Source organism: Aythya ferina, assembly GCF_964211825.1.
Source record: "Aythya ferina genome assembly, chromosome: 15".
NCBI classification, from domain to species: Eukaryota; Metazoa; Chordata; class Aves; order Anseriformes; family Anatidae; genus Aythya; species Aythya ferina.
The window spans coordinates 14057380-14129468 of NC_140314.1; the positions used below are offsets into that span (position 1 = coordinate 14057380).

At 39.8% G+C, this 72089-nt stretch overlaps 1 long non-coding RNA gene across 1 annotated transcript; it reads right to left on the reverse strand.

Moving 5' to 3' along the window:
* Window positions 1–14670: 14670 nt before the first annotated feature.
* On the reverse strand, window positions 14671–50260 carry LOC311445120. Its single transcript, XR_014698215.1, has 2 exons — window positions 50124–50260; window positions 14671–16434 (listed from the first exon to the last, which is right to left on the reverse strand). It is a non-coding gene; the product is annotated as an uncharacterized lncRNA (long non-coding RNA).
* Window positions 50261–72089: the final 21829 nt, after the last annotated feature.

A 72089-nucleotide genomic window follows, 5' to 3' on the forward strand; every position in this document is an offset into this window, starting at 1 on the left:
GAAAAAGTAATTCAATACCTCCCAAGCCCACAGATAAATCTTAACTCTGCTTAATCACAAGAGTAATTAAAGCTCAGTAATATACTTCTGTCACACAAAGGGGGAAAAATACCCCAAATAGTGAGTCATAGAAGGGCCTGGAGTCTGCCAAGAGAAAAAGAACAGATTGCTAGAATGGGAGCCATGGCCAAGACTGATGCTCAAAGTATGTAGGCCTCAATTTTCTCTTATGAAAGGCAAGGTGATTTTGCAGGAGGAAAAGAAAAATTCATAAAGACAAAGCATTATTTGCTGACACTAGCTACTTCGCCATTCTGAAATTCTTGCCACATTTATTCGTAGAGCTCCCCAGCTTTCAGGAGGTTTAGGACCAAGGTTATCAAGGAAGGCCACTGATCAGGCCTGGTGGAAATACTCCACTCCCTTACTGGTGATGGAATAAATGCATTTGCTGAAACATCCTGGTTACAGCTCACTACCAGCAAAAATCTATGTCCAATACCAATACAGGGAGATTACAAACATCCTGGCAGCCCTTTTGGCATAAAGTTGTAAATGTAGATTTTTTATTTTTTTTTTACTAGTGTCTTTATAGATATTTGAGTACCCAACATAAAATATTCCATTACAAAGGGGAGAGCTAATAAGAAGCTATAACACAGCACAGCAAGGGCAGTGATCATGCAAATGGGGAGAATTACAAAAGATATATAAATAAATTTGTTTTTTCACTCTGAAAGGTTACAGCACATACATGCCCATAATCGGTAATCTGCCATTTGCAGCACTGCCATTTGCTGATCTGTGCTACTCTTTGTAAGAAAGATGAACTAAGTCATACCTATTACAAATAAAGCATGGACTGCGTGATGAAGAACAAGAGACTTTTCATACATTTTGACACTGTTTTCCTAATGCTGGAGTGGCAGAGTTTTAACTTCAAAGAAGTGGGTGCCAGTAAAGATACTTCCTGTGATGCTTTGCCTGGAGTCTCAGCAGAATCGCAAGCTTTGTAATAACATGAGGGTTTTATGACAGATGCCTAAAGGAATATGCACACATGCACAGTCAAAGGAGAGTTAAAGCAAAGTAGCCTCATCGCACTGCCAAATTCCAATGGGTTTTAAATGTCCTATTATGTTAACAAGACAGATAGAAAAAAAATATCTACCGGAATTAGCCAATACATTTCTAAACTTAAAAAAAAAAAAAATACACATCTTTGTAAATCTCCATAGGAGTTGAAAAAAACACAAACAACTAAACAGCATTGATATCGTGCATATTGGCAGTAATTTAGAGCTCTACAGTGCAAAAGCCCTGGTATAACATGCCTTGTGGAACAGACCTTCCAATCCCTGGGTTCATCATGCTCCCTTTTACTAGAGTTTGCAAAGGAAACATTATAGGATTCATGATGCTAACTCCAGTTTAGAATGGTACTATGAGAAATTTGCCTCCAGCTCCTCTGTATGTTTTTATCCCAAATGCCCCCAAACTGATTTGCATACAATAACATGTTGAGACAAAACTACTTCTGTACTTTACTGACCTGAACAGCTGCAATGGCACCATATGACAAAGTAGTGGAACAGGGAAAAAAGTACAAAAAGCACCAATTTTTCAAGAGGAACATAAGTCTAAATTCCTCCAGAGTCAGAGTTACACCCAAAACTAATTTGGTCCAAATCAGCATGTCCAAGTTCAATAGTAATTTCTTCTATATTTTCAGTCAAAAGGAAATTCAAGCAAGCATACTCCGTGAATGTGAAGTAAAACAAATGTATTAATTTACAGCACAACTAAACTGAGTAGCCACATTATCCTGAAGGCATCCTGCTGCCTCACAAAGAGTCGGAAGCAAATAAATCATACATGACTGTGATAAATGATCAGTGGAGGATGTGTCAGAGTGCAGGCCTGATCAGCCATCATGCTGAAATGCATGAACTACCATGGGAGGTTTGGGAGCCTGCAAATATGAAAGACCCTTGTTAGTGTCAGAACTAGGCAAATGATTTGCCATGAATTAGTACAGAAGCAGAGCTCAGCCCACTTCGCATTTCTGAATCAAAAAGTGGATAGTAAGGTTGTTTTTTTATGTTTTTATTTTTTTTGATTCCTGTCTCTAATATGCTAGCTAGCATTGTCCCACTCTTCCCCCAGCATTGCATATTCCAGTATTTTTCCTGTAGTTACTTATTAACAATATAATGAATGATTTAACCCAAGAAATAATTTACTTTATCCTCAAAGTCCTAGTGCTTCTTGCCAGTGTTAACAAAAATTCATTCTGAGAACCCTTCCAACCCCAAATAAAACATCACTAAGCCTATATGTCAGAAAGAGCTATTTAACTAAGGGAATGGATCCCACCCCTTTTACATTCCTCAATAATATTTGTGCTGCGTTTTGGATCTTTGTATATCCTTGACAGGTGCAGAGACATATGACTTGCAGTTCTATGCTTTAGGGCACATGGAGACTAAAAGCTTTTCTTTTCTTTTTTCTTTTTTTTTTTCTTTCTTTTTTTTTTTTTTTATTAAAAAGAGATTAACAAGAAAAACTGTCAAAACAAACAAAAAAAGCCACATCATCAATATGAACACTGAAAAAAACACCAGGTGACATTTCAGAAAATTCACAAAAACATCAATAACGAAAGTAGATTACAAACAGCATTTACCTCAGCAAATCACAGGACAGATTAGCACAGTGGCAGCTCTACCACTCTTGGGCTGGGGCAGTACTCCCCACACTGAGGGCTACGTGCAACTGCAGCACAGATCCTTTGCCAGTGCATACTGCAGCTTCTAGTCCATACTACCAGTTCAGTACCGAGCTGGACACTGCCATCGTGTATCAGAGCATGCAGGAGTAATGTGAATCAGAAAGCCAGAGGGGGCTGTGTTTCTGGTGGGGCTGGACTCCCAGTCCTCAGTACTCAATATAAGATTCACCAAAGTTGCCAAACATACTAACTAGGCAGAGGCTGACGCTGTGGGATCCTGATTGCTCAGGGGATAACTCCAGTAGCAGGCCTCAGCGGACATTTGCAGTCTCTCCTCAGCCCCATGCCTGCTATTGGTGTCCTGTGTATTCTCCTTGGAACTCTAACCCTAACTGCGAGCTGAGACCAGCGGCACAGGATGGCATCTCTAAGGCTGAGGACTGCAAGGAAAATGTATGTAGAAACAGCCCTCATCTGACCTTGGCAAAGTCAGCCTCACCATATCACATTTCTCCTTCTTTGAACCCTAAGCACAGGCCATGATAAATGCCATGACAGAGACACAGGCCTACACAGGTAACAACTGTAATGCCTCCCAAGGGGCTTATACTGCTCCTTTTCAGAAGCCTGACTCTGAGAATAGCATCGTGGGATGCTGTTACCTCCCAGGCTGACTGTACAGAGCACATGCAGGTGTAATCCATTCATGACTATTTGAAATATCTCCTCTCCTTTAGGCCTTTTAATAGGCCTAACTGTAGGCCGAGGCTAGAGCCCACAGGACACCCCAGTGCTCTTGGTGAAGAAACACACAGGCAGCGCTTTTACTACTTGCATACAGCCACTTCTCAGACACACTGTTCCTCTGTAACTTGGCTTTCTCCTTCTTTATCACTGAATGTCACTCTAGGCTGAGACAAGAGCCATGGGCCTCCCCAGTCTCTGAACTTCATTGTTTCAAACACTGGCCTAATTTCACTCCTTGCTTTGCTGCAGCAACATCTTCTGTTCCCTGCTCTTTCTATGTATCTGAGATTTATTGTTCTCAGAAGCCTCACTCCAATCTCATCCCCAAGCACAGCCCGAGCCCCAGGCCAGCAACTCAACCTGTTTAATCAGTGCAGAGAGCACAGTTCCTCTAGCAGCTGTCAAATTACCTTGGCAGCCCTTCTGAGCCCCACTGTTACTGTGTGTTCTGAATCTGTATTTTTCAGTACCTTACTACACTGGCTTCTGTTGTGCTCTTTAGCTGATGGGGATTTTGAAAGGGAGGTGCTAAGTCCTTCCTCTTCTACGTGTTGTGATGCTGGGCTAGTTATTGGCACATATACTGTGGCTGCCTGCCTCTGGCATCCTTGCTGAGTGCAAGAGACCAGTAATTCAGGAAGACTTCATTGTTGCTACCCTCTATAAAATTCTCATGGGGGGACACCCTCACACCCCCTTGGTACCTTGAAGGAACCAACTCTTGTTCAGCATTTAAATGTGCCTGTAATATCTTACTTTAAGATAGCAGTTGAATGATGTGTTTTTATTTTAAGTAATGTGAAAATAAATACAAGTTAAGTCTGTCAAATATCCACCTTCAACCAACCTTTTCCAGCCAGACAAAGAAGCACAAATAAATCCATTGATCTTTCAGGGTATCTTCTTGATTGGTAATGCTTTAGACTAAATTGTCTTTACCGTTTACCATAGAACCAGAGAATAGTTTGGGTTGGAAGAGACCTTAAAGACCATCCAGTTCCATCCCCTGCCATGGGCAAGGACCACTCCCACCAGCTGAGGCTACCCAAAGCCCCATCAAGACTGGGTTTGGGCATTGCCAGGGATGGGGCAATCACAGCTCCTCTAGGCAGCCTGGGCCAGGGCCTCACCACCCTTTACAACAAATAATTTCTTCCTCATATCTAATCTGAATCTACCTTTTTTTAGTTTAAAGCCAGTACCCCTTGCCCTATCTCTGTACCCCCTGTCAAAGTGTCCCTCCCCGGCTTTCCTGGAGGCCCCCTTTAGGCACTGGAAGGCCACCAAGAGGCCTCCCTGGGGACTTCTCTTCTCCAGGCTGAACAGCCCCAGCTCCCTCAGCCTCTCTTCACAGCAGAGGAGCTCCAGCCCCCTGATCATCCTTGTGGCCTTCTCTGGACCTGCTCCAGCAGGTCCCTGCCTCTTGTGCTGGGCCCAGAGCTGAACGCAGGCTCCAGGTGGGGTCTCACGAGAGCGGAGCAGAGGGAGAGAATCCCCTCCCTGCCCTGCTGGGCACACTGCTGCTGGTGAAGCCCAGGGTACGGGTGGCTTTCTGGCTGCCAACACACATTGCTGGCTCATGTTGAGCATGTCATCCACCAACAACCCCAGGTCCTTCTCCTCAGGGCTAGTTTCAATCCATCTGACTTACTGTGATACTACAGTTATCAAACTTACTATTATCATTCTACTGTAAATTTATCCCTTCACTTTGATATTATTGGCAAAATAAGAAAGTTAGGGCCATAAAATTAATTAAAATCTTAATTACATAGATTCTTCCTTGCATTCTGCAATTAGAAAAAGCAGTAAGTTATTATAATTCTCTTTAAAAGAAAGACTTGGAGGAAGAGAGTAACCTAGCAAGTGATGGGAGAAGATAAAGGATTTGATTTTTATATTAGATATGTGGGCACAAAGAGCTGTATATCTTGTAGAATCAGCTAATGTGAATGCATTACCAAGTTGACAAGACATGGTATAGAACAAAGGTATGAATCTATTTGTCTTAGATGCTATCACTGATACAGAGCTTGGTTTATATTCCACATATCTCTGAAGTTTGAAATTATTTAGACCTAGGGTATTGAAATGTATGAAATTTATCAGAGAAAACAAGCCCAAACCTTTCCATCTAAGTTAATATGAAAGTTTTTGTCCTTCTGGGAATAGAGCGGACAGTCAAAACCCATCAGAATATTTTTTCTAGTATTTCTCACCTGGGAAAAAAAAAATGGAAATGTTACAACAAATAGTTTTACCATCTCTTGTGACCAAACTGAAAGTCTCATTATTCTTGGTTCTGGCTAAAGCTATCATTTTCAGATGCTAGCAATAACTTGAGACCCTCAGTTTTCATTATTAGAAAATAAAAAAGTTTCTAAGCTGTCGTATTGAGTACAGAAATGTGATAAAATGACCAATGGCTAAAAAAAAATAAAATGAAAAAATCATTATTTAAAATAAAATTGTGACTTTGATGAAGGGTATTAATATTAAAAAGATATTAAATATAACTTAGGGACACCGGACTGTATCCTCAAATGCTGCATCCAATACTCAACAAACAATAACAGTTAAGACTGCACAGTAAAAAGCTAGCAGCAGCAATAATAAATTGTCACAGACTGAGTGGACATCACCATGGTATTAGGTTCCTGAAGTAGCAGGGGATTAGGTAGACACATTTTTCAGATGACGTTAAATGGCTGACTACACCACCCATACACATTGCCCCCCCTTTCTGTAGAAGAATTGAAAAACCTGCAACAGGTACTCTAAGCTAGGGTAAAATTTCTATACATTCCTCTCTCCCCCCCTCCCCCCTGGAATTAGTTCAAGCTTTAGCTCATCATCAATACAAAGCAGAAAAGTATTGCAATAGCACAGGGCACAACAACACACATTATCATATATTTGATCCTAATTTGTCAGCATTCAGTGTTTCTGAACTAGAGCAGGACAAAAACGTCAACTCAAAAACTGCATTATTTATCAACAGAAAAAACAGTTTTTTTACTGGCTTATTCAAGTATGCACTGCAAGCCTCTAAAACTTAATGCAGTATAATGTGGCATAGACTAACAGTATTTTCATCTCTTTTTAAATAACACTGGTGACACCAATTTGCTGACTGCCCAAGGATTTATGGCCCACACCCAATTTTCTCCTTCTAAAAGCATACCTTTTGTGTCATATAAGCCTTTCTATACACTTGCCAAGATGCTGGCAAGATGAAACACCACTGCACTTTCCTAAGATGATGGTTAAGTGAAATACTGCTTGTAAGTTGTGTTTTTCTCTTACAGAAAATTAACAAGGAAAAAAAAAAAAAAGAAAAAAAAAGAAAAATGAATGATAAAATTTGAAGCAAACAATTTGCTCAGAATTAGCAAGACGTGGTCAAAATAGTTGTAATTTTGATCAGCATTCAGTACGCAAAGACGGGTCTCAGTGACTGAAAGGAAGCGCTAAATTCATAGAACCAATAACCCCCTAACAATTCAACCAGCTCCAAACCTTTTCAGGTTCACAGGCCACTAACTAATATTCAGCTAAGAGGCTTTAGAAACATAGATTAATGTTTTATGCTCTAGGGAAGAAGCTCATTACCAACTGTGTTGAGAAACTCTTTTTTCCCCTCTAGGGAATAGAATTACACAATCAGTTAAGTACATTATAGTTTCTTAGCTCTTTCTAAGCCCTTGGTAGAGGCAGTAACTTTTATTGAGGTAGGTGGACGAGTGGTCTTTGCTACAATGGTACAAAATAAATACATTAATACATTAAATACATAAATACATTAGCAACATTCTATCCATGCTACCCTTATTCCATTTAATTTAATCCATTAAAAAGTAGCACCCCTTTTCTATATGTGCTTCTTGACAATTGTCAAACAACCGTGAAAATGACCATGCTTGCAATCACACGCCCCAGTGTTCCCCTGAAGGACCAACAAACCCAAGAGCAAAAGTGTATTTTGGGATTCCTACCAGCACCTTCCCTTTGTCATACAGAGATAGAAAACAGAAAAAGAATTAAGTTCCAAAGCTACATTCATTATTATTGCCATATCTTATGGCAGATACGGCTACTGCAACCAATTCGTATTGCAACTTGAAATGAACATGCAGCCATGTGATGAGAGATATAATGAGATTTTTAACAGAGGGTTGCATCTGAGTGTTTGACAAAAAAAGATTCAGCTGGGGTACTATGAACTGTTATTTATTTCCATTTGAGTTTAGCAAAGGTTGTCTTACACAACTGTGAAACAATTTTACACTTTTAAAATGTATCAGCTTTGAACTGAAACAGTAAATAAACTATTATTTTATTTTTTTTTAAAATCTCAAAATGGATTAACAAGGCTGTGTATAGAGTTTACCACCACAGAGAACAATTTTTGATGGCATGCTAATGGGATTGCAAAGGGTTATTTTGCCGGAGAGAAGACTTTCAGATGCTTTCTCTCTAATGAAGGTTTTGTTCCTCACTTATGAAGTGCTTTTTGCCTTTCCTTTTCACCTCGTTTTTTTCCCTCTTTTTAAACAAGTCAGGGAAAGGTGAATTGCCTTGGAGAACCATGTTGTCATTGGACTAAATTAAGCCTTAAAAGATCAAAGCTTTCAAAATCATGCTGAGATCAAACTGGGATCTTTGGAAGACTTAGAGGGAAGGAAAAACACTGATCTTTATGATTTGTCCACAAACATGTTGCTCTTCAGCTGCTGAAAATATGCAGGAGGAGTATACTGTGTGAAAAAACAATCTTCAGTGATAGCACAGTAGCTTTTAGAGAAATCGATCTTTCCTGAGAAAGGGTAAAATTCACCTCTGTCTGAGAGTCACAGGTCTTGTTCTGGCCATGTATACTGTTCATTTAACTCTCTAATAGTTCACTGGTTGTGCTATAAATTTTATCCCATGTGATCTCCTAAATTTACCAAAGATTGCTATACATAGAGAATTGTTAAAATAAACAAAGAAAACTTCCACAGCAGTGGAGAAAACTCATTAAGCCACATAAATGCCTGTTATCTTGAGCTACTCAAAAGCTCTAGTGATTAGAATGGACTTTTAATGGTCCATGGAGACTAAAATTATTTTTCTGAAGTCTATAGCTGTCTAGCAATACCCTCATACTGCCCTAGCAGTGGTGCATCTCCATGCCAGTTAGACAGTCTCCTACTTTCCTCACTAATCAGAAAGGTCAGGTGCACCCTTAGTCAAGTTTTAATTTAATGACTTTAGCAAGGTCAAGCCATGGTAGTTTTAAAATGTACAAGTGTGTTTTTCTACATGAAACATTTAGTTGTGCAAAAACAGAAGCTGTCTGGAAAGATGAAAGAAGGCTTATAAGGAATATTTATTATTATTATTATCATTCCTGGAAAATCATGGCCCCAAACTAAAGAGGATTATATTCTTGGACAGACACAGGAGACCTTTTATGTCTCTTACTTCCAGCCTTTCTTATCAGAGCTTGCTTGTAGCATCTATTGCACAAAATTATGCTTATGTGTTACAACAAGTGCAGCAGCAATCTCACATGCCATTCTCTGAGCAGCATGATTTGTGAATCTCCTTTAATGCGGTCCTGCTTATTGCAGATATGAGTTTTTAGGTCACCCAAGTCACAGAACTCAAAAACTAGGAGGTAAGGAATGGCTTCCACACCTTGCCCAATACACTGGAGAACATTTGGATGCTGAAGAATGTAGTACTGTTCTCCATTTCTTAAAAACGTTTCATGCTCCTGAAGACCCGCACTTGCCTTCAACCCTTTCACTATTACTCTTGCCACACTAGTGTCTGTATAGATCTCTCCAAGCAGAACCTTTCCAAACCAGCTGCTTCCAATGTCCTGAATGTAGTTTAGACTGACACACAACTTGAGAGACTTTAATCCATCTGCACGAGATGGAAACTGGGAGGGAGTTGGTAAAGCAATATTGGGAACTGAAAGCGTAAAAACCTTCTGCTGGAGACTGAAGGGATGGAGTATCTTCTACTAGAGGTGTAAAATCTATTTCATCATCAAAGTTATCTTCAAATTCCTTGAAATCTATATCCTTGAAATCTATCTCAGGGTCTTTGCAGCAGGAGACAGAGTTTGCAAGCAGCATTACCAGTGCTACTAGAGTACACAGACACAGAATCACAGAAGATAAGGCAACTTCAGCTGCAGCTCCTTGTCCTGCCCCTGCCAGCAGAAACAGACCTGGGGCTCTTGGTGGTTCCCCACAGCCCCTCCTCTGGCGGTCACTGCCCCCCGCCTCGGCGGCACAGTCGCTCATGGCATTGGCCCCACTCCCCTCACAGAGCCCAGCCCTCATACAAAAAAAGACAGGGGTCTCCTGGAAAGAGTCCAGCGGAGGGCCACAAAGATGATATGGGGCCTGGAGCATTCCTGGTGTGAGGAAAGGCTGAGAGACTGGGTCTGTTCAGCCTTGAGAAAATAACACTGAGAGGGGATCTTATCAATGTTTATAAATCCTTTAAGTGTGGGAGACATGGGGATTTGGCCAACCTATTTTCAGTGGTTTATGTGGACAAGACAAGGGAAAATGGCCACAAAAAATGGAGCAAAGGAGTTCTGCACCAACATGCGAAATAATTTCTTCACAGTGAGGGTGATTGAGCACTGGGACAGGCTGCCCAGTGAGGTTGTGGAGTCTCCTTCTCTGGAGATATTCAAGGCCCATCTGAAGATCTACATGGGCAGCCTGCTCTAGAGAACCTGCTTTGGCAGGGGTTTGGACACGATGATCTCTAGGGGTCCCTTCCAAGCTCTATAATTCTGATTCTGTGATCTATTGTATAAAACTGCTTCTTGACCTAATGGACTCAGCCTTGTACACGTGTCAACAGCCACACTGTAGCTCCTGTTGTTGTGCTAAGTATCAGATGAAGTCCCTTCAGGCTGGCAGCCCTTCCACATACCAAAGTTCTGCTATTAACACTGGGTCCCACATGCAAAGACAGCATCACAGCAAGACTCTTTCGCAGTCCAGGTTATCCTGGACTACACTCAGAGATCTTACTATTAGGAAAGATCTGGAAGAGACAGGGCTCTCCTCCTGTGACAGTCCAGCCTTTCCCTGGCCACATGTTGCTCTGACGTGCCCTGCTGCTGGGGCCAGGCAGGGCCTGCCTGCTGGTGGCCATACTTGAGGCCACCCTGAAGACAGGAGCCAGCTCCGGGCTGTGAGAGCTGAGGAGAACCCTGAGCACAAGCGGCCTGCCCACCCCCAGCAGAGCAGGCAGAGGGGTTGAGCCTTGGGGTGGAGCAGCCAGCATGGGCCCAGTGCTGCCAGGCCCCCAGGTAACTGAGTGTGCTAACTAGCAGCCTGACTGCCTGCCAGTGACTGACAGGGCCAGGGCACAGCAGGAGCCCCTCCTCTTCCTCTGGGTGATGCGTAAAATGGTGGCTTAGCTTGTGAGTGTCCTGGCCAGGCCTTCACGCCTGTTCAAGCTGAAATTGCAACACAGTTGTAACCCGTATGCACACACCCCTTCCCAGCATGGAGAAAGATCTGCTTATATCCTTTTAGTTGTAGTTTAATTCATTAATTTCAGTTCTGCTGAGGAAATGTTACTTCCAGAATGGCATCCTGCCTCATGAAGGTTTCACAACAAGAATGCCCAGCTTGCCTCTAAAATAAGCTGCAAACGTTTGTCCCCCTCACACTCCCCCACTATTTACAAGAAGTGATTGGACAGCAATTCCCTGCCAAGAGGATGACTTTCACAAACAACTATGCCTCTTGCTTTGCCTCTTCTTCTTCTTCTTTTTTTTTTTTTTTCCTTAAATTATCCATCCACCTTTTTTCCTTCAATCTTTTTGACCTCTGTACCTTTTTGCACCACAAGACACATGAGGTGATAGGCAGGGGCATAAGAAAGGACAAGGCAATGATGAAGGTCACGTATTTCTTTTTTGTTTGCCTTCCCTCCTAGCCCCAGGCCATTTTGGGTTTATATTCCCTTTTCACTAGTGTCTGGGAGAGCACTGACACAATGTTAGAAAGCTGGTCTTGCCTGCACTAAGATGGGATTTCACCCAGAGAAATTTCTTCCATGCTTCACAGGCTAAGTAGAACTGTTCTGTCCATTTTAAGGCAGTAGCTCTGATGATTAAACCTTCCTTATAAAGCTCATTGCCTCCCAGCCAGGTGCCAAGGATTGTACCTGTCATGTTTTTTCTATTTGCAGACCAAGTAGAAAAATCCAAACAACCATAATAAAACAAAAGCTAAAACAAAAAACAACCTAGCATTTATTCATACTCTGAATGGTAAGCAGCAATAGTTGCACTTCAGCAGCCCCTTGGTTGGAAGCCTATGGTGATGCTGATCGTAATCATTGCTCTTTAGACAACTTCATAAGTTTTTGCATACATTTTGAGAAAATCTATAAGAAAACTGCAGCAAATGTAAAGGCATTGTAGAATCATAGACTCATTTAGGTTGGAAAAAAAAACACTCCAAAATCATGAAGTCCAACCTAGCATTGCCAAGTCTACCACTAAAGTGTGTCCCTAAGCACCACATCTACACGTCTTTTGAATATCTCCAGGGATGGTGACTCAACCACGTCCTTGAGCAGAGGGTTCCAATGCTCCACAACCCTTTCAGATCTATATAAGGGGAAAGATTTAGCTTTTCAAATGACAAAGAGCCAAATGAATGTGATTTCAATATCGTAAAGAAGCATGAAAAGTATCAAGTCAAACTTGATATGTTTGTCTTCACCATATCAGCAAGCCTTTAGCTGTCTTTTCCATCAAAACCATTATTCTTAGAATTTGTTTTCCAGTGTGAATATTTAAACAATGGCTGCATAGTCTACTCAGGGATTTTCTTTAAAGAAATTATGGTTGCATACCTTCCTGAACTAAGTTAATTCTTTAGAATATTGAGAGAAAAGGAGTGCAAGGTGAAAGGCATTCGTTAAAGTCCTCAACTTTTGATTATCTAGTACTCACAATCAATTTAAACTATTTACAAATAATTATTTAGTCTTTAAGATAACAAAAATCAATCTGACAACTTGTATCGGGAAAAAAGAATATTATGTTCACCATATTAGTGCAGCAGTATTCTCAGTGGATGTAAATTACCATGAAATTCAATACAGTATACGGAATGATCACATTTTACAACACTGAAGTATATGTTCTAAAAGGAATTCAGAGTTCTAGCAATGTCAATAAAGAATTAAAATATATACTCTATTTTACGAAGCAATTCACTTATGTTTAAAATAGGACAGCAGTTACAAAATTATTATTTCACAAAACCATGAGCTGTAATATTGACCAGATTTAATCATAATTTAATTCAGAATAATTATGTCACATTAAATTTGTTCCATTTCTTGAACATTTTCATGTCCCCTTAAGAAAAGCATCCTAATGCTCCAAAGACTAAATGGAAATCCATATTTTTTGTAGAAGAATACTGGGAGTGTGAGGGGGGGGGGAGCGTGGGGTGAAGTGGGGGCAGCTAGATCAGCTCAGTATTTCTGAGACTTCAGCAGCTATGTTTTTTGCATCCAAAGGTATCAAAAATGTATTATCTTGTATTATATTGTATTATCTTTCACTGCAATGAATTTTTGTGGACTCACAAATGAGTGTATCCCCCCCCATGATAAAACCAAGTATCATTCATGCATGAATGCTACTGTAAAGCAGGATGAGAAATTATTTGACAAACAAAATACAATAGATGGAGCATATAAAAAAAAAAGTAAAAGGAAGGCTTAGTCTGGGATTTTCTCACAGTCCACCTGAACTATGGTGCATATAGCAAGAAAAAAATGAGTTTTTATATATATATATATATATATATATACACATATATACACACACACGTTGATTTATAAAACCAGAAAAGTGAAAGAACATTGTCATCATTCTGATTTTCAAGGAAGAGTTGCTTTGCTTCAGACCACACACCTTATTCAGTGTTTCTGTCAAAACTTGTGAAGTATCAAACAGATTGTGTTTTTTTACATATTAGCATGATTTTTGCAACAAGACACGTAACAATATTCTCAGTTGCAGAACTACCTCCAAATGTGGATAAATAGCATTTATAGACATCTCAAATCCAAATCACAAAAACAAAACAAAACAAACAAATACTGTATTTTACCCAAAGTTTGTGAATTCCCTGAGAAAGAATAGTGTTACTTGAAATGCACAGCAGTTCAACAGCCCTTTGAGACAAATCAAACTGAGCCTTTAAACACATGCATAGCAAATTGTGTGAGCAGGAACATCTCCACCAATGTCATCAATTCTTCAGCAGCCTTAAAATTAAAAATGGGCTTAAAGCATTTTCTAGATTAGGCCCTCTTTCCTTTCTTTTATTAAAATGGGACAGTGGCTATAAGCCAGCAGAAACTCTAGTGATAAAGTAGAAGACATAAAGTTGGTGAGAGATGTGATAAAATTCACTTCTATACATGAGGGAATGACTTCCATAACTCATTCCAGGTTCTACTTCTTGTAAATAGCATAGAACTGTTAAAAAAAGCATACTCTGTATCATTTCTAGATGCACACACTACATTGATTGCTTACCTGCTTCCTAGTTTTAATTTGACAAAGCACGGAACATTCTGAACATTCTTCCCTTTTGTTTAATTATCAAAAATATAGGAAAAAACAACAACAAATTAGTTTCAGAAGTGAGACATCTACTCAAGGGGAAAAATTCACATTGCAATTTTTCTTCCGTTCAGTGGGCTGGATGGGTGATCTACCTTTCTTTCAGCTTGCCTTTGCTGGAGGCAAGAAGAGTGACAGTACGGTATAGAACTAGCTGAACTGCACAGCAGCCAGATTCCTCAGACTTTTGTAAAAAGCCCAATAGGATGAATTTTGTTAAGGTCTTACACTATCAATTACCTTTACATAGCTCTTGCAACATTGACTACTGAGATATATAATCTGGAGAAAGTTCTACTGGCCAAATACACATTCTCCATTTTACTGTATCATGTAGCTGTCAAAGAGGTATCTATCCAAATCTTGGAACACATTGCTGTGAACAGACTTTTATGGGATGCACAAAATCCCAAGGCCACTGTGACTTTGTGTTACTTGGGGGTCATTACTTATTTGTCATCCCCTTGTACTAGGTACCATTAAATCAGACAAAAAAGACTCCCACTTTAATGGATCAAGTCTTCAGTGGCAATAAAGGCACAGAAGACAACTTGAACAAATGTATTTTTGCTACAAAATGAATTTGGAACCTTATTCACAATAGAAAGTAAAGTGAGGTGCTCTTAACATAAACCTTTACAATATACATAAATAAAAATGAGGTGTATATAGGTATATTATAGTTACACATATCTGCTAAACCAGAAGAGAGAATCACTCAAAATTATTTTAAGCTATCTTGAATCCTCTGCATGCAAATTTTCAATTTACACTTTAGATAGCTCTTACACAGTAAACCATACTTGAACAACAGGGAGAGACAGAAATTATTATCTAGAACTCTGGGACAGACATCTATCATCTTTTACACATCTGCACTGCAGTGCAGTTTTGTGAAGTTGTTCGGGTTAAGTCCTGTTCAACTTCACCAGGACTTTATCAAAACAGTGTTAGACTAGATTTAGAACACGACTGGATTTACAACAAATTGGGTATAGATTTGTTGCCAGTTTAATTTCAATACAGGACTGTAGATGCAAAGTACCTCAATTTGTTGTTGGTGGTTTTTTTTTTGACCTTTAAGATGAGCAGACCCAACCTTTACATGGCAGGTCACTCTTTCATTTAGTAGAATGCTGGTGGATCCGTTGAGTTTAACATATGCTTCTCTCATCCTGCTTGGGAAGACAAATAAATGCATGTTCCAGAAGGGTATTTAGTACCAGAACTACAGTGCTTCAGAATAAGCAGACATTAACAGGCTTGATTCAGAAGAGTGCTAACACTTGGCAGTCTCCTGGAATCATTTGTGGTTTCAAATGGTTGTACCACAGTTGCTGCTGAGCTTTGCTCATCGTGGTTGACAGTTATGAAAGGAAATGAAGGAACAGTCTATTGCCTTGACAAAGATAAAAGGGAAAAGAAAAAAAGGAAAAAAAGTGAATTGTCGACTTTGATGTATAAATGCAAAAGAAGGTTTTGCTAACTAGAAATGCAAATCCTAATGAGAGATAAGATCCTGCAGTAAAGTTTTCTTAGCAGAAAACAGATATTCTGAAGATGTGCTGTATTATGATAAGTAAATACTTCTCTTTCCAATTAGGAATCTTAGTATATGGCATTACTGGACCACTTAGCTCTCTCTGTATCACTTGCTATATAACTTTCCCCACTGAGGTTTTGCTGCCTGAGTGTCAGGGATTCAAGGCTCAGCTCTAATACAGTCAAGCTACACAACATTGGCTCAGATTTCTAATAACATTGTGAGAAAGGGATTCATGAAAGCTTGTAGAAAGGTAAAATTACAAGCAGAGGTAGCACTGGGGAGACCAGGGATTGTTAGTAGCTCAAGGATTTGAAAGTAATAATACCAGTATGGAAAGGTACAAACTCCTGAAGGAAGAAAACCAGGAAATCCAAGAAAATGGTTGGGTAATCAGGTCACATTGTCAGCATCACCATTTTGATGGACCTGGAGACAGAAAGCAACTCAATCACGGTGAAGGTTTGTCCCAGGAGGCTCAGCCTTCCTCTCACAATGCCTCCTGGGAGGGCACGTACTCCTAGGGCACCACATCAGGGCCGGTGAGCGAGCTGGAATTTTGCTTGTTAAGTCCTAGCTGTCTTCTGCGTGTGATAGCCACTAAGTTATTACTTCAAATATATTAGTTGTGTGTATTATGCTTGTCGTTTCCTCTTGTTCCCAGCTAACGATGCCCAAACAAAGTGATCCAGAAGAGGGATGGTAACAGCCACTGATTCCAGCTACTGCCTGTTGAGAAATAGTAAAGTAGAAATTCACTTTACAGAGAGATAGCAAAACTGTTCTTTGATAGCTGAATTTTACCTTGAAATAGATTGACCTAATCCATGCTCTCTACCAATGAGCAGCACTTTGCCACATAGGTACAGCCACTCAATGAGGCAGTGACTTCAGCTATCTCTGCAGTAATGTAAAAAGATCAAAGATAACGTAAAATTTATGGGAGAAGAAAGTCAAATAGAGGATTCTGCTGTATGTACCTTGCAGTACTAACAGTAGTGGGGGAACAATTTCTGCACCAACCTCTAGTCTAGGACAGCCTCTTAGGCAATGACACTACAGAGACAAACCTAAACCTTTTTCTGCTCCAGACCAAAACACAACCAGAGAGGAGACAACAGCATTAGGTACTATCTGTCACGTGCCTAGCCAGTTACAAAAAAGGGAAGAGAAGCTCCTTCATGGATGCACAAGAAATCACCAAAAGCACGATAATGAAAATAAAACAGGCTATTTTCTATTACTAAAAAAATCAAGTATAATTGCATGTTCAAAATCACATTAGTTTTAGTGTGAGCCTCTGAATATGAAAGCGTCCTCTGATCACCTTCAAGGTACGCATACATGTATGTATATATAACAACATTCCCACAATGAAATTCCGATAACATGTATAAAAGCAATGGTCAATGCATGCTGAATTTCTTTTCCTTTTGGTTGGCTATCAGGTAGTGATAATATTATTGTAACCTACATGACACTTCCTAAAAACTGCATTAATAAACAGCATTTTAGGACAAGATGGAATGGCCTCAAGTTACGTCAGGGGAGGTTCAGGTTGGAAATCAGGAAAAAAATTGTCTCAGGAAGAGTGGTTAGGCATTGGAAAGGGTTGCCTGGGGAGGTGGTGGTGTCACCATCCCTAGGGGTGTTTAAGGAAAGGTTGGATGTGGTGCTTGGGGACATGGTTTAGTGTGTGACATTGGCAGTAGGGTGATGGTTGAACTAGATGATCTTGAAGGTCTTTTCTAACCTTAACGGTGCTATGGTTCAATCACATATACCTGTATTTATATGATACTTCATTACTAAAACAATCTTCAGAACGCACAGCTAGTAGCGTAACTGTGGTGAAATGGTATCTTCCCCCCTATATCCCATTATTTGTCAGCCATCCCAGGATTCCCCTCCCTGCTCTCTCCCAAGGAGACCTGCTGAGGGGACCTGCTGGTTCTCTACAGAAGGGAAGTATCTTCATAACTGGTCTTTGCAACCCAGGCTTGGCTCTCTAGCAGCACAGAGAAGAGCCAGAATGAGTAACTACTTTATCAATGCTTCTTGTAGTTATGACTTGACCTGTTTGTTATAAGTATAGCTTTCTCAGTTACGGAAGAGGACTGGCCTAAATAATTAGATAAAAGACTGCCAAGTAATGATAATGCATAGTGATTTTTCTGTTTAAATTATAGGGACAGTGAATAAGTGAAAAATTGTGGCTTCTCTTTAAATCCCAGCAGGCAATGAACAAAGCCCTCAACGTATATCTACAAGATACAAAGGAAATCAGAAATTGCTTTCATGCCAAAAAATATCTGAATTGCCTTGTAGTTCTACCAAGCCATTATTATTATTATTATTTTTTTTTTTGGTCAGAGCTTATCTTTACTTAAAGCAGCCTGAATATGAGTCAATTTACATACTCCTAACACATATGAGATAGACCTGGGGAACTATAGGCCTGTCAGTTTGACCTCAGTGCCAAGGAAGCTCACGGAGCAGATTATCTTGAGTGTCATCACACAGCACTTACAAGGCAGCCAGGTGATCAGGCCCAGTCAGCATGGGTTTATGAAAGGCAGGTCCTGCTTGACGAACCTGATCTCCTTCTATGACAAAGTGACGCGCTTGGTGGATGAGGGAAAGGCTGTGGAGGTGGTCTACCTTGACTTCAGCAAGGCTTTTGACACCGTCTCCCACAGCATTCTCCTCAAGAAACTGGCTGCTCTTGGCTTGGACTGGCGCATGCTTCGTTGGGTTAGAAACTGGCTGGATAGCCGGGCCCAAAGAGTCGTGGTGAATGGAGTCAAGTCCAGTTGGAGGCCAGTCACTAGTGGCGTTCCCTAGGGCTCAGTGCTGGGGCCGGTCCTCTTTAATATCTTCATCGATGATCTGGATGAGGGCATCGAGTGCACCCTCAGTAAGTTCGCAGAGGGCACCAAGTTAGGTACGTGTGTCGATCTGCTTGAGGGTAGGAAGGCTCTGCAGGAGGATCTGGATAGGCTGCACCGATGGGCTGAGGTCAACTGCATGAAGTTCAACAAGGCCGAGTGCCGGGTCCTGCACCTGGGGCGCAAAAACCCCAAGCAGAGCTACAGGCTGGGAGAGGAATGGTTGGAGAGCTGCCAGGCAGAGAAGGACCTGGGAGTGATGGTTGATAGTCAGCTGAATATGAGCCAGCAGTGTGCTCAGGTGGCCAAGAAGGTCAACAGCATCCTGGCTTGTATAAGAAGCAGTGTGGCCAGCAGGGCTAGGGAGGTGATTGTCCCCCTGTACTTGGCTCTGGTGAGGCCGCACCTTGAGTACTGTGTTCAGTTTTGGGCCCCTCGCTACAAGAAGGACATCAAGGTGCTCAAGCGAGTCCAGAGAAGGGTGACCAAGCTGGTGAGGGGCCTGGAGAACAAGTCCTACGAGGAGCAGCTGAGGGAGCTGGGCTTGTTCAGCCTGGAGAAGAGGCTCAGGGGTGACCTTATCGCTCTTTATAAGTACATTAAAGGAGGCTGTAGCGAGGTGGGGGTTGGTCTGTTCTCCCACGTGCTTGGTGACAGGACGAGGGGGAATGGGCTTAAGTTGTGCCAGGGGAGGTTTAGGTTGGATCTTAGGAAGAACTTCTTTACCGAAAGGGTTGTTAGACATTGGAACAGGCTGCCCAGGGAAGTGGTGGAGTCACCATCCCTGGAAGTCTTTAAAAGACGTTTAGATGTAGAGCTTAGGGATATGGTTTAGTGGAGGACTTGTTAGTGTTAGGTCAGAGGTTGGACTCGATGATCTTGAGGTCTCTTCCAACCTAGAAATTCTGTGATTCTGTGAAAAACGTAAGGGAGTGACAGTCCTCAATCTTCTGGCATTCCCATTTATTCCACAACTATTCTATTCTCCACAAGCATGATGTGTAATCTAAATTTTATTAAAATTGTAGAGGTTCATTTAGCAGACTCTGAAGGAGGTTTTTTTTTTTTTAATAGAAATTCATTAAGATGAGTAATAATTAAGGAGAAGATGAGTTTTGTTTTTTAAACAATAAATAAACTGTAAGTTTAAGCTGTGACAAACACTTGCATTTTTTTTCAGGCTCAGAGGATACTCCAAAATTTTAAGTACCTCAATAAAATCAGATTGTTCGCCTTACTCAAACAAATAATGTCACTAGCATGTAAATCCACCCTTTGTATTACAGTCCTATCATAATACTACCATCCCAATATGGAGTTAAGTCCTGAAAATTCTTAAATCCTGATATAGCAGGTGTTTTCAGGCCAATGGGTCTGCAAAAAGGAGACTGTAATCAGTGCCAAATAGGACTTGACTTACACAGGTAAAAATAACTTTCAGAGACTTAACAAGGGTTGCCATAGACCCTAAAAGCCAAGTGCTGGGAATGCACAAAATGCCACCTTAACCATGTCATGACTGTTACCTACTTAGGAAAGGTACACCTAATGATCATCCATAGTGAAGGCAGAAGCTAATGCCAATGAATTCTGAGGGCCTGCCAATATCTTCTGCTAATACGTGATTACACACTGTCACCTTTCCTTTTGGGAGTGCAGTGCCTTCCGTTCCTTTCAGGAATTGAGTCAGATAGGCAACAAATCATCTGGATGATCAGAAGATACCTGAAACAAGTCCAAGGACACCAGTTATCAATAACCTGGGGCTATCGGAGCCTCATTAACACATTAATGACAAATTAGGAGCAGCAGACAAAGTCATCTGGTTGTCTGCCTATTGATCGCTAGAGTGGACTTAGCTGATCTGGCTGCCTGGGTGAATTTTTCATCTCTCCTCACAGCATCTTTACGCAAACCTCCCAAAGCTGCATCCTGAGATGAAGAGCGAGTGTGATGCTCTCTGTCAGGCACACAATTATCTCCTTCTAGACTCTCCAAACAAGATTAAAGTCCAACTGTAGAATACAGAGCTGCCAAGCCTCCAAGTCTTGAGATACTGAAATGAAAACTTATATACAGCAATGTGCTTTTCACTACCAGAATAATTTGGTTCCTCAGCTTTTCCTGTCTCCCCCTTTTCAGAGAGCTCTAAAGTTTGTTTGGATTGGCGAACCCTGTGGAGCAGACAAGTCTCCGGGTGAGCTCAAGGCTAAACAAGCATCTCTGTAACCGTGACAAAAAGCCCTAAGGTCCAAAGGCTGATACTAGTAGATACTTCATTATGGAAGAGCGTGCATCGCCTGCAGCAAGCGTAACAGAAGTGTTTTCTCATTACCATCCCAACACACCTGTTTGTCTATAACATGCCTTCTGATTGTTATCTTGTCTTCTTAGCCACACAGAGTAACAGCTTATCCTTTCCAAATAATTTTGCCACATGGCTGACTACATGTTGGCATGCTGAGAACTTCAGGGTGCCAATGCATATGATGGACAAATGTTCTCATACCCCTCTGCTCTTACCTAACTTCTTATTGCCCAAATGACAATTTATAAAGCATGGCAAAAATACTCTGGTGGAGCTTTTCAGCTCCTATGCTGGTAGGTCCCCTCCCCCCCCTTTTTTATGATTAATAGTTAAATGTATCTAATAACATGACAAAATCCAAAATATGTGGTAGACTGGATAATTAGCAAAATCACACAAGAGCTCTGCAGCAAGAGAACCCTGTACACATTTGGTAACAAACTAAGAGTTTTCTATCTGAAAGACTGATGCAATTTTCAGACAAAATCCACATAAAACATCAAGTGGTGCTTACAAAATTAAGATTGGAGTTTAAGATTCTATTTTAAGAGCCTGGAAACCTGGCAAATGTTTGTGCAGCATACTTTAATAAGGAAAACATACTTCAATAAGAAAAACTACTACTTCCATGTCTGCCTTTTTGTTGATAATTCAGAATACTCAAAAACTAATAACCAGCTTTGGACCATACAGTAGATTCACAGATAATTCAATGAGAAGTGCTGTTAATCCAAAAAGAAACTTGAAAGTTCTGTAGATCTGACATTCATTATTAATTTATTAATATTCAATTAACCTCATACCAGGAAAGGATTAGTGCAAGAGCAAATGTCTAGAGAAGTGCAGACAATTCCATTTCAGCAACATTTGAACTTTTTTTTGTTTGTTTGTTTGTTTTGTTGTCTGCTTTTTTCAGGAATCCAGAAAAAATCCAATTTATGACAGACCTTGCATGGTTTATATGCACCAATACCTTAGCAGAAGAAAAAGATACTAACTAAGCTCAGAGAATCTGAGATAAATTTTAGCATTCAGTAGCATGTGACAATGTGTGTACCCTTATCACATCAAACATCTCTGCAATTTTGGCAGCTATTCTAGGACTGACTTCTTGATTTTTTTCAAAGACTATTTCAGTCCTCACTTTTCTGATTATCAGCATTATAACCTAAATGAAATGCAAAAACTGAAATACAAAACAAAAGTAGTTTATGACTTCAAACTACCCCAAACATAAAATGTCGTACTAAATTTTTTGATTATTTATCTGGATTTACAACCAAGTTTAATAGGTCCAGGCCTTCCTTATAAGCCTTAGAGAAGTGTCTCACTTCTCTAAGTGAGACACTTAGCTGCCTAAGCAAAGCTCCACACAACTTTCTGGGACTGGCAAATCGCTAACAGTAACATCACAAGCGTTTCAGAAGCATGCGGACAGCCTAATGCCTAACCTACGCAACAGGCTGAATGTTTACTACAAATGTTTTATTACAAAGGTTTGTATTGCATTACAAGGAAAGTAAAAGATTAAAAACAAAAATACCATAGACTATTGATTAAAAAAAAAAGGAAACCAGCAGCAACAACAAGAAAAAAGTAGTTCAAATTGGCAACAAATTAATGCTGTGCCTGAAACTACCAACACAAGAAGTCAGATTGGCATCTGTTACAGCAGCAGGGGTTGGACAAAAACAGGCAAAAACTAGGAGTATAAGACTGAGAAGAAAAAGCTTCTCTCTAAAGGACCGTCTCTATAATTTATTGTGAATGATACAAGGGAAAGGATAGCCTTTTAAGGAGGGATTTCCCAAGCTATCTTGGAAGTTACACATTCATAGATTTCAAGGCAGGCAGGGGCCTCCATGCCCGTAACTGCCTGTGCAGCAAGCTAAAGCACACTCCACATTCACACACCCCCAGTCATTTGGCATTCCTGGAAATCCTTTTCCAGATCTCTGATGCTTTTCTTTGCCCTGATCTAACCTCTCTATAGGAAGTCAAATCTTCCCTTGCCCTTCTGTGCCAGAAAAGGCTTGTGAAATTCAAGGCATACATAAGCCCTCTTTAACACTAGACCACTAGTGTGTTATGCTGATCTTTTACCGAATCACAGACTCATCTAGGGTTGGAAGAGACCTCCAAGATCATCGAGTCCAACCTCTGACCTAACACTAACAAGTCCTCCACTAAACCATATCCCTAAGCTCTACATCTAAACGTCTTTTAAAGACCTCCACGGATGGTGACTCCACCACTTCCCTGAGCAGCCCATTCCAATGCCTCACAACCCACTCAGTAAAGAACTTCTTCCTAACATCCAACCTAAAACACCCCTGGCGCAACTTAAGCCCATTCCCCCTCATCCTGTCACCAAGCACGTGGGAGAACAGACCAACCCCCACCTCTCTACAGCCTCCTTTAATGTACTTATAAAGAGCGATAAGGTCACCCCTGAGCCTCTTCTCCAGGCTGAACAAGCCCAGCTCCCTCAGCTGCTCCTCGTAGGACTTGTTCTCCAGGCCCCTCACCAGCTTCGTCGCCCTTCTCTGGACTCGCTTGAGCACCTTGATGTCCTTCTTGTAGTGAGGGGCCCAAAACTGAACACAGTACTCAAGGTGCGGCCTCACCAGAGCCGAGTACAGGGGGACAATCACCTCCCTAGCCCTGCTGGCCACACTGCTTCTTATACAAGCCAGGATGCTGTTGACCTTCTTGGCCACCTGAGCACACTGCTGGCTCATATTCAGCTGACTATCAACCATCACTCCCAGGTCCTTCTCTGCCAGGCAGCTCTCCAACCATTCCTCTCCCAGCCTGTAGCTCTGCTTGGGGTTTTTGCGCCCCAGGTGCAGGACCCGGCACTCGGCCTTGTTGAACTTCATGCAGTTGACCTCAGCCCATCGGTGCAGCCTATCCAGATCCTCCTGCAGAGCCTTCCTACCCTCAAGCAGATCGACACACGTACCTAACTTGGTGCCCTCTGCGAACTTACTGAGGGTGCACTCGATGCCCTCATCCAGATCATCGATGAAGATATTAAAGAGGACCGGCCCCAGCACTGAGCCCTAGGGAATGCCACTAGTGACTGGCCTCCAGCTGGACTTGACTCCATTCACCACGATTGGGCCTGGCTATCCAGCCAGTTTCTAACCCAACGAAGCGTGCGCCAGTCCAAGCCAAGAGCAGCCAGTTTCTTGAGGAGAATGCTGTGGGAAACGGTGTCAAAAGCCTTGCTGAAGTCAAGGTAGACCACCTCCACAGCCTTTCCCTCATCCACCAAGCGCGTCACTTTGTCATAGAAGGAGATCAGGTTCGTCAAGCAGGACCTGCCTTTCATAAACCCATGCTGACTGGGCCTGATCACCTGGCTGCCTTGTAAGTGCCGTGTGATGACACTCAAGATAATCTGCTCCGTGAGCTTCCTTGGCAGTGAAGGTCAAACTGAGAGTTTGTTCCCCGGGTCTGCCCTCTGGCCCTTCTTGTAGATGGGCATCAGGTTTGCTAGCTGCCAGTCGACTGGGACCTCCCCTGATAGCCAGGACTGTTGATAAATGATGGAAAGCCTTTTATCAGTGCTATTACTGCATCTCCAAAATCAAACCCATAGATACAACTTACATCAATGACATTTATAATTTCTTGAAAAGCTCATCACAGGAGTCTGACATGATCTATTTCTCAGAAAGCTGCACCACCCTGCATAGCTACCTTCAATTCCACATTTAACAGTTGTCCCATAATTCATATTGTTATCAGCTATGCAGCCAGCATTACAGAGAACAGTGTGGTTCTCCACAGACCATAATCTGGCAGTAAAGTCCTCCTGATATCAAAAAAAAAAAAAAAAAAAAAAGCCCCTTTTGAATCAGGAATTAGTGTAGCCTGTAGGACCACAGAGGTGATCGTACCCCTGTACTCTGCTCTGGTGAGGCCACACCTTGAGTGTGGTGTGTTCCTTACTACAAGAAAGACACCAAGGCCATGCAGTGTGTCCAGAGAAGGGCCTGGAGCACAAGTCCTGCGAGGAGCAGCTAAGGAAACTGGGGGTGTTTGGTCTGGAGAAGAGGAGTCTCGGGGGAGACCTCATTGCTCTCTACAGGTACCTGAAAGGGAGGTGTGGGTACCTGGGGGTTAGCCTCTTCTTGCAGATAACTAGTGATAGGACTAGAGGGAATGGCCTCAAGTTGCACCAGGGGAGATTCAGGTTAGAAACGAGGAGACATTTCTTCTTAGAAGGAGCAGTCAGGCATTGGGACGGGTTGCCCAGGGAGGTGGGGGAGTCACCTTCCCAGGGGGTGCTTAAGGAAAGGTTGGAGGTGGTGCTTTGGGATATGGTTTAGTGGGTGATATTGGTAGTAGGGCAATTGTTGGACCAGATGATCTTGAAGTTTTTTTCCAAGCTTAGTGATTCTATTATTCTGGTAAAGCCCAGGAAAGACCAGTTCCAATGCAGTGATGTTCATTGCAGCTGAGAGAAGGACACAGTGACATGCCCAGTGGCAAACCCAGGGCTTGATCTGAAGCACCCCAGAACAAGAAGCAGGCAGCAGTCAGGGAGGCTGCTTTACTTGCGCTGTGCTCTTCGAGCATTCAGCCAGGCAAAGTTCCCAGGAAAGAACTGCATGAAAAACAGTGGCCTCTGAATTAATTGCCTCATATGAGATCTTGAGCAGCATCTCATAAGTCCTTAAACCAGGAATTTATTTTGCTATGCTGATCATGGGTGATCCCGAATAAATTTTGATATAGATTTTGATATAATTCAGTCCACTGAAATGCTAGCTTTCTCCTTTCAAAAACAGAATTAAAGCTCTGTCTGAAGATGCCTCTGGCTTCTGTAGCAATTTTCTAACATGCAGATGCAAACTTTCCAAGAAACGTAGCATGTTGACCTGTTCTCTATTATTTTGTCAATGGGCATGGCTCAATTCCCTATGAAATTCTCTCATAGCCAAATAGCCTGCCTTTTCATGCAGCAATAAAATGAGAAAGTTCATAAAGCTGGACATGCAAGAAGCTTTCTGTAATTTTTGCAATCTATATTTCAATTCAGAATTCCTAGTAAGCTATGGCTGTTTTTTTCTTTTTTTTTTTTTTCCCCCAGATAACTTACTCTAAGATACAACACTAAATTACACTGATTCATTATTCCTATTAAAACAAACAATAACCTCAAATTGCTTAGCAAACCAAACAATTGCAAACAGTAAATTTAAACAGTAAAACACGGAGCACGTTGGGTAAATGTTATTTCCCTGAACAAGGAAAGCTTTCGGCAAAGTGCTTAACTTGAATACAACAAAAGGCAATTTAATTTAGTAATACAGCTGGATGAAAAATGGAGACCTCAGGTTTAATAAGAAGGGGGAAAAAGACAAGCATATATCATCCAAAAGGATAATTATGAGAAACTATTTTGTATGATCCAGCTAAATCAAAGCTTTTAATGCTTTCTTACTCCTGTCAAAGGAGGGAGATTTAGTACTTTAAAAATGGGGATTTTGCAGACTCCACTGCCAAGAAAAAATGATTTGTCTCTTGATAAATTACTATTGGGCTTTCTACTTGAAAAAAAATACACTTACATTGAAATAAATGCCAAGGAATGGCTAGAGAATTTATATTATTCACTTGTATCTGCCACCGGATTGGTTGAAGAGCGACAGTGCTATTAAAAATGTCTTCTTGCTTCTAGATATAATGGCACAAAGGGGCCATGTGAGCCTTTCGTGAATGGGAAGGATATGTATACAAAAATAAGAGTAAGCAAATCTTTATTTCCTTCTACCCTCCTGACATGGGGGGGGAGGGAGGTATGAGGAGAGGGAGAATTTTGTATTTAGAAGCTGCCAGTTCCATGCAAATTGTGAGCACTGGGAGAGAAAACGTCCATTAGTTTTTCCTAAGGATTTTCTATTGTTCTTAAATAAATCCTAGAAAAGTTTTCTGTTCTCTGAATGTGAGAGAGATATTTGTATGTTTTTCCTCTCATCTATAGTGATGTTAGCTTTGAGGAGCGGAAAAACTAGACAGCCACAGACTGGGAACAGCAAGTGACACTTGCTGGGGAGTCGTCCTCTCTGGTGGCAGCTTAAGCAGGGCTTGTGGGGGGACCATTGGGACATCACTGCCCACAGCCAGCTCCTTTCAGGCCTGCAAGCAGTGATGCCCAGAAGCCCCTTGGGTAGCCATGGAGAAGTCTGCGTGTGCTGCAACTGGCTGGAGACACAGAGGTTGCAGCAGGCTGCACCCTAGCACCCCATGTGTGAGTTGCTGCTGACAAGCTGTCCCCATGGGTGCTGAAGGCCACCCCAGTTCTCATCTGTCAAGTGTCAGTCTCTTTAAACCTGAGGTACTGGTTGCCAAGAGGCTGGCCTTCTGTCCACAGCCAAAGTGAGAGCAGAATTTACAGAATACATGCAGATGGCAAGCAAACAAACAGGAAAGGCCATTAATGAAGTTGGACACCAGCATGCAGGATCAATAGATCCACACAGGCTTGCAGGAGTGGGATATCAGGATTACATAATGCTTAACCTCTACTTGAATTAGAGCTTACTTTATGCATGCTTATCATTAGAGCCTGAAAGGATACCAGAAATTTCTTCACCCATTTCTGTTGCTGAGGTCATCTCAATACATAGCTTTTTCATTCTGTTCCATCTGAAAGATTGCCTCTTTCCGATTAATTGTAACACCAAGTTTCTACCAACTTACAAGAGATTTCTTGCTTTTTAAAATCACTGATTGCTATAGACATTTATCTATCTACTGAGAATAGCATCAGCTACTAATTTTCATAGAAGTCCAGAAAATGTTTCTTTGGTCCCTGAACACTTTTGTGCCTGCTCATGAAATCTGTATCAACAAGACAGTTCCAAATGCACAACAATCCAAAAGCAAGAATAAGAGCTTTTTTTTTTTTTATAGATGCACAAAGTTATATTTCATTACAATCATCCAACATATGACATTTAGAGCATAGAACTAGCTAGAAAGATAAATCTGAGATCAAACTGAAATATATGCCATATTTTGTAGTATTTAGTCTATAAAACCTTTGCAAGAGCAACAAACTTCTTTATCATTTATGCACAGGAACCTGCCATCATGGGACCTGATGCATGAGGGGAATATTTGGATACTGCCACATTATCAGGACAATATCAAGAAATCAAGTCTACCATTAAAACACATTAAATTTCACTTGAAAAAGGAATTCAATATTTAGAAACCATGATTACAGATAAGGTGAAGTTAGAGGTATTTCTGCAGTAATTTCAAAACCACCTGGCTTACAGAGTTGTAAAGTGCCTCCCATTAACACCAGGTGGGCAGTGCCTCCAAACCTGACCTACAGATCCTTAAGCATAACTTCACATAGTTGTGCATGATTATGCTAGGTACTAAGTACTAGAAATTTCATATTTATTCTTCTTTCCATCAAAACCCAAAGATGATTTCACTGCAAAGTCACTATTTGCACCAGTGGCGGTCTCACTTTTAAATGTAGGAAATCATATTTAATTTTACTGCAGCTCAGAAAATGCAACATTTGCATGAACCTAGTGAGCAGCAAACAGCAGCCAAGCCTGTTTTGGTTAAACCCCTCCAGCCACCCCCAGTAGATCCTGATCTATTCTTTTATTCATGTGGAGAATGCTAAAAACAAACAGACAAAAACAATGAAAAAAAACATCACAATTTCAATCTCTATCTTGTGACAAGGGCTTCTCATAGAATTCATAATTATATAATTTCTGGCCATTTAACTTAAATCAGCAATCCCAGAGCCATTCTGAAACAGGCATTTTGCAAACATGCTACAGAAGCTACTTGAGGCAGTAATTTATTTTTCAAGTAACATCTTTAAGTTATCCTTTAATGTGAGGCTTAAGCAGATTGGTTATTTATGAAAAATGAATCTAGTAAGAAGTTTACTTCCCAAAATAAGTTTTGTTAGAAAAAAAAGTTTCTTCCTAGAAAATTCAGTTCTAATCACTAATTAGCATGCAAATACTAATATTACATGGAGAAACAAAGAATAAGTGGATTAGAGCAGAATAATCCTAACAGAGTTTCTTCTAATATATTGTTTTCATGTTACAAAAATCTTTGAAGAACTAAAAAATGAAGTAACTCATTGTTTCTCTGTGTTCACTCACGGTAGATATTTCTTCAAACTACTTCCAAAGAAAGCTTTATCACTACAACAGCCAATGGTTCCTTTCAAGATAGCAGTTACAGTTTTGGTAGAAGGCACTTTACCAGGACACATCATAACGGGAATCAATTTTTGGAAGTTGATGAGGAATAAACAAACTATTTTTTAGTTGCTAGGATAATTATCTTCTAGAAACATTCTAAGATGAGGTAGACTCTCAGTTCCTCAGTGTCTTTAAACAACTGAAAATGAAAGAGCAGGGAACGTGGCCTTACTAGAAATATGAGAACTGGTCCTTCGGTCTGTGCTCCCTCAGGTCAGAGCACGGCACATCCACAGACCCTCCTGACTACAGCCACAAGCCTACTGCCAGTTCCTTGCCCCCCCTTCTCTAACTGAGCAGTGGTGAGATGAGTATTACAGCAGTCCTCTGCCATTATGACAGCTCTGTATCAGCTACCAGCTGAGCTATCAGCAGACACCCTGTCAGGTCAGCCTTGGTCATGCAGAAGACAGAGAGCAGGCGGGCCTCCTTTAGCCATGGGCTGAGCCTCAGTGAGGCTGTTCCCACCAGCTCACAGAGGCCTGATGGTACCCGTGATCAAAGAGCTTCCTTGCACGAGATCCCTGACATTGCAACTTCGTAATTGCTTTGAGTGTACGTATGGAGCTCACAGCACCTCTGAGGCAGCTTTCGATCCCTGCATCATTAAAACAAATCAGCTGATGATTGCACACTCGATTTAGTGATCTCTGCTGGAATTTATGAGGCTGCAAGACATTTTCAGTTCAAAGACATTTAATCTTCAAATCTCTTCCCCTTTGATCTTGAAGTGCTATGTCTGCAGACAGTCAAGACAAAGGATAAATCCACAAAATCAAAATGTTTTTCTAAATCTATCTTTGTCAAAGGAGTTCAGAACAGAGGACACCGTCAGAGTTTCTCTTACATTTTAAGATCAATTCTGTGGGCCAAATCCTCAGCCAACATAAATCTGCGCGACTTCATTTCTGATAAAGATGACAGGGTTTTATACAATGCGTGGAACTGGCCCTACCTGTTTGCTGTTCCATGATTTTGTGAGACTTGAATGTCTGCAAAGGCTCTTAATGACAAATAGACTTTAACAAATAAAATGCACCTCCTCATAAATCTTTCTTTAAAAAATGCTAATAATCTAGCCTGATACACATGCAAACAAAGTAATCAATTAAACCAGGCTAGAGAGATAATTTTACATGAAACTGCAAGCTCAAGAAAAGGTAGAAGACAATACATTCACAGGGCTAGTATTTACTTTATTTTTTAAAGTTACAGCCCTGTAAATTTTTCTGGACTGTTTATACAACATGCAAAAAAGACAGTCTATGCATGAAGTAGCCATTGTGAATTTCCTCATTTCTCTACCCATTAGCTGAAAGTATACAGCCAATTCTCAGCCTTGTATTTTAGGTCATAAATCTGCTCCCTCTGTTCCTTGGGCAAATTAAAAGCTATACATCTTTTGTCAAAGTCTTTCTGACACAGAGCTCCTACCTTCGCAGCCTAAGGCTAGCTGTGTGTCTAGGAAAATTATATACAATAGGCAGTGACAGCCATGGAGTCTAGCATTTAAGTACTAGTCAACATATTTTTATACATGTAAAAATCACTCTACCTTATAACTTGAGCGCAGTTTATACATATTTAAAAGGATTACAGGAGTATGAAATAAGAAAACACTTTGGAAAGGATAGGAAGGTGGTCCAAATTTGATATCCTAGCAATCTTTAAAACTGTGCTGCATTAAGCTTATGCATTAACTTTTGCATTACACTAATACAGACTATGCTATCAGAACCACAACCTATTTTCTTGTGCATTAACAGTTGCCATGCTTCAGATGAATATGTGGGTACCACTTTTGATTTCAGCTGAATGTGCAAACCGTATATGTGCTTTAATTAAATGCATACAAAATTACGTTGTTTGCGAGTGCCAGCTTTGTCATGTATCACAGCAATGGCTTGTCTACTTATATTGGAGTTTTATGGCCTTGAAATGAGGCATTGCAAAATGGCAGTATTTAAGATGCCCCACATGAATTGCTGCATTGTGGAAGATTTCCTAAGCAATGTGCTCCTGAACTTCTTTTAAAAGCTTCAAGAAGCTTGCAAAGTCATTTTAATTCTCAAAACTTAGAGAAATATTTCTAAAAAAAAATATGACGTTTTACTCTATTTGCTCAGAAACTATGCCAGGCTGCCCAAGGCTGTAGCTTTTAACAGTATATGCTTCTCTTTCCCCTTACACTCAAGTAACCCTTGTTTCATACTGCTATCTGATGCACTCTTTGCCCTCCTCAGACCTCTTTGGTTTATAGCTGCCATTTTCACTGTGTCATATCTCTTACACTGTGATTAGAGGTGTTCATCTTTTTCCTTTCCAAAGTGATATTGTTGTCATGTAATTTACTTTCTCAGTTATTCTGACAGGAAAAGCTGGAAGGCCTGTCTTGGTTACACTTAACACATGCCCATGATCTCAATAGAGCTTGTATATTTGATCTGCAATTTCCATTTACTGTCCATCTTGAAATAAATACACAGTGGTGCTACTATCTGAAAATACTTTTTGTTCCTATTTTTGAATGTATGGCTTATATTCCTTAGGAAAGTGGTTTACTTTCCGTCATCTCTCACCCTGTCTCAGCAGCTTTAGGATCCTTTTATGGGCCATTCAATTTATCAGTGCTGATAATGGCAGTCAAATGTGGGGATGTGTCATCTCCCTTAAAGCAGCACTACAGTGAGGAATTAAATTTACATATCTCATGTAAAATAAGAGTTATTTATGGAATAAAATTTGACAGAAAACATCATTTGAACTGTTTGCAGATAGTCCTATAGTGGGGCATGGTCACAAGACAGAAATGCAAATTCAGGCAGTAAAATCCAGGACTTGCTTGTCTTAAACTGCTTACAGTTTCTTATTGTGCATTTCACACCAATTCAATTTCAAATCCCCAAGTCTGATTTAATTAGAAAGGCAGCACAATCCAGGAAAGCAACCAGGCATCTAGAACAGTTACACTATGTAGTTGAAGTAGATGATGTTTATTGGGCTCCCAGAACATATAAAATGCTAAGTATCGCTAGCACGTCTAAACTGAAGGCAGCTTCCCCAATGAATTGAATAGCACACTTTTAATAATGTAAGTCTCAAATAAATGAGGCTTCAGTGGGCCCAATCCACAGCTGGCTCAGCTGTACCAAAGTCATTACCACACCTGCAGGGATGTGTGCTCCTGCAAACACTCACACCAGCAAAACAGTTCTTAAGCAAATGTATACGTACAGCATGGGTGTGCAAGTCTGCACAGACTCCAAAATACCCATATTGCCAAGAATTCATAGCAAAACCCATTATTTGTTTCTGAACACATCTATATGTGCAGATGGAAAACAATTCAGTTTATCAAAACAGTAATTTTATATTGTTGCCTCTTATGCTACATAGGTAGAATTTTATGTATTTCTTGTGAAGGCAGCATTTTACAACACATACGTTTCTGTTTGCATTGCTTACTGATCTTATATCGCTAATAAGCCTTCACTACCTGTTACCATACCAGCAACTTTGCTCATCTGACACAGTCTTCAGTAAACTTACTGATCTTAGTAGGTGCATTATTGTCACATGAAGCAATATCAAATTATGATCCCAAGCACACACAAATTATTCACTTTTTAACTTCCTTGAAATGAAAACCACCACAATACTTGCATATCTGCTTGCATGGTTATTTTAAATTACGTACACACAGCATCTTAATAGAAGAACTTATATGCTCCCTAGCTGACACATTTCACAGAAACAGATTTTAAAACTGTTTTCAACTAACAAATTGACAATCCTACTACTGCCTTCCATGTGGACACACTCCTTAAAAGCACCACCTGAAGGGGGAATACAAAATTTGATTTACTATAATCCAATGTTTACGGAATTTGCAATCAAGTTCTTTTTAAATCACTCAATGGAAATAAATAATTTTTTCCCAATTTCCTTTTAAACCTCTGCTAGAGGTCACCAAAATGAAGATAGGAAGCTAGAGCAAAGGCACAGAAAACGTATGCATTTTAACAGCATTAAAAAAAGTGCTTCTGAATAGCATTCCAATTTGTAAACTATCCATATTATTTTTTTCTAAAACAACTTGCTGTCCACATTCGCAAAGAGAAGACGTGTGTCTGCAGTATAATTTACTAACTTTAAAATTTCCAGAGTAGAAAGACTGTCAGATGCAGTAGTAAAAAAAAAAAAAAAAAAAAAAAAAAAAAAAAAAAAAGTGTAGTAGCTAGCTGTGGAATTACTTCAGCTTGAGACTTTGAGACTACTGGAAAAAGAGTAAACCAAGTTTAGAAGAAACACAAGACAAATCTCCTGTACACTGAGGTGAAGAGGCTGTGGATACCTGCAGTTGCAAGACTTCTCTTTCACTGCGCTTTGGTGGTCCAAAACTGTACTGGACTTCCACTATGGTAGATACAAATGTGGTGACAGTCCTTTCTGACCTAGTCTAGAACTGAAATTTGGAAACTGTAGCTTAAAATATTAGCAAAGCCATCAAAAAGTTCTCTGAATTGGGCATCCAATATTTTAAGACTCCTATGCAAATGGGATGTTCTTCTTTCTCTTGCAAGAATGGAAAGTCTCCTTAAGTGTTTTGCCTCTGTCACTTGAGTTCTTTTTTTTTTTTTTTTTTTTTTCCTACCTAAAAGCAATTATTCCTCCCCCACCCCCATAAACCTTGAAAATACAGTGTCTGTAACCCCTCTGGAATGCTGGAATGGTGAAGAACCTGAAAGCAAGAAGCATAAGGAATACGGCCAAACATCCAAGTCTGTTGGCTCATTTACTTGGCAGCCGGGTTTTCAACAATGCAACACTTTTTCATAAACAAAAACAACAACTTGTGCACTTTCCTTGAATTTAGAGAGAACTGTCAAAAATAAATCTCAAATATTTAGATATGGCAAAACAGCAGTGGTATCTCTTGGGATTAACATCATTTTATAGCTTCTGCTGAGATCTGTCTAAACATTCTCTTCTATGAATTTAGAACTAACAAAATAGAGTCTCTTTCCCACGATGCACTACACTGAATTGCTCCCATGACACAGAAGTATTTGTGCCCCAGAGACTTTGGAGCATCATGAGACTTACAGTCTGACCAGGGAGCCTGCTCCATACAGCACAATATCAGCAGGAAGCAAATAAACAGGGACATAAAACAATTTTGACATGCTAGAAACTCTATCTTTTGGAAATGTATTCAGAAATGAGGTATTCTACACTGGTTGGCATTTCTGATTAAGATCTCCAGAAGGGGTCATGATTTTAGCCAGTGCTACTACTGACATCCTCTTCCGCGCTATTTTACAGACAAGCAGCACCAACAGGATTCATCTCTCAGGAGCTGGAGCACACAAGTGCTGTGCTACAGCCAATAAGCACATCAAATTAATTTAAAAGGTGAATTGCACACCATTGAGACAGTCATTTTCTTAGAGAAGCTGGAAACAGGAGTAAAGAGATAGTACAACCTCAATCCTGGAGATGAAAAAAAACAACCAAGGAATACAAAGAGGAATGAAAAAAAAAAAGTTATTTTCACCCACAGTAGCACAGGAAACTTCTGCAGAACAAAAGTTAAGTATGTACTTCACCAATCATCACTTTACAACTAACCACCACTATCTTTTTTTTTTTTTTTTTTTTTTAAAAAAACAAACATATTGAGTAGAAACATTTTCCCTATCGTGCTATTATCAGTCAGGAAAAGGCTAATTATGATAAGAAAAAAATAAAATAGATCATAGTCTCCAAGCCTTGCTTTTCCAAGCCCTGCTTCCCTTCCATATTTTAACTTGAATGGAATGAGCTTAAACAAAGCAGCAAAATCAAACCTCCACATAATCAACAAATTAAGAACTGGCAAATTATACTTCATTAAGTACTCTAAAATTAATAGAGTACAATTAAAAGGAGAGGCAGAAATTGTCTTAAGCTCTGCAGCAGATTCTTAAGATATATTCTTGTCTTCCTTGCAGCTGAAAATGAAGACTTTTATGTATTTCTGATAAATTAAGGTGATAACATTATTAATGAAGTCATTCACCACTACCAATGGAATTCTCTGTCAATGCTTACGGATCCTACTACATGAACTCAGAGGAGGCATTTTCACATTTTTCTCAGAATCTGGTCAATTTTTTTTCAGCGTTTATTTTACTATGGAAATATACCAACTTTAATTTCTAACTTTACGTATACAATTAACTGTAGTTTGGGATTCATCTTCAAAAAAATCAAATAATTAGATTTAAATGAAGCAATCTGGGAAGACTAATTGCTGACCACCCAGCTGCCCTCTCCTCAGCAGGACAGAGAGAAGAAATAAAATGAAAAAGCTTGTGAGTCAAGTTAGTTTAATGGGAAAATAAAAAAGAAAAGAAAAAAAAGCCACATATTAGTAAGAAACGTTTCACTCGGAGGCTGGTGAGGCCTTGGCTCAGACTGCCCAGAGGAGCTGTGGGTGCCCCATCCCTGGCAGTGCCCAAGGCCAGGCTGGATGGGGTTTCAGTAGCGGGGGCTGGGGAACGCGTCCCTGCCCATGCCAGGGGTTTGGAACTGGATAGTCTTTAAAGTCCCTTCCAACCCAAACCATTCCATGATTCTACAGTTCTATGCGGAAACAAAACAAATAACGGGAAGTGGAGAATAAATCTTTTGACAGGCCACTCCAGCTGCTTCCAAGGAAGCTAGGCCTCAGGATGCATACTGGTTGCTTCCAAAGACAAACACCTTAATAACAAATGCCCTCTCCTCCTCTTCCCTTCTCTGAGCTTCTGTGGCTGAGTGGGACATCACACGTGGCGTACGCTTTTGCTTGGTTTGGGCTAGGTGCCTCAGCCACATGAGCCTGGCCTCTGGCTGGGCCCTGGCCTCCTGCCTGTGGCGGCGGGCATGGAGCAAGCAGACAGGCGGCCCCGGCACTGTGCAACCACTCCAATATCAGCCCTGCAAAGCACCACACGGGACACTGTGGGGCAAGTCAGCTTCAGGCCAGCTGGACCCTTCCACTTCCAGAAACCACTCAGTTTTCGTCAGGGACGCTCTGGGTCTCTAAGCCTCCTGCTGTAAAAGCAGAGCTCTCCAGGACATCCTGGTGATAGTGTTGCACCCAGCTTACACATGTATGTAACAGACGGACAAACATAGGTGTGAATAAACTGCTTACACCTCACTGCAACTAAAGGTAAACAGAAAAATTTTGACCTTATAACAAAGCACTACATACTCAAACCTACTCACAAACATCATGTAAACTCCTCATTGCCTGCTTACAATTACACTCCCATGGGAAAAAGCTGCCTCCAGAGTAAAACTAGATTAAAAGTCTAAAACAATCCCTTTTGTAACAGGGCAGGAATTCCCTCTTTTCTGGCAACAATTTACATGAAGACCCTGATAAGGCTCTCTGGCTTCTCACTGGCTAGAGCAGCCAGAATCTATCATACAGCTGATTTAAAATGAAGAGCTTTGTTAAAATAACATTGATGTTCACTTCTCTGTGCCTAAAGATGAACTTGGATTGAAATACCAAGCGCTTATCGTTAATCAGCGAGGAAAAAATAGATTTAGGTTCCATACTGTTTGTGATAGTAATGCAGTGGACTTCCAAATGAACTCAGGGGTGCGATCTGTGACTCCTGTTACTTGTATTTATACTTAATACAATAACATACTGGATTATAAAATGGTTTCCTTGTAAAATCTACACATAAGTACTTCATAATGAAAGAAACAATGCATAAGGAAGGAAGTGAAATGTATGTGCCTCCTCTTGTTTCTAGACTGAAGAGCTCAGACCCATTCTAATAACAAGTAGTTTAAGTTTCTATCTTGCAGAGCCCAGAAAAGAACACCAGAGAAGGCAATTAGTTTAGGGAGCAATTATCTTCCCTAAATGTCTTTACAGGAGGGAACTGTGAGACAAGACTTGGAAAAAAACAGACTTTGATAAAGGTCAGTGACACATAACCTATTTTGGCAATTACTTGTCAAATATATGAATGGTTTAAAATATGTTTAAGCAACTCAGCAAATGTAGTGACAGGACTGTTTTAAACAACTGGCTCACTTGTTCTTCAAAGGTAGCTGTGAACTCAGCACTGCTAATACTGAGATAAAGCTGGGGGAGGGACAAGGGAAGAAGCAACGTGCCCTCCCCCTGAGTTTAAGAGGTTAATGACATAGATTTGATCTGTAATCTATATGCTATTGGAGTGGCTGTTTGCACAGCAACTGAAAGCTCCACTCCCGATCCCTCTCTAGCCTTAATACAGATACGATGCATCAGCGACATAGCTTTACGTGAAGAGGACTGGCTCCTTGCGAGCACCACGGCAGCTGGAATGCTTTCCAGTGGAATTCTGTAGCACATCACACTGCCCACAATCAAGCATCCTTATTTTGTTCTGCGTTGAATTACAGTATTTCTCCCTGGAGAGTCTCCCTTCTAGCTCCCCATGTAAAGATATGTGCTGTTTGGGGTCAGATTTGAAATGTTTGACCCACCTGCTGTTCAAAGCTACACAGGCTACATTCCCCCTACCGGTTCTGCCGTTGTATGATTTTATCTGTGCCAATCGTGGAAGCTGATTGAACATCAGGAGGGAGAGAGAACATTCTATAAAACTGCAGGCGGAAAAGGTTTGCCAATTATTTTTCTTCTTGTGACTTTTAGGATGCACAGATTCCTTTTGGCAGTTCCCCTTGTTTTGTGCCCATAAAATAAGTTTAATGGCTGAATTTTCTTTAGGATAATCAGAGGCAGTATAATTTATGCATCTGTATAGCATTGTAGCCAGATGTAATTTTGCTTGAAGTTTCAGCATTACAGTTAGTAATGACTCTGCTGGCTGTGTTTTGTAGAATTTGCAATTTATTTAACAGTTGACTGAGCACTGACCCCATATAATATCACCATAATCAAAGTGTGGTAAAAATTAAAAATGAAAGAAATCTGTGCCTTCTGGGAAATGCACAGACTTTAAGTGGACAGGGTATAGAAACGATCTCTGAAGATGACAGGTAAGTAACATGGTCTTTAAAGTTTATAGCACAGACAGACTATCCAATCAAACATTTATCTGAATTAAGGTCTGAAACAGTTTCTCAGTAATAGCTATGACTTGAGGCATTTGTTTTGACAGTCTTTGCTGCCATTCAACTCCAGTCCCTTTCCCTGATTTGCAAGAGTTGATTATTCTCTGATCAGAGAAGAGAAATATCAGAGGGTATTCAGCACTTCCAGAGCAGAGGGACCTTAGGGAGAGACAAGTTAAATTTAAATTACCATCTATTTCTGCTGTGGCTTCGGGATGAGCAGCAGAGCGATGCTGACTAGAACCCCGCATCATGACGAGGCGTGCCGTGACACCATGGTGAAGACATGCTGTGGCGCTTCCAGAGAGCAGCTCCCTCCCCGCAACACTGCATGGCTGACCTCTGCCAGGCTGCCGTGGCCTTTCCTGGCTCTCGAGCATTCAGCAGAGCTGTTTGCTGTTCCTCCCATCTCTGCTCAAGCCCTGTTTGCCTCTTCTGTTGCCCCTGCCAGATCCACAAGTCTGGTGCTTTATTTTGGTCCTGTTTGATCTGCAGATAATCCACCTTTTTAGCCTACCTACTAGGTGATGTTTAATAAATTGCATTTTTCATTAACATTTCTGTCCCAAGCATTACAGATGATTAATGGTGATAGAGAAATACAGTGTCATCAGCATAAAACAATGATTTATGGTGATAAAGAAAACAGCGTCATCAGCATAAAAATTACGAAGTTATTTGAAGAACTAAAGTTAATGGAGAAGGAACGGATCCAGAATTTCCTGCAAGTTCAGTTCACCTCTGTTGCATTCACATATGTCCCTGGTTTGTCCAGTTGAAGTAACTGTGTGCCTGGGATTTAGAGATGTCTGTGTCCCCAACAGGTATGACAAAACCTATTTGAGACGCTGCACTGCAACAATAGCATTACACACTACGAATGTTTTTCTCTTGAACTCCTTTAGACTGTTAGTGAATCCTAACTGTATTCTTAAGCCAATTTAGATCAGAGGCTATTATTACATACAACTTGCAGCAGACTACTCTGCCATTTATGTGCCTTGTGGGATACAAAGAGCCCTGAAAGATTTCCTTTCAAAGCACTCAAAAGGCTGAAATGATTTCTCAGCTGGCTGCCATTTAAACTACCAATCCAGTTGGAGCAAGAATGTTTCTAACTAAGTTAAAAAACAGCAAGACAATTTAAGATAGTGTCCCAAGACACTGACTCAGCATTTTAAAAATGTAAAAAATGTGAAAATATTTTGCATCATGGCACACGGTCAGAGAACACTCGATGCAGTGTGGAACATGCAATCAAGTTTTTTAAAGCTGTAAGATCTATGCAACTTCCCAAAGCTTCTCAGATCAGTGAAATTTTTTTTCCCCAAAGCAAAAAAAAAAAAAATCTTAAAATGATGACAAAGGACAAAATGAACAGAAAAAATCCAATTAATACAATAGTCCATTAAAAATGGGACATCTGACTCTCTTAGGATTCTCTGAAATAGCAATGGGCTACAAAGCATGGCAGCTGTTTTATCTCTAGGCCATAAAGGAAAACTAAACAACACCAGTTTCATAGAAAAACCTCCATAAGTCTCTGTTCTCTTCTCTAAGCAAAAGTCACTCATTCATCACAACAACAACAAAAAGCTCATGAAGGCTTATCACATAGAGCTAGGTGTTGGCATTATTGAGAGAGGAGAAGCGGCCTTAAAGAATTGTAAAGACTAAGTTGTTCAGTGATTTGCAGAAGGATTTCAGCCATTCATAATATTTTTATTGGTTTGCAGAGGAATAATGTCTAGGGGGGTTAGATAGTTACATCCAAGACCTCACTTTAAGCAATTAAAATAAGGGATAAAAGATATTAGATAAACATTACTACGCTAAGGTAGTGTCATGCGTTCATCATGAAATGACAACAGCAATAGCTGGGTAAAGATCATCTGGAGGTCTAGCAGGTGAGTAACTGAGAATTGCCCTTTTCGAGAGGGCAAAATTCAGGAAGAGGCTCAAACCCAAAGGCAGAGAGCTAAGTGATCTGATTTTCAGCCGCTGTAACTTCATGCTAGTGGCAAAGTACAGGAATCACTGGAACTGCAACAGCATAAACCAGCCATGGATCTGGCTGCTTGATTCTACAGCTTCTCTCTACAGGCAATTTGTACTTTGAGCTTCACTTTTAGCAATAGTAATGACACAAATTTTATTTCTCAACTGCACTAAAATAAATTATTGTCTATCCTACTCCTAAGAAAATATCACCATGCCACTCAAATAGCTTTGGGAGGACTACATACCACCTGACCTATGCTTTAGTTTCTGCAGGGGAGAGGGTGTCATGTCCCTCCCCCTCCCCCTCCATTTTTATTTATTTTGGAGTTGGGGGAAGTAAATGTAATCTACTCTTATTTTCATTCTACACTCATATTCACTGCAGTTATGGAATTGGGTATTCCAGTAGTCAAAGCAAAGTACTTACCTACTTCATGGCATCATTCCTAATTATTTGCTGTTCCTTCTCATTAATTTTCAAACTTGAGTATCTTGATTTCAACATTACTAAAAGAGTCATTTAGAGAAATAATGGGGAAGAATGGTCCCAGTGCCAATTCGTGCTGTCCTCATCCATAAATCTCTCTCCAACTTTAAACACTTTCATTTACAGCTACAATATTTTTGACCTTTATGTTGTTTCTAAGCCTTTTTCAACCATCAGCAGCAGACTGACGAGCATGAGATTTTCTTCTTGCATGTTCCAAGTGTCTACATACAATCGCCACTTTAAGGAGAAAGATAAATCTGAAACAAATTCTCCCCTCTTACACAGTAAAAACATCATAATTATGTATTGAGAATTAACAGCACACATTTAAAGCTACAGACTAAAGGTGCAGTACATTACTCTTATGCAAAAGAGTGCAAAAGGGAGGACGAAGAAAAAGGGATGCTTTTTTTCCCCGCTCTCTGCTCAGGTACTAACCTATAAGCTTCTTCTAAAAATGGGAGAAGGATTCAATTCCAAGCAAAGAACAGACAAATACTGAGGAGCAAACACATCAATTCCATACATGCAGATGCATGTCTCTCTGTAATGTCAGCAAACACTTTTTAAATCCAAAACTCTCCTAGGTTTTTATGTATATAGTTTGGTGTTTCACACACATACCAAGTATGTGATTTGCTAGACACACACTTCAAAACTGTCTGTTTGAGCGAAGCAGAAGCCAGGGTCTTTCTACCAGGATGAAGAAATGCTCCCTGGGTATACTAGGTGAATTTAAGATATCCATCAACTGTGTAAGGGGAGAAGTGGGAAGAACTGCCAGTATTTTCTATAAACTTGGATTTAAATACTTGAAACAACTTTGACCACGTTCATACCAATGCATTTAAACTGGAGTATTAATGAGAACAGAGGATTTAAAATGAGTAATGGAAAACATGCACACACACAAAACATTAATTCACTCCAAGTGTACATGAATACTTAGCATACACAGGCTCAGGGAAAAGCAAGACATCAGGTTGCTCTTGCATACAACATACAAACCGAGTTTACAGACTAAAACTGATTCAGGTTAATCACTATATGAATTGCTTTAAACAACAAATTAAGCTCCATTCTTGGCCCCACTGTTCTGTGGATTGTCTAGGGTGATCTAGTATTTTAAAAACTATTTTTTTTTTCAAGCTGAGTTAAATACATTCTGCCTTGAAAATACTGCTTTTATAGGTGAAGTGGAAAGGAAAAAGACTAGAAGCTTAATCTACTTATTTGTTATTCAGCTGGGAAAGGCAGAATTGTTTTTCTCTGCCTACCACAATTGCTGACAGTTTTATTTTCAATTCTGAAAGCAGTTTGTGTAACAGCAGTTCTTGCTCCTCAGATTATGCAGAAATCTGTTCAGGCTTAGGTAAAAGGCCTAAAATGTACTCCCAACTACCCCAGGTCTATGGAGTCTCTGAAAAGGAGCTACAGCGTATCTTTTCAGAATTTAGGTCTTGTTATTTTAGTCTCACATGAAAGCGCACAAAGCTAAACAAGAAGTAACTGAGGAAAGTGATCTGAACTTACACAGAGATAAAGAATGGCTCATTTAGAGCTTGGCTGAAGTTCTGGATGAATGACCATCTTAACTTTTGCCTTATTCCAACAATTCTTACAACAAGATATGGGTAACCAAAGTTCTGATTTTTCCAAGTAAAAGTAGAAGCTATATTGATGTGCAGGACCTATGTTTAAATAAAGCAGAGGTATATGCAAAGTGCTGTTATTTTTGCATTATAAGACAAAGGCAACATATTACCAACATAGTCAATTTGGTCTTTAAAATAAGACATTTATTATCTTACTCCTTTTCAAAATCTTTGTTAATGAATGGCTTGGTTTTGTTGCTTCCGGCTTATTTTAGCTCTTAAAAACAACTTTAAGTATTAGCTACATTAAGAGATGGGAGTACTGTCACATCAAATGGAAAGTTTTTCACCTTAAATTTGGCTTTACATACCATAATGCAAAAATACTGTAAACAATAAAAAACATATTTAAACCATGCTTTTATAAGAAATACAGCATCTCAATCACTTGTGTTCTAACCCAGAAATTTTCCTTCATGTGGCACTTCTTGTTAATGTTGTGTAGATGACATGGCTACTCCCCATTTCTAATCTGTGTGTGACTGCAAGGCAATGTCGTGTGAGTCAGCAGCAAGCTGGCAAGTATAGCAGTCTGTCACGATCACAACAGATCACCCCAATATCAAGCATTCTTTGAATGTGAAGAAAAACATTAGCTTGCTTTACTATTAAATACCCTCCTTATTCCCTAAAAATGGCTTTACATGAGATCTGGGTTGCTGTTTAGGTTAGAAGGCATTTCCCATTTCACAAAAAGAGAAGCCTGCATTATGATTACTTACATTTACAACAGCTGAACAGCAGAAGAGACCGGGCTTCTAGGAGCATTCAGGCATTGTTAATGTTAATTCATGCTTAATAAAAGTTCAGTTCATTCTTGTACACCATTCAGGTTCTCTTTTTACAAAATATTAGAATGGTTATGTTTCCATCTTTTAAGTTATCTACCACTGTGCAAGAAGCTAGTAAAATCCCTACTCTTCATTTACATACCTCTACAATAGTGCTCAAAAGGAGAAGAGACCTGTCTCCCCAGGATACTTGGTCAAGCACTTTTAATAGGAATGGAAGAAAATACTCTGCTATGGCAGCGACTTAGATTAAAAATGCCTCTTAATAACTTCCTATTGAAGAAATTGAAGTGAGCCAGGTATATGTTCCACTACATCTTTTGCAGGAAGTAGCAACTCAGGCAAAGTTTGAAGTCCTGTACTACAGGGCTTTGATACTAAAAATCAGCAAATTTGTGTTATGTACCTTATTCACAGTCCAAAAATTACAGGAGGGAGCGAAGAGTGAGAAAGCTCTGGCAAGAAATTTCTGAGCAAGTCAGTTCATAGAATCATAGAATATCCTGAGTTGGAAGGGACCCTTAAGGATCATCAAGTCCAACTCTTGACACCGCACAGGTCTACCGAAAAGTTCAGACCATGTGACTAAGTGCACAGTCCAATCTCTTCTTAAATTCAGACAGGCTCGGTGCAGTGACCACTTCCCTGGGGAGCCTGTTCCAGTGTGCAACCACCCTCTCTGTGAAGAACCCCCTCCTGACGTCCAGCCTAAATTTCCCCTGCCTCAGCTTAACCCCGTTCCCGCGGGTCCTGTCACTGGTGTTAATGGAGAAAAGGTCTCCTGCCTCTCGACACCCCCTTACGAGGAAGTTGTAGACTGTGATGAGGTCTCCCCTCAGCCTCCTCTTCTCCAGGCTGAACAGGCCCAGTGACCTCAGCCGTTCTTCGTACGTCTTCCCCTCCAGGCCTTTCACCATCTTCGTAGCCCTCCCCTGGACACTCTCCAACAGTTTCATGTCCTATTTATACTGTGGTGCCCAGAACTGCACACAGTACTCGAGGTGAGGCCGCACCAGCGCAGAGTAGAGCGGGACAATCACCTCCCTTGACCTACTAGCGATGCCGTGCTTGATGCACCCCAGAACATGGTTGGCCCTCCTGGCTGCCAGGGCACACTGCTGGCTCATATTCAACTTGCTGTCTACCACGACCCCCAGATCCCTCTCTTCTAGGCTGCTCTCCAGCGTCTCATCGCCCAGTCTGTACGTGCAGCCAGGGTTTCCCCGTCCCAGGTGCAGGACCCGGCACTTGCTCTTATTGAACTTCATGCGGTTGGTGATCGCCCAGCTCTCCAACCTATCCAGATCCCTCTGTAAGGCCTTTACGCCCTCATTTGAGTCCACAACTCCTCCAAGTTTGGTGTCATCAGCAAACTTGCTCAAAATACCCTCTATTCCTACATCCAGATCGTTTATAAAAATATTGAAAAGTACCGGCCCTAAAATGGAGCCTTGAGGGACCCCACTGGTGACCGCCCGCCAGCCTGACACAGCCCCATTTACCATAACCCTTTGGGCCCTGCCCGTTAGCCAACAGTTAGTTCTACATCTGCCTCCACAGTGCGCAGTTATGTTGTGCAAAATCACTATAGGCGGGATCCTACTCAATTATGGTGAGAGTTTGCTTCCCTTTGCCTCAGGTTATGCCACAGCATAAAGTGGCCTGGGAATGCATTTGAGCACTAGCCTGCAATAGTCCACTCCACCCAACCATTAGTTCTCTCATTTTGGACAGCCCTGGCCTGCTTTCTCCAGCCATCACCTCTGCAGCCAAAACCGACCTGTCCCAGCTCAGGCATCCTCAGGAGTTTTGGCTCACCCAGGCAGCACTGATGTAGGTGCAAAGATAACAGCAAGGCAGCCCAGACACAGAAAGCAGTATAACCTCACAGTTCTGTGCTGCCTTGGGTGTGTTTCAGCTTTGGACACCTTAAGCTGGGGGTTCTGCGTGATCTGCAGTCAGTTCTGGCACATGCCTTTCTCTGCTTGATCCCCCTCTCATGGCATGCTCTTTAACAATAGCACTGATAGGTGCTATTTGGATTAACAGCGCTGTTTGCTTTCTATATAGACGTCCATACCTTTGGCTAACACAACTGAGAGTTGTCTCAGCTTGATTTGTAGGGAACCTCAATACAAAGCAGTCAAACCACCAAGCAAACAATAGAAAAAAAAAAAACAGTTCAGCTCTAGCGTTTTTTTGCATTTCTAATAGCTGGTAAATTGAAATGTAAAGCAATCCTCTGGTTGGCATTCCAGAAGTCAAATTTTACAAGAATATGCATTCAGAAAGGGGTATTTTTGAGCTTAACTGCTGACTGTGAAACCTTCCAAGATGCCAAAGACTAACCAGACTGCAGGAAGGCTACACAACCTTTGTTTCCAGCAAACAGTACTGTGGGCACAGTACAAGTCTCTGAACTAGAGCCAAGAAGAGTGATGCTTGCAGGCAGAGTGACAGGAAATCCCAACAGCGTTAGGTATTTGATTTTGAAAACTAGATCATTAAAAATGCAGGTGGTTAGAAGGATTTAAGTACAAAAAGAGAGCAAGACATAAAATGGAACACAAAGCCAGAACAATGAAAGATGCAGGAAAGAAGCAAGGAAAAGCAGATGCAGAAGTTCAGTCACACAAAAAGAGAAACAAGGACAGAAGAAGGATTTCAGTAAAGAATAGAAAAAAAAAATCTGTTTATTTTAGTCTGAAGCCAATAGAAGTAAGAAGTCCTAAAGGCATTGGAATAGTTTAATTTTCATAGCTGGTCTGGTTGACATTTTCTTTTGAACACCAGATTAAATAACACAACTTGGCTAACAGCATCTTTGCTATAAATGCTACGGGGCTAAAGACCAGATAAGCAGCAGCATTTAAAGCCTTTTCCCTATGCAAATAGGTGCTGGTAAATAGTATCAACACATACATGTTTTCAGCAAGATGAAAATACAAAATTTGCTGACTGCTCAAGTCTGTTTTTCAACTTCAAAATCCTTATGCCAACACCTGACATGCATCAGCCTGAGGTTTACATATGAGATGATAATTACAAGGTTGTCTTAAAAGAGAGAAATAGAAGACAGTAAATATATTTAACTAAGTATATGTATTTAACTAAGCCTATTATTTTTACTATTGTATCACTTGGATTTCTCAGCAGTCCAGATCCCTTAACACAAAACATGAACAGATTAACACAAGTGTTGAGATACCAGATACTTTTTCACCTAAAGCTCCCATTCTCAAAGGCAACAGATTCATGAAAATATCAGCTCCTATGCTGTGGATAGACTGTGGGTGTCAAAGTTATTAAATAAAAATGGAAAGCATTTGTGAGAAAAGTCTTACTAGTTCAAGGACCATCAAATCTTCACAAGTTAGCAACAAATATTCAAAATGCCATTTTTATGTTACAACATAAAACTTCATTATTTTGAACTTTTGAAGTGTGTAGTAAATATCATAAAAATGCAGAGTGAACAATATTTTTTGACTTGAAAAATAAATTCTAGAGAAATAAGGCAAGACCAGAGAAGGAGACAACATGGAAGATGCAGCAATTTTGGAAAGGTCAAGCAAGGTGTCACAGCAGTGCTGAAAATCACACCTTTGGGTACACCAGTGCTATACATGTGCAGACTGGGCCCAGAACCAGCACGTCCTCATATGGACCTGGACACTGGTGAAACCCTGAGGAATTTAGTGGATCCTCCCTTGGGATGATAGCTCTACAAAGAGCCAGTTCCAGGGAAAAGGACCTAAATTTTATTACCAATTTTGAGTGCAGACAAGTTTTATATTGTAATTTAACTGCTGTAATGTCTGATATATCTGACTTAAAGGACAGAATTGTAATAAAGTTAGAAGCGTACAAAATTGCAGGAAGGACAATTTAAAGAGAAGCTCTCAACATTAACATCCAGGTTTTGAGCATTCAAAAGTGAGCTATGAAACATCAGAAAAATACATTTAACTTGAGGCCTTTGGTAAATGTCAACCAGGGGAAATATGACTTAGATTATTAGAGATACTCAAAGAATATAATCCACAGTAGATCACTTCAGCCCTGGCTAATTACTAAAGGCACTAGTTCATTATACTGCTGTAAATGTATCTAATTTAGTTTGCTCTGCAGTTCTTTTTTTTTTTTTTTTTTTTTTTTTTTAATGTATTACTGTACTGGCTGTTGTAGGGTGCAATCTGCTCCAAAAGTGCTTCTAAACCCTTCTAGTTTCTACTAAGCAAGTCCAGAAACTGTAATTAAGGTGTCCTCACTTTTAAGCTGACTACTGATTAACAAAAACAAAGGAAAACAAACAAAACAACAACAACAAAAAAAAACACACTCCTCCCCCAGTAGGCATAAAAGCTTGCATTTAAAAAACAAGACCATCCTTCAGACATTTTCTATAATAAGACCCAAGCAACTAGAATTGGTTAATAAGAAACCAAGGTCAGATGCAAATTTGAAATTCAGAAAAGCAAGGCTATTTGTATATTATTAACATGGTCTGATCATGGCAAGGCTATTTGTGTATTATTAACATGGTCTGATCATGGGATATTTCATTATAAAGAAGTATTTATGGTTTATTCCTGTGAGATTCCGTTGTTGGTGTTGAAGTTTTACATGATACAAGACAAGTATATTCATATGTTATTGAGAGGGGTTAGAAGTAGCTCATCTGTAAAGGTTCCTTCCAACCCAGGATATTCTATGATTCAGAGGAAAAAATTAAAAATCTCAATCTCATTCAGAGTTACTCCAAGAATCCACAATTACTAAGTTACAGATCACTGAGGAAGTATCCTGAGAGTTTTGGTTTTTGTCTGTCTTTTTCTTCTTCTCTGCCATGAGCACCTTTTATTGACTACTACTAATATGCTGAACCTCTGATCTGGCCCAGTGTTATTGCTCAGGCATCCCACCACCCCTGACTCATTGGTTAATGTTCTCAACACAGCAGAGGACTATTTGCATGATTAGTATCTTTCCACAGAGTAAACGTAAGGTAGATATAGCTACATACATCTCACAAACCTATGCAGCAATTAAAAATACCTCAAGCACTTCATAAGTAGAAACAAAACACTTGTTAACAGGAACAAGTATTTTAAGTTCTGTGGTACGAAATGTCAGTTCAGGAAAATCCATACCATATATCAAAGAATATTTACTATTCACATCTGACTTTCCAGTAGTTAATAATAATGAAAAACAATTTTTTAAGTGGCCATAAATTTATTTTACATGGTGCATGCCATTCTTGTCACATTTATGGCTTGGAAATATGGCAATGTAACAGATATTAAAACTGGCATAGTCTCATATTTTAAGTAGTTGTAGCCTGTTTGTATTTTTTTTTAACATATTTCTCAAAAGTCATTCACAACTAATTGGTATGAGTTTTACTTGAGTTTTGTCTAAGTATTAGAAGGAAAACTGAAAAACAAAAAGTTTGCAGCATTTCACAGTGAATCAAAAACTGCAGTACCTGTGAAGATATGAGAAACTTGTTTTTGTATGAATTTAAAATGACTGAAAGGCATGGGAACCTGTTACAGCACTCAATATTAAGACAAATGTTATCTCTAAGTGAAATAGGTCCCATTTTCTTCTGTTTGTATAGTGCACAGAGAGTCCAATTATCTCAAGCACAGGTGAATGAGACAATAAAGTGTCTTAAACCCTTCATTGTAATAAAGAAAATAAGTCCAGACTGTACTGGAGTCACACTGGGCAGGCATCCTTGAAGAAAGCAGTCACTGATGTCACTTTTGGAAAAAATCCCTAAAATGTACACTACCTGCAGATGCATGTTAGTTTTTTTTTGGCCCTCCACAACTTACAGCAGTCAACTGCTAAAAGAAAACATTTCCTAAATTTTCCAGTTTCTGTAGTACCTGATAATATAGCGTATTCTAAAAGCGTTAGCGTGTAAGAAGAGATGGAGAGAAGAAAGTACATTCAGCCCAGGAGAAACAGCACAAAGTTTTAAGATGTGCAAGTGCTACCTCTACCCTGTCTACACCTTGAAATATGTCTGTCTACAGATGAATGTTACGTAGATGGGACAGTTTGCTAGCCAGCAGCACCCTCATCACACCAGTTGCAAACACGTCCACACTTGACACTTCTTTAAAACGCTATGAGTTGAGAGCATCAGTCAGAGCCCCTTATCTAGATGAACCCCGAACAGAACCTTCCCGCTAAAGCCAGCTCTGCTTTCTGGTCTTGACTTCACAAGAAGAACTGCTGAGGCATGCTTCCAAGGGGACAACACATATCTACTTACAGGATCTGGTCTGAGAAGTCACGATCACTCCTTGACTCTGCACGCAGATGTGCATGTTGTCTATTGTCTATGACTGAGTTCAGATAGCAGTTTCAGGAACGCAATGGTGAAATCGTCAGATACATCTGAGCAATGTTTAACTTATACAACAAAGGCTTTAACAGATTCCCCAAGCTGATTGCAAGCCGTAAGAATTTAGGCAGCTGATGATCATGCTGTTGGGTTTTCCCTGCTTTTTAATCTTTATCAGCTAAAGGAGGGCAAGTTGTAATACATCTACTCACCCTCCAGTTGCTCCTTTATCCAAGACAGCATAGACTGCCTTTATACTGCAGCAAATACATCAACTTTTCTTGTGCCTCAGAGACTCTTAACACAATGAAGAGATATAAAACTGGAAAACCAACTGCATCATACAGAACAATCCAATGGGGTACTTACTGGGCGTTATCACCTCCTCACTTGTAAGAGCTCACTTTCATGTCTCTTATCCTCCTTTTAAGCCCAAACCTTGACAACAGAGAAGGTAAGGGACCGAATAACATAAAGAAAATTATAACATTATTCTAGACCTGGCAGGACTGCTAGGAAGTTGAACACAAGCACTCCTACCTGTAGCTGGGAACTGAACCCCAGCACCACCTGGAAGCAACCTCTCTTCCTGCCCCAGCAGAGCTGTGTCCTGCAGCTGCACACACTTGTCTGCAATCAGCATGCCACAGGCAGGCCTCAAACAGGCCTTGTTTGTGTCCCCCATTCAGCCTGAAGTCCCCACAAGGCTAATTAGCCTGCAAATAACCTCATCATCTGAAGTCTGGAAAAGAGCTGTATGGTTTCAGTTGTACCCCTCCGCAACTAATTCAACAGGTGCTTATCTTCATTACTACTCTCCTACTACATTACTCAAAAATGACAAGGACCTAATCACACTTTGGGTTTCCATGGGTGAAGCAAATCTGCTGGTAACGACTGGTGGTATTGACCGCTGTATATTAAACCAAGCAGAATCATTTGTCCTCCAGGTTCTCCCTTCAACACAATAGGCAAAGCTCTGTTTTCTAAGGATAAAACAGTTCCAATGATGAAATAAAGGCTTTTTCTTAAGGCAAGATGCAGAAAAGAAAACACTGACAGCTGACGGCTATGTTACAAAAATAGAAAAAGTTCAAACCCAGGTGTTTTATCAGCTCTTTTGCCTATGATCATAGTTCAGATACCATATGTTAGGGAAAGGAGTTTATTGAAACAATTTCTGCTAAAATATTTAAAGGCCTATCCATCACCATGTAACAAAAAATCCACAATATTCAGAGAACAGAAACTACCTTGCAAATGTATTGAAACAAAAACAACAAAAAAAGAACCTTTTGAGGTAGCTCCTGCATATTGGCAAGGGAAGTAAAAAGCTTAATAAAGTGAGACTAACATAATTTGTCAGGAATGTTGTACAGTAAAACATCAGCAATGCTTGGCAACTGAGGATTCATTAAAGTGATGGTGAAGTGTTTGGTAGTGGGAGGTTTGACATGTTTTTCATCTTCCAGCAAGAAGTTATACTTCACACAGCTAGTAAGGCTACCAGCAGGTCTAAACATAGCTTATATTTGAAGTACACATTCTTCTGATTTGAACCCTTATAGTGAATAGAAGTGACTTTGCTATCTTTGTTCCAACATATTTTTTCTGTTTCTAATTACAAGTGCCAAAGTGTTTATCTTATCTATTTTTCTACCATGTCACAGTTGCAGTCTGCTCCCACTGGTCTTATATAAAACCGAACATTTGCACTCCTATAATAATTACAATTTCAAAAAGAGATTTTAGATTAACTTTCTGAATTAGAAACCTTGAAACAGTTTTGTTTAGAAAACAATGTTGTTTTGTTTTTTTTTTTTTTGACATGTATTTGCATGTTTTAATGTCCTTTTCCATTTAGTTATTTTACTTTTGAAACATATGTAAAACATCCTTTTAAAATGCAAAATGCTAACACTTGCTTTCATCAGCATTCCTTCATAACTACCACAACCCTGCAGAATAGTTTTAGCGAGAAGATAACCGTATTTTTGGATGAATGACTTAGTTATCATTATTATTTGCCCAGTTATAGTTGTAGATGGTAGAAGGTTTCAGTTTATGCAAATGTGTATGAAGCAAAGTTGCTTCAGAAGCAAAGGGTATATGAGTCATTGTGCATCCTTCCAAAGGTCATCTTCTAAAATACCAAGTACCACCTCTCCCATGTTGAAGACTATACAAATTTTACAAATTTTTGCTTACAGAAGACAGGTACTTTCCCACATGTCTCTCATTTCCTTTAGCTGAAACACAGCTGTAGATTTGCTTCTGTGTTATAGTGGAGTAAGGAAAACTCAGTTGGAAAGCATTAAGCTTCTGAAAATGCCTGCAATTACAGGTCAGAATTAGAAACCTACTGAATACAGGTTGCCCTGGAGCCTGCTGTACCTGAATTTGGAGCAGTTTTTGACTGATGTCATCTCACATTATATCAGTGCTGCTTAACCCTGAAAGAGTGCCAGAGTTAGAAATGGAGCTGACACAACTAGGTTTTAATGGTCTCCAGCAACAATGTTTACTGCTCTGAGGTAAAAGGTGAAGAAAATATGTTGTCCTTCCACATACCATTTTAGCAGATCTAGGTAAAAAAAATCTGACATGCCCCTAACAAAGAAACTGAATAAAAGTGTAATCTGCTGGCAATATTTTACCACACACTCCTACTTGCAAAGGATATTACTGTTTCTTGTATTTTCTGAATCATGTGCTTGAATGAACGATTCTCTCACTGCAGAGATTTTTTTATTTTTTATCAGAACTGTAAAACTGGAAAAGCCAGTGGCATTTACTTGGCAGTGTAGCCCTTGTTCATGAGCCCAAAAGCAGCTACAAGTCTTGTAACAAAAAATACACAAATATCTCCAATCTCCATCTCCCCCATGCCTAAAAATGTTGCAGCTAGTGACAGGTAAGCAACTATTCAAATGAAATAAACTGGCAGAGCAGGCGAACAGCAATAATGCAAATAGGATTGTCGTGCGCTGAATTAAATATATTGGAAAGAAAAGAATTGAGAAGAAAAGTGAGCAAAGAAAGCCAAAACTCAGATGCTCAGCAGTGCAGGGCAGTTCGGAGGCTCTCAGCCCTTGTTTCTAAGCAAAGCTCCTGCAAGGCCTCACATACCATTTGCATGTTCCTCCCGCAAAAGTGAGTGGGCTGGTGCTATCGTAAGGAACACCAGCTCCTTTCTTTTCTTTTTCCAAGAAAAGAAAGATAGAACAGCTTTGAAGTAAAAACTCCCTAGTATGAAAAGCTTTTCTCTAAGCATTTTTTTCTTTTCTCCTTCAGGTATTAGAAAGACAGGTAACAGAGAAACAAGGGAGGTGGAAAAAGAGGGAAGCCTGAAATCAAATTCACTCTGAAGAAACTGCAGTCACAAATAACTCAACATTTCATAGTATGACTCCCTCCCCACGTACTTTTACATTGCAAGATTGAAGATAGTCAAGCTGGTGAGCTGGGAAAAAATTTTAAGTGCAAAATGAAGAAAGCTTGTTCAACACATGACTTGCCTGGTATCACCCAAACTCTAGACATTCCTATTTTTAGCTGGAAAATAATTTGTGTATCAGTCATCTCTTTCCTCTTCAAGAGAGTTTTCTAATTACAGTTACATGCCAGGAGACAATATTTGAATTTAGTTTAATTTATAAATTACTGTGAAGCAGGTTTGTCCCTGGTGAATTTAAAACATTATCTAAAATTTCATGTTTTATCCACAGCTGTCAAGTGAGCAATTTCCCTGCCTTGAAATATATATAATGCAAAGTGCTAACCTTGAAGAGAAAAGAAAAAAATTAATCAAATCTCTTTATTCAGGAAGAAAAAAAATCTGGTAATAGTCCCTTCCATCCCAGAAAATGATGATAAATTACTGATCCAAAATGTGTCTAAGTGTTGAGCATATAAAGGTGGTAACACTGATTTAACAATTCTAGAATCTGGACAACACTGTGCATGGCATCACACAATATACAGAGAAACACAGCCTCCCTCTCCAAAAGCTTAGTCTCCTTGCAGACAATACCAGCCAAGGGTGAGCGAAGAGGAACTTTATTATCTCAAATTTGCAGAAGCACCCCGAGCACAGAGTGTATGAGCTGACTGCACTCTTGAAGCCTTTGCCAAAAGATGAACCTGTGTGTCTTAATCCCAGTTTAACATTTTACCCATAAATCACTCCTCTCTCATCCTGTTGACTCCTGCCTGCAAATCCAGGCTGCCTGAGCACATGTGCAAAACCTTTATTTCTCCTCCTCTCTACATCCTTGTAACAATTTCCAGTTTTTCTTTGTTATTTTTTTCTTTAACCAAATTTTTGAAACCTCTTCAGGACAACAGACAGGGAGAAGGGCCCCTGTACCTTTGATATTCACATACTTACTTCCATTATGAGGGCAGGTTGGTAATGGCCTGGCAAGGACTGGTAACTGCTTTGCATCAAATTTGCTCTCTACTTTTGTTAATCCTACTGACAATAATTTATGCCAGAAGAGACAGACCTGCAAAAAATCCCAGAAGTAATCAATACAAAATTTACAGTAGAACCACTTAAGGACTCTGACTTTAATTTTATGTGCAGTGGTGTTATGTCAATAGAAGAGGTGACATAAATAATTTAGCTACTGACCATAAATGAGACAAGCTGAAGACATGACATGGTTTAATGAAACCTTGAAAAATAAATTAATATTTCCTTTGGGGGAACGAGAAATATTTACCCCCAGCGCAAATTAACTTTTCAATAAAAAGTAAAATTCCTTATTCATTAAGAAAAAATATCATATTACTTTTAAGTATTTTGTTGTAGAATAATGATACAAATAACCATAATCTTGTGATTATGCAATTTTACCTGCAAATTTTTACAATCTACTAGATCTTTACCAACAAATTTATTGCACATCTTTTATCCTAAGAGATATGGAGGCGCAGTGCTGACAAAACCTGACAAAATCAATGGCAGAACTGACTAAATATTAAAATCCCCTGATTCCTATTGCAAACATTACTCCACATTACCAACATTATCAACTGCAAGAACAATTATCAACAACAACCGACATTATCAGCTCCAATCAATATATATGTACTTTTATTAACAAGTCTTAGCCATAAAGTAACTCCATTTCAACTCTATAAACCTAAAATGAATAACCTTCTCTCTGATTTTAACTTGGTAAAATACTTTCTGTTTCCTGGAGGTAGATGGCAGATTGTTGTCTTTGATATTAAGAATTTCCCCATGCCCATCCTCACCTTACTCCTTTTTAAAGTCTGAATATAGCCTTTTATAATGCTTGTGCATTATCTCAAATCACAAAAATTTACTGCTGGCTGTAGAATCTGACACAGAACCAAAGACAGTAAAAGGAATTTTCTAAGATTTTGCAGAGCTCTTCAAACAAGGGTAAAGTAATTAGGAGCAAAATGTAGCAGTAGATACCAATGTACTCTCAAGATCATGATGTACATATCTCAAAACTATGAAACAGGCATGTCATTCAAAAAAAGCAAAATGTCTTCATTGAGGAAAATGATTTCCTCACCTTTTCATATTATCTTCTTCATCACTTGAATAAACATGTTTAGCTTCCTGAGTGCCTATAAAAAAAATCTGTAAAATTACAGACTTAAGTAGGAAATCCCCCCAAGCAACAATCAGCTACAAACCTAAAGGCCTTTCCACCACAGAGTGGATTTTTTTATTATTTCACATGCTCCAGAGTTTTGGGCACCACTCATTTCATAGGTTAACTCATAACTCCTGTTTTCTTTACATGAAATATGCACTAGCCTTTTGTACTCCCTGCTGCAGCATATTTGAGATTAAGTACCGATAGCCATCCAAAGATCACAGAATCATAGAATCACAGAATATCCTGAATTAGAAGGGACCCATAAGGATCATCGAGTCCTACTCTTGGCTCCATGCAGGGTAACCTAAGAATTAAGCCATTTATCTAAGAGTGCTGTTCAAATGTTTTTTGAACGCCATCAGGCTCGGGGCCATGACCATATATCCTGCGGAGCCCATTTCAGTGCCTGACCACCTCTGGGTGCAGAACCTTTCCCTAACCCCCAGCCTGACCCTCCCCTGTCCCAGCTCCATGCCGTTCCCTCGGGTCCTGTCGCTGTCCCCAGAGAGCAGAGCTCAGTGCCTGCCCCTCCGCTCCCCTAGTGAGGGAGCTGCAGGCCGCCATGAGGCCTCCCCTGGACCTGCTCTGCTCTGGGCTGAGCAAACCAAGGGACCTCAGCTGCTCCTCATGTGCTTGGTCCTCCAGACCCTACAATGTCTTCATAGCCCTCCTTTGGATGCACTGTGGTAGTTTTATGTGCTTATATTTTGGTGTCCAAACCTGCATGCAGTGCTCGAGGTGAGGCTGCACCAGGCAGAGCAGAGCAGGGCAATCCCTTCCGTTGACCAGCTGGCAGTGCCATGCCTGAGGCACCCCAAACCACAGCTGGCCTTTTTGTCTGCCACGGCATACTATGACTCATGTTCAGCTTGCCATCAGCTAGAACCCAGAAATATACGAAGCCTTTTAAGTTTCTGAGACAACTGAGTCTGATTTGCTCAAGACAAAAAGAGAAACAAAACTAGGTCCTGCTGTATCTTTCCTTGTATGACCTGCACTTTGTGGGAGGTTCGTGGTAAGGTGACAATTCTCAATTCTGTAGCTACTTTGCTTTAGCTGTGCTAATTGTAATATGCATGAAGCAGGAGATAATATACAGGCTTTCTATTGGGATAAAGACATGATTCTGGACTCTCATGCAATCCCTCTGATGTTCACTGCTCTTTTTTTTTTTTTTTTTTTTTTTTTTTTTTTTTTTTTCCATAAAACACTCAAAGGTGAGGATATTGGATTTGATTTGATGGAGTGGAACTGTTGAAAAATGTAGTACTTTGTGTTACTTTTGTGCTATGCTCACACACAGTGCTTTAGAGGGCTAGACTAGCACTTGATGCACTTCAAAGACTAGAAAAACTCTTTGCTAGAAACTCTCCATGTTGGAGATGGCTTGGTTGCGCATTATGGCAACGGAATGAACTATGGCTGTTCACAAGTTTTTTAAGTACTATGGTACTAAAACATAACCATTGCATACAAACTCATTGCATGACAGATCAGCTACAAGTATTCTGCTCAACCAATGCCTATTCTCATTTCAGATATTCCATGTTCAGTCTGACTGGCCTCAAAAATCCATTACTGAGACCAGTGGAATCTCATTTCAGGGACAAGCAGCATTCCTACAAATAAATGGTTTCTCAGTGTACAAGATGGCTATTACTATCTACAGTCGATTAAGAAAAAATAATGGGGGAAAGGGAAGTAAATCAAATATTATAAATTTAATCAGCTCAAAAAGCTATTGAATGGACCCTGTGACAATTGAGAAAAACAAGACTTTGTTCTTGGCACAAAAGACAGACAAAACAGCTCATCATAAATCTTGGCACCCATTGCTACTGATGATACTTTTATTTCATGATGACTCACCATTTCTGAGTGCAGAGAACAGTGCTGGCAGGTTTTCCTGTGTAGCTCGTCCTCGGCCACTTAACTGCAAGGGCTTCTTGAATCAGAGATGGTTTTGCCCAGTTAGTGCACAATGCTTTGGTTGCCTTTACTTTTATATTTGGACTATGTCCCAAGCACCTTGTTGCCTCACTTTCTGTGCATGTTGCTTGGTTAAAACAAAAACAGTAACTCTTCTACAGTTTCACATAACAGATGAATCACTACTACATGGAACTTGCATGAGCAGTCCTCACTGCAGTAAAATGGAAGAGGGCAATGCTGCATTGCATAGCTGATCATCCAGACTATTCCTTCCTGACTTTAAGAGATTTTGAAAGTGTCTTATTTCACCCCCTATTTTATCAGTTGTTTAAAACAAATTTAAAAAACACCTCCAAATCCATCTTAGCAACAACTGCTGCTGTCTTGAGAAAAGCCATGAAAGATTTGGGGTTTATTTTTGCCTTCACTCTAAAGGTAAAAGCAATAAATTGATAATAACAAAAAAGAAAAAACAAACAACCACAAAAAACAGGGAGAGATGAATGTAATGCTTTAAAAGATTTAAAAAAAAATAAGTGGCCTGCTTGCTCCTCGGTATTCTATCATCAATCTACTGTCTTTTTTATATATATATATAAATTAGTATTTTGATTAAATAAAAATTCCTAGTGCACAGTCTTAACACTGCTGACTTTAGATATGAGTGCTGATGCTTCAATATGTTAGGCCCATAAATGCAAATTGAAGCAATCACACAAACATGGGAGCATAGTGAAAATAGAGCTGAAAGGTTTTTTATCCGAACAAACTCAGTCACTTGATTAAAGTTCTTGAGTAATTTGCCCTTTGTGATGTTTATAGGATATCTACTGATATACAGCATATAAATTCTCTTTTCTTTTGGGTACCATCTCTCTCTGTACTTGCAATACAGTGGAAATATATCCAAGCTCCCTGTAGCCTTGCAGGCTGTATTCAAGCTAACTTCATTTTGGGAGCAATATAGCCAGATTAGCACTGTGCTACACCCAAGCTATTTTTGCTTTCTTCACAGCAGCCTGCTACTAAATGTGCTGGGAAGAAGTTTCACTAGTGTTCTGGCACATTTTCCACAATAGTCAAAGAAGCTAGCACTTCAAACTTTGAGTGAGAAGCAGAACACACCTTGTGTATGCAAGTGCACATATAACACACAATACAAGCTACTGTTCTGTATATCTATGATATATCTATGATATATCTATGCTATGTCTATGAATATCTATTCATTTTTCCCATGAACCACAGATAATTCAAGCTGAAAGAGGACTTCTACTGATGCCCATCCACTTGCCTTTGATAAAGCCACATGGCCTAAGTAATTTGTAATTTTTCTCCTAAGAATCTTGGACCAGATTCACCTTCCCCAAACTCTAAGCAATTCCTATTGATTAGTACAGCTTGCCATTCAAAATCACTCAGCTCATAGGAGAAAACATTCAGTACAAGGTGGTCTTAATTTTAAGCATATCCTGCAGAAGTAGGTGTTCACATGTTATTATGTAAACATGCCACACCATACAAGAAGATCTTCAGGTCTGGAGATGAAGCTGCCATTTTATTTTTCTCCTTAAAGCAAGCACATCAAGAAACATCATAGACATAATATCTCTGGGCAGGTTTTTCAAGACCACAAACAATGGACTTAGAATAAAGTAACTTACAGTACAGAGAGCTCAGATTTACTGGGGGAAATACATGTAGATTAAAAGAAATTGCATCAAAGCTACCAAGTGTCAAGGATATCCCTGTAGGGCCTGTCCTTTTCTTGAGTCTTGCTTTCATTGTGGTGACTTCCAGCAGGCTCTTGAGTTAAAACAAACACTGCAAAATTCTTTCCAACACTTAAGGAAATCTTATTTCCATCTTTGAGCACCAGGTACTTGTGCACAAGGCTGCAGGAGCCCTGCTAGCTCTGGTTCCCCCCTCCACCCAGCCAGGACATCTACCCTGCTGCCAGGACAGCCAAACAGGGCCCAGCACTTTGGGAAAATGCCAATCCTCCTTCTGCAGCCACTAACTGCAACCAGCTTGAGACTAGCATCCTCTCCCAACCACACATTTTTTAAACAAAAATTCCAATTTTAACTGGAAGATTATCTGAGTGCCTGCAGAGGAGAAAAGAACTATGTTTCCTGTGATGAATTTGTTGCTTCCAAAGCACGCTGAGGACAGAACCATGAAGTGCAGGAGTAGAATTTAGGAAATAAATGGTGAAAAGCTTTTTGGAATCTGAGAAAATAATTAATTCTCAACAAGCCTGGATGAAAATATCTGTTTTTCTGCATGGCTATCAAGATGCAACAAGAACAAAGCAGTTTTTTTTTTTTTTTTTTTTTTTTTTTTTTTCATGTACAGAATGTAAAGGCTATCTTTTCTCAAAAGAAAGTAGAGACCATTTACTGAAATTCAACTTTTTTATATACAAACAAACCTAGAGAATATACACCAATGACTTAAAGGATTTTCAGAAAAAAGCTTTCAGAACTAGTAATTTTTTTTTTTTTTTTTTTTTGGGGGGGGGAGAGTGTGCAGTCATTTTTTTTTTTTCTAAACTGTCAACAGACAAAGGAAATCTAAAAGATTCATAGATTATTTATTTATTTATTATTTTTAAATGTGAGTTGGAGAACCATAGGTTACTTACCATTCTGCTTAGTGGTATAGAAAGCCTTTAAATGTTTCATCTGGGATATAACAAGCAATGAAAAAAAGCCACTTAGCACATTTGCGTAGAAGGTGTTGTTGCAAATCTATTGTCTTCGTAGTCTGTATGTTTAAGCAATTTTGGGCCAGTTATAGAGGCAATGACAAGGCTTTATACCTTGTCTTTTAACTTGACTTCCACTGTACGATGTAAAGAAGACACACGAAAAAAATGATTGAATGAATGACTTCAAGATGCTGTTGTTAATATGTAGAAACCAGAGTCTGGTTACTTTCCAGACTTTGGTCAGAGAAAGAGCTTGGTCCCCTCTTTAGGGAGATTTAGGCTGGATATCAGGAAGAGGTTCTTTACTGAGAGGGTGGTCACACACTGGAACAGGCTCCCCAGGGAAGTAGTCACTGCAATGAGCCTGTTGGAGTTTACTGGAGTTTAAGAAGCGATTGGACTGTGCACTTCATCACATGGTCTAAAATTTTGGGTAGACCTGTGCAGTGCCAGGAGTTGGACTTGATGATCCTTATGGGTCCCTTCCAATTTGGGATATTCTATGATTTTATGATTCATCATTTCATATTTCTGTAAAGCAGTAAAACGATATCATAATTTTTTTTACTGGAAAAGTTTCTTGTTGCCACAAATCTTTGTGCAACAGTAAACAGAAAGGAAGTTACTATTATAGAGAGATCTGAATCACTTGCAACCTGAAAAATGCATTTTAATACAGCCAAATGCAACATAATACATCCGGGAACAGAGTAAATCTACTCAATCTACAAACAAATCTGCAAACTAAATCTAAAAGCTGAAAAAGCTTGTCTAGGAAAGCAGCAACAAAGAAGATTTAAAGGTCACTATAGAGAAAGTTTTGCAATTTTTCTGACAAATAGTTTCTTTGCTGGAAAATACACTTACCAAAGTCTAGTTTAGGAGAGGACAAAATTTGTTAAGTAATTCAGGCTGAATTTAAAATATCATTCAAAGGTGAAAATTCCAATTTTTGGTCTGCCAAATATTAATTTCCTGTAGTTTAAACATAAAATCTATGAATGTCATATATATTGCAATGTACATTTAACAACACATATGCTAAACTGAATATACTTTATTGTTAGCAGCTGGCATGTGCTATCATGGAGGTTCTTAAGTAAACTACACTTTCTTCCATAACAAGACTAAGAAAATCTGCTTTCTGACTTGCATTGGAAATGAGAGGAGCAGTCCTGCTAGAACTTCTGTTACTTTGAAAGCAATTTTGTGGGAATTCACTTTTATTTTTTATTTTATTTTTTTTTTAAATCCAGTGGCCTTAAATGGTCTGTTCATTCACATCTGCGTTCTCTCATATCATCCTTACATTGCCCCACAGAATTAATTGAGTGCAAGATTCACTGTCACACTCACTGCCCTTTGAAAAGAGGCACTCTTTCCTACCCACTTCACAGCTCCAGCAACAGTCAGGAATTATTAGTGTTTGATGATCTTTTGTTTCAAGACTTCAATCTCTTGTACTTTGAAATTGAAATTCTTTAGCCTGCAAGGGCTTCAGACTCTGACAGCTGACTTCTTGAACTTTCCTAAGCTGCAACAGCAAAGAAAGTAAATCTATTGGTTTTACCCCTTACAGTAATAGCATTTGTTAAAAATAAAAATGGAAAAATAAATACAGTAGTGCTGGCAATGCCTACTGAAACTACTGTCCTAATTTATTTTATTTTATTTCTCCATTAGTTGAATTAAATCTGATCTTTTTACACATTTTTAAACAGATCTATTGAAGCACTGGTGTATCTTGCATTCAGCAATGTGACATGTCAGAAATATCAGACAACCAAAAGTCTTTAGCAGCTGCATTCTCATGGTCCTATCAATTGTTTTCTGTTTGTTTGTTTTTCCCCAGAGGAAGAAATAGCTGGCATTGCTCTGCTTTCTTTTCCTTCCACATTCTCTACACAGCCCAAGTTGTCCTAAGCCACTCCACAGACAGGAAAGCAGATAATTAAATAAGCTGGTAAGAAAAATTAAATATTCTTGATGCAATGAAGAATTGTAGTACCAGATACAATTTCCTTCTAGTCTGAGAATTCATCTACCCCTTTCCATTGGTGTCACAGAATAAAAAACAGGTATTTATGGACACCAAGCACCTTATTAACAGAACTCCCAACACACCTTGGTCCTTCCTGAACCACAAACCTAGATGAAGCTTTTTAGGAGTCATAAGTGTAGAAGATTAAAGGCAGTAGTATTTACATAGGTCCTAATGACACACAGTGGTATATTTCTGTGGTCACATATTGTCTGATCAGCAGTACCTCCCTTTTCCTCCTTTGATTGAATTGCCTCATTATATTCTGATATGAATATCATATCAGAAAAGATGGCATCCTTGTATGGCAGGAATGATCAAGCCCCCCTTTGTACAGAAACTTATCACAGTAATAAAGAAATTACATTTTTTTTTCAGCTAGAGGAAGCAGTAACTCAAAAAACATACCTAAAATAACATAAGCCATGAGATTCTATTGTGATTTTCTTTCCCTTAAAGGCATCAGCAGTAGTTTAACTCTTAAAGTACTGACAACAAAGATAAAACTCCTATGAAATTCTAATTCAACCACTATTGATCCCTTTTGAGATTATTACTTTACTTGAAACACAGATGCATATGTCTACAAGGCTAATGTTAGGAGTCGTGTAAAAAAAGATTTAGGCATTCAGAGGATTTAGGATTTGGTGGATGAAGAGGAAGGATTTATTGTACACAGAAGCAGTTATTGCATCTTCAGACCAGTGAGTTTGAGAATAGAAGCCCAACTTGGAATCCAAAGAAAAAGCTGTGTAAGTGCAAAGAATCAAGGTAGAATAAACAAGGAAAAAAAGGTCTTACATAAACCACAGATTTTCATTTTTAGTCCAGTCTCAGCCATCATGTACTATTCAAAGCATGTCTGAAAAGTGTTGTTTTTTGGAATAGAGAAAGGAAAGGTGCAAGCCTTTACCTAAGTTTAAATCTTTATGAGCCTTCTTACAGCCTGGAGAATATTAAGACCTGAGACACCAGCAGAGAATTGCAGTGCTCTATTTTGGGAACAAGAATATCATGACTGCTTTCAATATGAATAAAGTGTCAGGCCGCAGAAGTTTCAGGTATACGATTTGTAAAAGAGTGATAGTTTTCTCTTTCAAAATAGAACACTGTTGCTTTTGGTTGGTCCCACCACTGAGGCAAGTAACCCTGGTCCTTAGTGCTACAGTTCTCTAGTGAAGCCCAAGTGCCAGCGTGTGCAGTTAGGGGAGCAGAACATTTAATGTTCAGTGCTGAGGAGTGTTCATCAAAGCTAAAAGTAAACCATTTCGGTCTTGCATGTTTCTGTTGCTGCCCCAAGCCTTCACAATGTTCTGTGTCTGGCTGGGATGGAGTTGACTTTCCCAGCAGCAGCCCATACAGTGCTGTGCTCTGCACTTGTACCTAGAGCAGCACTGGTATCACACCCATGTTGTGTCTGCTGCTGAGCAATCCTGGCACCACATAAGGACTCCCTCCAAGCTCCCAGAGTCAGCAGGCTGGGGATGGGCAGGAGGTGGGGAGTATCACCAGGGAAGCTGACCTAATCCGACCCAAGGGATGTTCCATGTCATGTGGAGCCACACTCAGCAATAAAAAGTGGGAAAGGGGAAGGAGCATGTGTGGGGGGCTCTTGTGGTGGAAGCATCCATCCTCCCGAACAACCGTTACGTGTCCTGCTTCCCAGAACATGGCCAAACGTCACTCATTGATGGGAAGTAGAGAGTAACTGCTTTTTTCTTTTTTTCTTTTCTTTTTTTTTTTTTTTTTTTTTTTTCTCTGTCCTTCTGTGCAGCCTTTGCTTTTTTTACTATTATTTTTTTTCCCTCCTCACCCTTTTCCCTGTAATTAAATAATCCTTATCTCAAACTTTGAGCTCTTTGTGTCATACTTTCTGAGTGACCATGGTGGAATCGGCTGCCCACCTGAGTAAAACCACCACACCTTCTGACATCACCAGCCTCTGGGTGCAGCCACTCAGAGGCTCAGTTATCAGTGCACCCTACTGTCTGCTCATCCAGTCCAGACTTCAGCAGCTTCTCTTGGAGGAGCTAACAGGAGGCAGTGTTGCAAGTCTTCCTCAAGAGCAGGTAGACAACATCTACCCAGCTCTCCACTGGTGGCTGGAGACAGAAGTGCTGAGGGTACTAACTGGCCTCACAACTGCTGCCATCAGAGTGGCACCCAAGACTGTTTATCAATATGGTGATAGGCACTTTATACATAGAAAGACTCAGAAAACAGAGGGCCCATTATTTCATCACAAACGAGACCGGGGGCTGCTTCTTCTCATGGTAAGCCCCCATCAGCTGCCTGGGCCTCCTACTGCAGAGCCCTGAGCCTGAGGTCTCAGCTGCCATGTGATGCTGCACTTGTAGCTAGAGCAGCACTGGTATCACACCAGTGTTGTGTCTGCTGCTGAGCGATCCTGGCACTGCATCAGGACTCCCTCCAAGCCCCAAAGATCCAGCAGGCTGTGGGTGGGCAAGTGATGGGGAGGGGACATCACCAAGACAGCTGACCTAAACTGACGCAAGGGATAGTCCATGCCATCTGGGGTCACACTCAGCAACAGAAACTGGAAAAGGGGAAGAGGGTGGGGAGGGTGGGGGGTGGGGGGACAGACAGCGGAGCTCTCCTTATGAGAATGTCTGTCCTCCCAAACAACCACTATGTATATCCCCTGCTTTCTGGGATGTGGTCAAACACCACTCGTTGATGGGAAGTAGAGAGTAATTCTTCTCTTCCCTTCTGTGCTTCTGTGTGGCCTGTGGTTTTTATTTTTATTTTTTATTTTCTTTGTTTTGTTTTATTCTTCCCTCTTCCTTTTCCCTTTAATTAAATTATCCTTATCTCAACCCATGAGTTGTTTTTTACCTTTTCTGCATACTTTCTTCTTCCCCTTTTCTTCTAAGGAGGGGGAGTGAGAGAGCAGTTGTGGTAGAGCTCAGGTGCCCACCTAAGTAAAACCATCACCCACACAATACTATTTCCATTCATGCAACACCTTGGTGTTAGTCATCTTTGCTCATCTTTGGCTCCAGCTCACTAGGGACGCTTCCACAATGTGTTTCCTACAACAGGAAGCTGGGTAGTTTTCAGTTTGAGTCAAGAAACTGGGTGAAGTTACAATGACATGCATAGGATCTGTTCCTCTGTCACTTACTGTTCTCCTGCTCAGTAAATTCAAGGAGAATAATGCTGTTAACAGACAGCAACAAATAAGAATACAGTCACGTCTGCTGGACTGGACTCGAGGCCCATCTATTTCAGTAGGATTGCTCTCACAGCCCTCAGCACTAAATACTTCAGTAGAAGGGGCAAAATGTGCATTAGGCAGATAGCAGATAATCCTCCCCCAGAGTGGATCTCTTCTAAATTCACAGTAAAACTAGAGAAAAATCCTCGAACAGTGGAGTTTAGAAATGGCATGGTCGAATGAAACTTTTCAAGAACCTTACAGGTAGAAAGTAAATCAAAATTATTTACAGAACAAAAGATATTGTGATTAAGCCTAATTAATGAGATTGTTTGGTGGTGGGTAAAGGGAAGGGGGAAATACAATTCGTTACTATCTGGTCCATGAGACCTACTGTGGAATTCTTTGTGGCTCTGAGAGAAGGGTTACAAGAATTTATTTCCTTTAGGTTTATAAATGAAGATATGTGTGTGTGCTGCATTGTTGTGTTAAGTCTAAACATATCAATGCTGGTTGAATCATTAAAATCATATTCTAACCCACCACCCCATGAATTGTTACATGCCAATTGCAGAAGTACAACTGGCTAACTCACTCATGAGCAGAAAGATTTTTTCCTCTCACAGAGTTGCAAACAAAATCCAGCAAGACATCTAATTGTAACCTAATCTTGTCAATTCTATGTGCAAAAACAATTTTAGGTATGATTGTCAAAATGTGCAGAGGGAATAACAACAGGGTATTTCTGGCACCCTATGGATTTAAAAACAGATTCAGTGGCATTTAAATAAAGTATCAGGGCTACATTTGCTAAATCAAATAATATTGGACTAATAAGGACATCTGGAAACAGTTGGTATCAAACAACATTTGATTTGTGTTTCCTTCATAACTGCAACGTGTGGCTAAAACAGGTGCACTGTTCTTGGCAGTGTAGATGCCAAATGCTAGACACTTGCAGGGAAGTTGGGAAGAGACAGTTATGGATAAAATTGGCAAATGTATTTGAGCATAAATAACAACACTGATTCAAGGCCATCACATTAATTAGTATAAAGAGAGTTTTACCCTTATTAGCATAGTAAGGATCACATTTAGACCTTATGAATATCTATTAGAAATACAGGGGAAAAAAAAAATAATAAAAAAAAATAATCCATGAGCTTCCAAAAAGAAGGGAAAGGAGTGGAAATGAGGCTCTATGTCATTGTACACCTTTTGGATAAAATCAGGAATTAATCTCTCCATTTCAATCTAGTGCTAAGCCTTACTTAGTAACTACAGGAAGCTTAGGTAGTGCAAAGCAAGGACTTGACAGATTCAAGGCCATGATGTTTAGTCAGGCCTTATGCCTTATTAAAATTAGCATTTTTCTTAGCATTTTACTGGAATTTTAAAATCAGTAACTAGGACTGATATGTATAAACTTAAGCTATCTTTAATACAATAAAAGATCCTGCCTCAGTGTGCTGTAAAGCTAACAAAACAAATCTGACCCCTCATATAAGCAAATAGCTCACATAACCATCTTAAGTACAAGCAGCTTGGTTTCGATTAATTAAAGTGCCAACATTACCAAACATTTAGAAGGGAGCCAAGTATGAATAGAGAAGGGAAATGAAGCTCCCCATGAAACTTCTCCTCTCACGTCCGCTAGCAGAACTGGGCCAGATAGTTCTGTTCACTGCTATTATTATTCTTCTAACCTCATGAATTCCTAAGAGGCTGAGGTGGGAGAATTTATTAGCTGAATGTTTGCCTATGTTATGAAACTTTGCATGTTCTTATGAGTCTTTCCAAATCTTTTACAAAAAACTTTAAAAACAAAAACACACACATAAAAAAAACCAACAAGCAGTTATTTGAGAGAAGTGGAAGAATCAAAAAACAACGCAATTTCAAATATAAGGTTTTGAGTTTTCCTTTCAAAAGGAAAATTTGCCCACTTCTATGCAAAAATCCTCACCTTATGATTTGAATTCATTTCTCTCAGCATTTTGCACAGACAGAATAGCCCTCCTCTTCCGAAGAATTGACAACAGGGACAAGCTTGATGAGTGTCAGACATGCAAAGGAAAAATGAGTTTCTCAGAGTCACACCAAGCAGACGTGGTATTCAAAGCCTAGGATAAACATGACCATCTTCTCAGCCACTGCTCTAATCACTGGACCATGCTTCCACATCCAACTCAGTGACAGACAGATCATATTACTGAGACTCTCCTCCTTGTGTCTCAATTCAAATACTTTTGAAGACCTTGTTACGCACATTACACCACTGCTATTTATTTCTAGTCCTTACATCTAGAGGACTGATAACTTGAGTTGGCTGGAATCTGCTGTCTGGAATTTAACTGCTGAGCTGCCTACAGCAACTTCAATCATAAGATCACTTTAGTAGTACTTGCATACTCAATTATTATAAGACAAAATGGTTATGCTACTTTGATCAATCATAGCTACACTACTGATATTCACAAAGATTTGTATTGCTGTTATAAAGTTATTTCCCACTTCAAAGCCAATTATTTTAGTAGGCAGATTTAAACTGGTTTAGATGCATTGATATTAGGGTTTTGTAAGCAGTGCTAACCCACTGAGTAAGTACATCTTATACACAATGGATGTAGCAAATATGGCTATTCTACATCTAGAGACTGGTAAACTATGTCATAGTACTGTGACATCAAGATTAAAATGAAATTTTCTTTTTTTGAGTCAGAAATTCATCAATTCTACAAGCCAAAAATATACTTCTACACAATATGTACAAATGAGTGAAAAAAAATGTATCAAAAAAAGCAGGAACCATTCTTATACTCACAGTATTGGCTGTGCTCAGATCTCTCAGTGAACACCATGTACTCGATATAAACATGGAACAACAGTTACTCTAGCTATGTCTATGTCTTCTCTACCAAACAAGAATCAGTACAGAAATAGCTGGGGTAGCAGTATGAACCTTGGCATTTTTCCAAACCATGGATTCTGTATAGGTCCTCTAGGTGTTAACTCTGTTCTCCTTGTCTGTTAAGTATGCACATGGTTTAGGGCATAGCATGCTTTAAGGCACAGTCCATAACACGAAGCCAGATAACGTGTGCTATCCAAACAGGTAGTAAAAGTAGTGATAGTTCCCTTCTCTCTCTGGCCAATGAAAATAAGAATTTAACTGCTGAACAGCAACATTAACCCTTTCAACTTTATAACTTGTATTAGAATGCAACTGTCATGTTTTCTCTCTTTCTTTCCCCTTTCTTTCCTATTTTTCTTGTTCTGTTCTCACTCTGTAATTTTCTCTTCTTTCAAAAACACAGCTAGAGATAGAAATCTATAGAAGACCACATAGACAGTTATACCTACCAGTACAAACCTTTTATTAGTGTGATAAACAGAAACTATGCACAATAGAGGGGTTAGTCCCCTTCCGAAATAATCATAGACTGCATTTCACAGCTGTACAATTCCTACACCAGTTGAACCCTTACATATCTACTTGTCACCACATACTTAAAGAGAGTCCTACTCTTATGTAGGGGTAAACCTGATAACTGAATAAGCAGCTCTGCTGCAGAACAAGATCGCATTTAAAGGACTTGTCTATATATAACTAAGCCAATCTGCTAAGCAAAAGGCTCTGTCTCTTCTACTTGTGGCACTGACAAAAGTTAACCTCACAAAATGTTGTTAGTAGGAGAAACTGTCATAACAGGAATGTAAAATATATGCTGACTCTGCCTACCTTACTTCATGACTGTGGCAAAACCACAAGTGGTCTCTACAGAAATTGGCTTTATCCTCACTAGTGACTAGCTTCCACATGATGATTTGAGACCAGGAATCAGTTGATATTGAGAGGCCATCAGCCTGCTCAAAGATAGAGAAGAAACAGGCTGGACAGAACAGGATAGCTCCTTCAGGAAACCCAAGATCAAGCAAAAGGTCCAGAAAGAACCTTGTACTACTTGTATTACCTCAAACATACAGGCTGAGGTACAAATGGGAAAACATAAAAAGGGCCTTCAGGGGGAGGGTATCCGAAAAGATCAGATATGTGTTGGGGAGCAGCAGGAGCAGGACTTCTCCCCGTGCATGAGCTCACAGTTGGGGCACCTGTGCAACAGCAACACAGCAGAGCCAGTGACAGTCTAGCACACAGCAGATGTGGTAACTGAGCAAGCCAGGTGTCTTTTTTTTTCAGGAACCTCAGAAAAACACTCAGGAGATGGGGCTGGAAACAGGCACCCCACCAAGTAGCTCCAATCAGGGCATGAGCTTGACTGGGACTGGTGGGCCATGGGTGGGAAGGCAGTGGTGTGGTGCTGCTCAGAGCTATCCACACCAAAACTCAGGGTTCTGGCCCTGCTGTTTTGATTCGCATTGAATGTTTTTCTGAGAGATAAATTCATCTCGTAGGATGAGTATTACAGTCAAAAAAGCCTTTAGGCATTCTCTTTGGTTCACTAGTTTACCCCAGCCAGAGTTTTAAAACTGAACACATTTCTTTCAATCCAGAACTGCTTTGGCAGCATCTGAACAAATTGCAAGGTTAAACATTGCACTATTAAACCATGACTCAAAAGACATGGATTTTAGTCCAGAGATCAGTTAATCATAACCAGAAAAGCCAGACAGGTAATAAGTGTATTGCTCATCTATTACAGAAGAGGTGATTAACTGAGGGCCTTTCCATATGGAATAGAAATGCCATGAAACTGGTATTAACATACGTCAACTGGGCTAATAATAGAACTGCATTATATGCAATGCTAGGAAAGGATCTGGGAAGAAATGGGTAGACTTTAAAAGCAAAGAAATCTAATTTCAAGTAATTTAATATACTTTGTTGGTCCTACATTGAATTATTGAATTTTATAATATGAGCTTTATCCCTTTTCCTGACAAGATAAAAAAAAGAGGTACACGTTAATAGCCTGAAATCTCACAACTTTCATTGCCTCAAAGTACCAGTCTGATCCTTGACAACATCTATTAGTGTTTATAAGCCTCTATCTTTTTCTATACAGAAAGAATCAGATCTCCGTGTACGCGATCAGACTTGTCTAGCAGCAGATCTACGCTCCCAGGATCAGTTAATTCTGTCAGTTGCGAGTAGCACTTCAGAGCATATGGAGAACTACTCTGCATGTCCTTTTTACAGGTTCTCTCCTGGCATCAATAGCAGGCCTGTGCAAAGGGTACAAAGGCAAATCCATGGGCAAAAAGAGAAGTCATGATCTGCAAAACACAAATAGCTCAAGTGCTACTTCAAAGATGATTCGCATACCTCCACTTTTGACTTTATATTGTTCAGAGTTGTTAAACAGACTGCAGTGCACATTGAGTCTCATGTCAACAGCTATTTAAAATGAGTTTTTTAAAAAGGGGGAAACAAAAAGAAAAAAGTGCAACAATTGCTTCCCTGTTAGGAAAGCAGATAAACAATTCTGGACTTAATTTTTTTCAATAGATTACTTTTTCCCATATGCCTAGCCTTGTTAGATTATACATTGTTGTGTATAAGATAACATCTGCTTACATTGCCAAGTTCCAACACAGTGTCGTGAGTCTGGAGCTCCTCTCCAGCAGTCTTCAAAGACTGATTAACATCAAGAGCAGATGCAACTCCTACAGGCTTCACTTGATGATATCCCTTTCTCCTATCACACTATTTCCACCGTCTCTCCAGATATTTGTAATAAAAGACTCCAATATCAACACATGCAAGGTGACTGATCTTTAGATCAAATATACTTCCAGTTCTCAGCTTCACTTGGTTATTTTATTTTTGCCTTCATGTGTTCACATTCTGCTTGCAAGTGTGTTACGAACTTTGATGACACTGTGGGGTCTACACCACTGAAATAAAATGGGAACCAAAGACAAGCATTTTCCTCACCCAAACGATTGCAGGTGCAGGGATCCTGCAAGTGGCAACTTAGAGTAACCTTTACTGTATCCGGGCCCCAACACCAGAACATAGTAGCCAAGCCTTTGCAGAAATGCAACAATTCCTAACCAGGCATCAAACATGCAGTCTTTATTGTCAAGATGTGTCAGTGAAAGATTTTAAGAGACTTAACAGTTTTCAGATAATGCTAAATATACCTGTAATGCACCAAATTCACCTTCGGAAAGAGAAACACTACAACTGTGCAGCCTAAAGACACAGACTGGTTCAAACCTCACTGCCAGCAGACATAGTACTGTTTAAGTAAAAATTGAATGAAAAATATATGCCTCAAGTTAAACCTATTATCGTGCTAAATAAAAGGAATGTTAGGAGTTAAGGTGAGGTAGGTTTTTTGTTTGTTTGTTTGCTTTAAACATTATAAGACAAAGAAATACAAGAACAGTATCAAACAAATTGTAAGAAAAGAGGAAGAAATCAAGGTACAGTAACAAACAAACTATTTTCCAATGGAGAAACAAGCAAACCAAAATAACGAAAGGACAAAGTTTTCGGAGAAGTGCTGCTTGATGAAGTTTAAGGGAGCAGTATTTCATTTGTGCTTTGTAAATTAATGTACTTCAATTATTAGATTTGACTTCATCACATTTTTTTCCCTAAAACCGAGCAGCCTGCAAAAACATGGAGTGTTTGCCTAGTTAAGGGGACTAATGGAAAGAAAATGAGGAGTCAGAGAAAAACAACAATAAAATGAGTCAATTCAAGCACGAAAAGTTAGATAAGACAAACGTTGATATTACAGACTGGCAAAGAAGAATTAACTTGAGATCATATAAGCTCTTTGCAACCTCATGTATGATTCTAGATGGTGCCTGTAGCTTTTATTGTGCATGCAGGGTTCATTAACATTAACTCTTTATGTTATAAGCCCACAGTAACTTCAAAAGGACATCCATCCCTACAGATGTAATATTCTGGCAATAAAGATTGCCAAAATAGTCCTGGAATTCTGATGACTTTAATAACTTATGTATTAACTTTAGGAGTGGTGTATTTCTTTTCAGGATTTGGACCCAATATTAAAAT